At 51.9% G+C, this 60,948-nt stretch overlaps 2 protein-coding genes and 1 pseudogene across 3 annotated transcripts; all 3 read left to right on the top strand.

Moving 5' to 3' along the window:
* Positions 1-2,612: 2,612 nt before the first annotated feature.
* Positions 2,613-48,095, top strand: NUP133 (nucleoporin 133). The gene is given in 33 exon segments (XM_079107312.1): positions 2,613-2,914; positions 7,534-7,652; positions 9,748-9,851; positions 11,231-11,338; positions 12,812-12,946; positions 13,776-13,946; positions 15,301-15,456; positions 15,707-15,777; positions 18,467-18,614; positions 20,312-20,459; positions 21,163-21,320; positions 22,620-22,711; positions 26,896-27,059; positions 27,822-27,916; positions 29,733-29,861; positions 29,863-29,958; positions 33,197-33,319; positions 33,608-33,707; positions 34,305-34,435; positions 34,437-34,476; positions 34,479-34,556; positions 35,186-35,199; positions 35,201-35,215; positions 35,217-35,321; positions 36,329-36,487; positions 37,840-37,881; positions 37,883-37,910; positions 37,913-37,975; positions 42,935-43,053; positions 43,551-43,631; positions 44,214-44,278; positions 44,877-44,965; positions 47,805-48,095. Coding segments are annotated over 33 exon segments (3,465 nt in total). The 5' UTR covers positions 2,613-2,732; the 3' UTR covers positions 47,942-48,095.
* Positions 38,879-40,231, top strand: LOC306641582 (ribonucleoside-diphosphate reductase subunit M2 B-like; annotated as a pseudogene). Its single transcript has one exon. The product of its transcript is annotated as a ribonucleoside-diphosphate reductase subunit M2 B-like (transcript).
* A 5,358-nt stretch (positions 48,096-53,453) lies between the features above and the next one.
* ACTA1 (actin alpha 1, skeletal muscle) lies at positions 53,454-56,144 on the top strand. Its single transcript, XM_079106495.1, has 7 exons — positions 53,454-53,475; positions 54,341-54,481; positions 54,577-54,901; positions 55,017-55,178; positions 55,261-55,452; positions 55,532-55,713; positions 55,786-56,144. The coding sequence occupies exons 2-7, from the start codon at positions 54,353-54,355 to the stop codon at positions 55,927-55,929; spliced, it is 1,134 nt and encodes a 377-aa protein (XP_078962621.1). The 5' UTR covers positions 53,454-53,475; positions 54,341-54,352; the 3' UTR covers positions 55,930-56,144.
* The last annotated feature ends 4,804 nt before the right edge of the window (positions 56,145-60,948 follow it).

The raw sequence follows: 60,948 nt of genomic DNA, 5'->3' as shown, positions 1-60,948 counted from the left end.
TAGATTCTGTTCATGATTTCTTACCATCTTCTCTGTTTGGGCAACTTTATTTTCAAGATTAAATATTTTGTCTTCATTGTCTGAGGTTCTGTCTTCCAAGTGGTCTAGTCTTTTGCTGATGCTTTCCATTGAGTTTTTTATTTGGTTTATTGTTTCTTTCATTTCAAGGATTTCCGTTTTGTGTTTTTTTTTGTTTTTGTTTTTTTTTTAGAATCTCTGTCTCTTTGTTGAAATGATCTTTTGCTTCCTGCAGTTGCTCTTTCAACTTATTGGTATTATCATTCATTGCCTGTATTTGTTCTCTTATCTGATCCTTTGTTTCACAAATCATCTTAATCATGTATGATCTGAAGTCCTTTTCTGACATTTCTTCTACCATACTGTCATTGGATTCTATTAATATAGAATCTAGATTTGTTTGGATCATTTTCTTCCCTTGTTTTTTCATGTTGTTCATGTATCTTCCCCTCTAGATCTGGGGTACTGCAGTTTCCCCCTATAGGCTTATAGTGGCCCTATAAGTTTCCAAAACCCTTTCGTTAAGGGGAGATCAATATTAGCAGTGCCCAATTCAGACACTATGCAATCCTAGACCAAATACCCCCTATGAGGACATTAACAATATTGTCATAATAATGAGTTCAAATATTATCTTCAGTAAAACAAACAGATTTGCAATAAGGTCTGCAGTTTCTAGTGGAGGACAAAGAAGATGCAGAGGGATGCAGAATGTGGCTGTTAATGGGATAAGAAAAGACTATACAGAAGTTCTAGATAACAGAAAGGGTGAGAGTGTAATCAAAAGAAATTGGATGTTAGCATGTAAAAAAGGGAGAAAGAGACCCTGAGGGAACAGGTAAACAAAAAAAAAAAAAAAAAAAAATGAGAGCAAGAAAAGTAAAGAAATAAAAACTTAAAATTTTTCAATAAGGAGAAAAAAGAAAATCTACGGTATAACAGTCATATAGTAATGAAACCTCCCAGTGTTCAGTAGCCTGATTCATGAGAGGTACCTGACATTGAGCTTCAAGTCTCCAGCAGGCATCTCAGGATGGGATTTGCCCCACCTAAAGATCGGAGCTATGGCTTCCAGGGTTATCCAAGATGGCTGCTCTGGCTTCAAAATGTGTTGGCAAATGGGGAGCTGCAGCTCAGGGTGTGGATGTGGTCAGCTGGAGGTCCTGGAGGCAGGGTGTGGTTGGTCAGGCAGGGACCCTGGAGTTCAGGTGTGTTTGGTGTGGTTGCGGGATCCTGGAGGCCGGGTGCAGTCGGTCTGGGTTCCCGGTGATAGGGCACAGTCAGTTGGTCTGGGGGTCCTGGCAGCAGGGAGTAGTTAGTCGATGTGGGGGTCCCAGAGGCAGGGAGTGATTGGTTGGGCTGAGGGATCCTGGAGACCGGGCTCAGTCAGTCAGGCCAGGGGTCCTATGGGGCCTGGCTCATTTATTCATTTTTATGTGGTGCTGAGGATGGAACCCAGTACCTCATGCATACCAGGCAAGCACTCTACCACTGAGCCACAACCCCAGCCCACGTACTAATTGTGTATATTTATGGTACTCACACGTTTTGACATACATACCTGTGGTGAAATTATGGGTGAAATAGGGTCAAGCAAATCACCCTGTCACCTTCCATAGTTATGGTGTAAGAGTACCTAAAACCTTTTAACACATTTTCAATCTTTCCTAGTAAGACCGAGAGGAGGAGGAAGTGCTTTAAGACTTGGAAAGTAAGCCACAACGTCACGGGAAAAACTCAGGCGGAAGAAAGTAGAGCAAGGTGAGGCCAGGTGCCACACGTGCGCAGATGGTTTTGGGGTAACGTTAACAACGGGGACGCTCTTGTCTCCCAAGTACCAGTTAACCCATTCCCTTATTCCAAAAGATATGATAAAAGTCTACTAAATATTTATGAGGGTGTGCACGAAGGTAGCAGTCAACTCTCCTGTCAACGCACCTGAAAGCAGCTACTCGAGAGGCAACTATGAACACCAAAGTATTGTGCAGAACAAAGCATCACAGTCTGTGTACAGGAGCAGAGAGGGCAACGGATAAAGGGACATCCGGTCACGGGCAAGGTTTCCCTGGGAAGCGGCACCGGAGGAAGAGGATGCTGGGCCACGGCAGGAGGGCAGGAAGCCCCGGGAAAGAAACATGGGGGACCCGGTTTTGTAAGTTATCGGAATGTGGGGTCCAAGCGAGTAGCAAAGCCGGTCAATTAGATCAGAGGAGCTCAACGAATAACCTGCGGGCGGTGGTCAGCCAGAGCCCGCCCAAGAGTAGCGCAGGCCTGCCCTTCTGCACCTGCCGGCCTGCGGCGCGCGGGACTCAGTGCAACAGGCCAGGGCCGCTGCCTACCATTCGTCCTGCGGCAGCAGGCGCTCTCCGGGTCATTACCACGCGCCGGCCCCGCTTCGAACCACGCCCTGCGACTCGGCGCTACGTTTGACGTAATTTCTACAAGCCTTCCGGTCCCGCACCGCAGCGCAGTGATTTACGTAATTTTCTGCGCGCCTTCTGGCCCCGCTCCGATCATACCCCGCGGTTGCGCACTGCGCTTGACGTAATTACTACGCGCCCTCAGGTCCCCTCCGACCACGAACGCGGCGCGGCGCGGCGCTTTGACTTCATCACCGCGTGACTTCCCGCCCCACCCCGGGCATTCAAGCTCCGGACGCGGGAGAGCCGCGCTTGTCTTCTGTAGTGTCCTGCGTGCCGCTGCGCCCTGCCGTCATGTTTCCGGCCGTCCCTTCTCCGAGGACCCCGGGTCCTGGGTCCCGAAGGGGCCCGCTGGCCGGGGTCGGGCCGGGGTCCACGCCCCGTGCGACCAGCAGAAGGGGCCTGTCCCTGGGCTCCGCGGTCGGCTCCCCGGGGCTCTTCTCGCCGGCAGGCCGGCGGAGCTCGCTGAGCTCGCGGTGAGTGGCGGCGCCTGGGAGGGGGCGGCTGCCGGCAGGCGCCGGGCGTGCAGTAGGAGTGTGGCCGTGGGCCCGCCTCGCTCTTGCCGTGTTTCAGCTCCGTTTTGTCGCTCTGGTCCGCAGTTTGCACTTTTCGTGGGTCAGAAGACGAAAGTGCAGCAAGTGTAGTTGCAGATCCGACTGACGTTTAATTGCGATTCGTGAGTCCGCACAGCCTCCGTCTGCAACGTAGAAAAAGAGCCACAGCAGTGAGTCTCCTGGGGTGGAAAGAAGGAAGCGGCACGGGAGAGAATGTTGACGGGTTAACATCAGGTTACCCTTTTGAGCGTTAAAGCAAAGGGGACTTATTTATAATACTCAGACTCGACCTTTGTTCTCAGGAAAACCCGTTTGTTTGGGGATCTGCCCACCCTCAGATTCAACTTGATGATGCGGCATATGGCTGGAGTGACTCCATTTCGGTTTCGTCTGGTCTTTGGGGCCTGGTGCAGGAGCTCAGTACAAAACGGTGGTTTCCATCATTTTTATTTAACAGTTCCGACCTTTTGGTCAGGGTCTCACTTAGATGAGAATGGGACCAACACTAAGGGCGTGGTGCTACTTTGTTATGTTACTCTGGTGTCCCAGCTTTTGACACATCCTTCATAGGTTACCATGCCCCTGTGATTACCAGTTCCTTCAGGTTTTTTTTTTGTTTTTTTTTGTTTTTTTTTTTTTTTTGTCATTCTGTCTAAAGAAAGATCATTTGACATTTGATGGATGGCTGCATGCAAACGGAGGGAATGCAGTGTACTAGGAAGGCTGCTGTTAGGACTGGAAGATAATACCAAAAATGTGGAATATGCTTTTTACTCGGGTTCCCATGAACCAAACCGACTAAAATCAAATACATCAAAGAATGAGCCAGAAGAGTCTATTTTAACTAAGTAGCCTGTTCAATTTCTTTTTTCTTTTCTTCTTTTTTTGTAACTGAATCTCTGCTGTAGCAGATATATTTATCCGTGTGCAACAAGTGTTAGTGACTACACAGATTCCTCCTTGTTTAGCAAGTAGGTAACAAAAATTCTTTTATCTAGCATTCCATGATTGGCTTAAATTAAAACAGAATGGGAACAAGTAGATCTAGAAGTCTAACTATAAAGGGACTACTTGTACAATTTGCACAGATACTTAGAGGTGCTGTTAAAGTTACCCACTAGTTGAACTAACATTTCATAAGGCATGTGAATATTTGAGATGAACTTGATAACCGTACCACAGAAGCCACTGAATGAAATTCTAGTTACAGGATTATCCTGCCAAGTTAAAGAGGTAGGCATGGGCAAGGAAAAGTCAGAAGAGATCAACACCTCATTATGGTGGGGAGTCTTGTTCCTGTTCCTTAGGAAAAATTGTCCACAGCATGAAATCATCAACTTCTTATCTGGTTTCATTTGAATGTCCCTGGTTATGGTTTTGTGGCTTGGTGAACTCATGTCAGACATGAGACTTGTCCCTTGAAGTTTTCCATCTTTAGTTTACAGAGCTTCAAGAACAGAGGAATTTTGTTCTTAGTGATTCCATGAAAGAATATTGGATTGGAGGAATCTAGAAAATTCAGGATCCAGTTCAGTCTACAGATAGATAATAAAAACTTGAAAACAGTGAGCAGGACTGATCTGATAACAAGTGTACTGGAGTTTTTCTCCAAATATGTGATTTTTCTTTCTACAGTTACCCACATTCCCACTGAAGATATTAGAGCAGTCAGTTTAAGTCTCATCAGACTTAATCAGATTGTTTATGTAAGGATTTTTGTGATTGACCACATAGGCACTCTTTAGGTTTGCTCTGCTGGAACTTTTGGTGAGGAGTCTCTGATTGGATTTGGCAAACATCAGGGTTAGGAAGCCAAACCAAGGTGCACTTCTATGTACACCCTCAAATGGGACATCCCAAGGTCTTAGTGATAGAGCCAATATTTCCAGTGTATTGTACCATAAAGATAGCAGACTTTTACTGAACTTATTATGGCCATAAAAATAAGAAAACTCTTGAATAGTTTCCAAATTTCGAAGGGATCAAGTTGGCAGAAATAGAAAGAAAGTAGGCAGAAAAAGTGATTCTTGTTCTTCGTGACCTTGGGATCATCTCTCTCTTCACTAGGACTCTGGAAATTTTTACCCAGTTCAGTGATATGAACTGAATGTTATCAGAGTCCTTTTTATGACTCTGCTTGAAGAAAAAGTAGTTTTGGACTGTGGCTGATGCCTCGTGCTTTACAGAAGAATCAGTACCTCTGCCTGTGGGTAAGAGAGACTTAGAATGGACATGGTTAGAATCTGGTGAGAATCACAGAGCCAGCAGCCAGCCAGGAAATGTCCTTCCATGGCCCGAGACTCTTTAACATGACCACAGTTGTGACTGGTAACATGCTGGATTTTGAGGTCTCATACAATTTTTGAAACACGTCAGTATCAGCAATTATCCTTAAGTATATATTTTTTAGTATATGTGCTGCCGAAGCGAGCACATAAGTATATATTTTTTATTTTTATTCTTTTTAGTTATGCACGAATGACAGAAGAGTGTATTTTGACATACATACATGGAGTATAACTTCCCATTCTTGTGGTTGTGCATGATGTGGAGTTACACTGGTTGTGTATTCATATGTGAACACAGGACAGTGATGTCCCGTTCATTCTACTCTTTTCCAATCCATCCCTTCCTTCCTCCCACTCCACTCTGTCCAATACAGTGAATTCCCTCCCCTGCCATCATGAGTCAGCATCTGATATCCCTTAAGATATCTTGAAGGGTGAGCTTCTCTAATTGTTTGACAGTGCTTAACATATAACTTAACATCAAATAAGCGTAATTAGCTGGGTGCAGTGGCGCACACCTATAATCCCAGCAGCTCTGGAGACTGTGGCAGAAGGATCACAAGTTCAAAGCCAGCCTCAGCAACTTAGCGAGGCCCTAAGCAACTCTAAATAAAATATTTTTAGAAGGGGGGTGCTGGGGAGATGGCTCCGTGGTTAAGCGCCCCAGGGTTCAATCCCCAGTCCCCCCAGCCTAATATTTCTTTTTCTTTGAAGTATTTGGGATAAAACCCTTGGGTGCTCTGCCATTAGGCTACATCTCCAAGCCTTTAAAAAAATTTTTTTTTTTTTTAGACAGGGGCTCGCTAAGTTGTACAGGCTGACCTCAAATTTGTGATCCTGCTGCCTCAGCCTCCTAAGTTGCTGGAATTGGAGAGGAAAGCCATCATGCCAGTACCATTTCTCTCTTAGAGGATTAGAAAGATACCTTTTATGGCTTTCTTGAGGTCCTGCTGGAAAATCTCAAAATTAATTCAAGGTGAAAAAGATCTAACTTAGAGTTTGATTTTGGGAAGTTTATCAAAAAAGTCAAAAGGCTTAAAACAAATATCTTAGTCATCTGTTTAGTCAGTGACAATAAATAATAAATAATTTTTATTTTTTACTTTTATTTATTTCATCATTTTTTTTACAATAAATGATTTTAAAGGTAAGTACAGAAGTTCACATAATTGTGAGCAAAAACTTAGCTCATTTAAAATACTAAGAAGGCTCCCTTTGTTAATAAGCAAAGACCCAGTAGAAGACAACACGAAATACAAATTATCTTGATGAAACAAAGTCTGCTTCCTAGACCTTTTACTTAAAAGGAAAAACCCTTTCCATTCTCAGATCAGCACTAAGAAAATTTCATTGGTTTAATAGAGAAGACCAAATTCTACCTTTGCCCCTGGGCTAGTGCTAGTGCTAATATTCACACACCTGACAGACGGATGTCTCATTTTAGCCAGCAGTGAGCACGCCAGAGAGGAGGCCCGCAGGTGTCCCGGGCTCTTCCCACCCACCCGTTTCTGTCCTGCCTGTCCCTTCTCTCCTTCCACAAGCTGCCACTCCCTGTTAGAACAGGTCACTCTCCCTTAGCAAGGACACCTCAGGTCATACCTCACCTTCACTCAGCTTACAGGCTCATATGTCCTTTGCATGTAGAGTTGTTCCCTTTATTATTTCAAGTATTTTATAGAAAGTAGAATTTTTAGTGCTTAATAACTTTTTGATTGCTAGTGAGAGCCCAGGGGTAAGTTCATTGTACACCAACATTTTATGAATGTACATTTCATGGTTTCTGGAAATACATGCTTACAGGACAGTTCTTTCATTGTGATAGGACCATTACTAACAGACTCAATTTTTAATTTCTTGTGATAAGAAGCCTAAGGTAGTAAACATAGATGTTGGGCAATTAATGTTTCAGTATTCCATCTTATTTGAAAAGTTCTAGGTATTGAGTGAATAGAAGCCAAGAGGGAATGTCACAGGGATGGGGTGTGTTGCTCTTATGGTGACCTCCTCATGGACCCTCGTTGGGGGCATGTGGCTCTCACAATAATTACTGAGCATTACTGGTTGAGCCAAGGTTCCCTAAATCCTGTCAGCCTTTTTTTTGGATGAAAAGTACATTTACTTACACAGCACGCAGAGGCCAGTGTTTCACTGTTAACTCACCTCCTTATTCAGATCCTTTTATCACATGCATAAAAAGTAGAGGAGTGGACAGTCGTGAGTGATAAGGGAAGTAACGCAGTCCCTTTTCTTCAGAGGAACACCTACACGTGTATTCCCGCATCACTCCATAACTGAGTCTGTGAACTACGACGTGAAGACATTTGGATCGTCACTCCCTATTAAGGTGATGGAGGCCCTGACCCTGGCAGAGGGTAGGTGACACCCCCCACTCACCCTGTCAACAGGTGGGAGCAAAGCAGCCTGGCGTGGAGATGGACCTGCTTGCCTTCACCTGCAGGACAGAGCGTCTGACTGGTTCTTTGCTGCAGTCAAGACGCATGAAGCATTGGAGAAGCCTGGCAGTCGTCCTGACACTGTTGTGTTAAGTCTGGTAGTTTCAGGTCTGTGCAGAATTCAGTCCCATTTCATAAACTGTCAGGTATATGGAATTAAGCTTTAAAAACAACTTCCAGGACTGGCCCCTGATGTTATTGGGTTTAATAGTGCAGTAAGTTTAGCTCATGCTCCCTTCCTGGGTCCTTTGATGTCCCAGAGGCTGAGCAAACAGTGGTGTGGTGTTACCCTTGTAGAGCGACGTCAGAGGTTCAGTGTAGAAGTTCCGAGGGTAGAGTCTGCACAGATTTGGAAGAACAACATTACAGAGTGAAGCGTTGGGCTGGGCATGGTGGTGCACGCCTATTAACCTGGCAGATGGGTAGACCAAGGCAAGAAGACGCCTAAGTCGAGGCCAGCCTGGTGCCTTAGTGGAACCCTGTCTTGAGGTGAAAATAGGGCTGGGGATGTAGCTCAGTGGTTGAGTGTTCCTGGGTCCAGCCTCTCACAGGGCGGGATGCACAGAGTTCAGACTGCCTCCATGCCCCCTTAAGTTGTGTATGGAGCATTTAACGTGCTCCTCTGGCTTTTCTGAAAGTGTTTTTCATATTGCGGCTTGTTCCTGAAATCAGTTTAGTGCTTCACAGCTAGCGTTAAAAAAAATAAGAAGAGAGTCACAGTATTAGAGTATATTTCAGCATAAGTAACTTGTGTATCGCTTACTGTGAACAGTAATATTTCAAAGAGAGTTTGAAGTATTCCGTTCTTGCCAGGCATGGTGTCATATATCTATAATCCCAGTGGCTTGGGAGTCTGAGGCAGGAGGACCGCATGTTTGAGGCTAGCCTCAGCAACTTAGTGAGACTCAAAACAATGTAGCGAGAATCTGTCTTAAAATAGAAAATAAAAAGGACTGGGATGGGGCTTAGTGTTTAAGCACCACTGGGTTGAATCCCCAGTACCAAAATATGTAAAATATATAATTATATATGTTACTCCATTCTAAAGAAAGGGATATTTCTCATGGATTTGAACTCGCACATCTTGGCTTGCAGTCCTGGGGATGGTTTTCAGACAACTAAACTACTAACCTCCATTGTGTAGTGTTCTGCTTTAAGTGTGTTTTTCCTTTCTCTGGAAAAATTGCAGCTTATATTGCTTTTAAATCTTTGAACACACTCCTGGTTCATGCTACCAGTCCATGTTGATAACAAACAACACTGACTGCAAACCTGGGATTCAGGGGAGCCAGTCCTAGAGATGAGCATGTGTGCACCGAGAGGGTGCGAACCTGCAGGCCAGTGTGAAGTCAGGCCTGGAGCTTAGAGTGCGTTCAGGAAAAGGGCTTCCCGAGCAGATAGAGGATGTAGCTCAGCAGAGAGCCCAGTGCAGCCTGGGCCTGCCTCAGCATGTCAGCTTGTGAGCTGTGGGTGCCTCAGGTTCCCCCATCGTAACACAAAGAGCAGAACTCAAACCAGTGACCTTTCCAGGGCCGTGGGAATGAGGCTTGGCACCGTGTGAAGGTGCAGCAGGGTGCTGGCCTGCTCTGTCCCTTTGGGGAGCCTGTGTCTCCGTGGGATGGAACCTGCATCTTCTGTTCCAGGAGCTCTGATTTGAAAACACATTCTTGTGAAGGAATGCAATTTGTCTTGAAGTGCTTTTCATAGTTAATTAGGGAGTTTATTATTTGTGTTGCTTTTCAGTTATATTATGAATGCAGCTAAATATTTCTAATTTAAAGTAGGGATATTTGCTTATAACAAAAATTATAAACCTAGGACCAAAATTCAGTTACTGCCTCTTTGTATTTCTAAAGGTAAATATCAAAGTTAAGTCTCTTGTTTGGGAGGTTGGTGATTGTGTGTGCTTCTGTCCTGTTTTGGTGGAACGTGGTGATGGCCGTAGTGGCCCAGGAAATGCCAGCAGCTTTCCTCGTTGGGGATTTAAGGTTGACTGCATCCCATTTCCCCACAGTTGACGACCAGCTATCTGTTCACATAGATGAAGGTGGATGGGCTTGCCTCGTCAGCAAAGAGAAACTGCTCGTTTGGAAGATTACTCTGTCACCTGTCACCAAGGTAAAAGCGGGGGACCAGTGGGTTCTTCATTTCCACCCTGGTTCTTCAGAGTTGGTGGAGGATGGTCGTCTCTGCCTACGTGGGCATCAGGGATTTGTGATCCAAAACACTGAGTGCACATCACATTTGTATCCTGGGAACAAAATGTTTTTTCAATAATGTTTTTATTGAAGACAGTAATTTTATTCCCTCCCAAAAGACCCACCATGACCAAGCGAACTGCCCATGACCTCAAGGTGTCACTGTCCTTGCTTCACACAGGGTCTGTGGGCCTTTCCTCCTTGCTCCTCCCAGTTCCAAATGCTCACAGAGCCTGTATTCTCTGGGATCTGAGGCTGGCCAAGGACGCTCTGGCCTCAGCACAGTCTTCTGTGGTTTCAGCCTTTTTCTGGGAAGAGGGCCCGTCCATTCTGGTGTGTTCCCTCAGCCACTTGGCTCCCCATCTTGCATGCTTTTCCTGGGTGCACGAGTCCTTGCCCTTCTTGCTTGCCACCCTTCTTAGGAAAACCAGTGGGTTGCAGAAAGGGTCACACCCCAGGAGCACTGTCGGCATGGGAAGCCTGTGCACTGATTTTAAGCAGAGTCACATTATTTTCTTCATAAAGTCAGAGACATTGAAGTTCTCACTGAACACGATGCCAGTCCATCTGCCTAATGAAGAGTGAGGTTGTGCTGCCCACATCATGTAGCAAGCTGAACATGCTTATTTTCAAGAAGACAATGATGTTTTTTTCAATCTACTGAAAGATGCTTAATAAAATAGGAAAAGCGACACCATTGCTAGCTGGCTTTCAGAACGTGCCCTGATAGTGCAGTCAGTGTCTGGCATGGCGGTGGCTTATCCCGTCAGCCTCTTCCTGGGCAGGGTCTCTGGCACCTCTCCACGAGTGTGCTGCCTGCCTGCTGCTGCCTAGAGGACAGTGACTGTGAGGAGCAAGCTCACGGGGAAGTCCCAGAGGCAGGCCGAGCTAGCCAAGCCCTGATGTCTGGCTCAGAGTCAAAGACATTGTCAAGGCAACTTGGTGTAGTTACCTTTTGGTCAAGCTGATCTTAAGTGTTGAGCAGACCCCATGGACCTGGGAAAGCCACATAGGAAGCCAGTGTGCTTCTCTTAGCCCGAGGACTCATGGCCACAAGTCTGATCTAGAGATATGTTGGAAATCAAGGTCCAGTCCAGCTCTTATGCAGTCCCAGGTCTGTGTTCAAAATTCCTGTAGCCTGAACAAAAAGGGCTATGAAAGGACAGAATAGTGCAGAACGTTATTTCCTAGCAACAAATCAGAATCTATAATATGCAGAGAAAGGAAATAGAGAAATCAGTTGTACATTCGAAGATATGGGTTTGATGCAAAAGACTTTCTGTTGTATTTGTTTTCCAGTTATCTGTTTGCAAAGAACTCCAGCTCCCACCTAGTGATTTCCACTGGAGTGCTGACCTGGTGGCCCTCTCCTGCTCTGCTCCCTCAGGTGAAGCACATTCTATTCAGGTAGGTGACAAATTCTTATTGAAATTCTTATCTGAAGCTGGATGAAACATCCAACCTGATTTTGGGACGTTATTGTAAAGTACAGGAATGAGAACGTGGTACTGACAGAGGTACATGGTGTGTAGAGCAGGACGGGGGGACACATTCCAGACCCGCTGGAGGACTACACTGGTCCCTTGTCAGGTGTGGAAGCACTTCAGTGAAGGACATCCAGTACATAGTGTTGGAAGAACTGGTGATCTGTGATTAAAAAGAAACAAAAATGAATTCTATGAAGATTAGCTTGAAATGGATCATTGATCTGAATATAAAATAGAAAACTTGGGTGCTGGGGCTGGGGCTCAGTGGTGGCGCACTTTCCTAGCATGTGTGAGGCACTGGGTTCCATCCTCAGCACCACATACAATTAAGCAAAGCAAACAAAGGTATTGTGTCCACCTACAACTACGAAAAAAAATTAAAATAAATAAAATAGAAAACTTTCAGGAAAAGAGTAGAAAAATTGTCATGACCTGAGGTCAGGCACACAGTTCCTAGAAATCTCCAAATCATGATCCTGTAAAGTAAAAAATTGGGAAAATTAATAGAAAAATTAAAATAAGATCAAAGTTAAAACTTGGCCTAAGACAAGAAAGTGAAGGGACAAGCTATAAGACAGACAATATTTATAGATCATGTATCCGAAAAAGAAATGTCCAGAATATGCAAAGAGGTCTCCAAGCTTGATAAGGAGGTGGTCCAGTTCAACAAGGGGGCACTGGGGAAAAACCAGATGGGCAGCGTGGGTCTGGAAGGACAGGTGTGAGATGCACCAGCGCACGAGCAGGCGTTTCACAGCATCGCCTCCAGAGAAACTGAAAGCCCTCTCACCCAGCGCTGGCTGGAACCCAGAAGGCCGGCCCTCCTGGGGCTCTGTGCTCGCTGGCAGGATGCAGCTTTCCTCTCACGGAGTTGAGGCTCGCCTACTGCGGACCCAGCGGTTCCATTCCTGGCTTGTCACACTGGAGGTCATGTGAAGATGCCACATGATGTCACAGCGGCTTCCTCTGTGATGGCCAAAACCAGCAAGAGCCCAGTGTCTGATAGCTGGTGGCAGGGTGGCTAAAGGGGTCCCTCCTTGATGGGGTACTTCTCAGCACAGCAGGCCAAGCCAGTGATGCCTGCAGTGACCAGTGCATCCGAGGCAGGAGGCCGAGGAGCGGTCAGCAGTCATGTCATGTTCTCAGTGCAGCGACGGAAATGGGTTGCCAGGTGTCAGGGTGGGAAGGTGCTAGCACTGGGAGTTGGGGGTGGAACTTTCTGGAGCCTTACTGGAGCAGCTGCACAAGTCCATGCGAGTGTTAAAGTCTGTGGTACCACACAACAAAGGGAAGGCGAGCCTGTGCTCGCTCACTTGAAAAGCCGCTTCCAGATGAAGGGTCCTTGCTGTTGAGGCCTCTTGCTGACCGCTGGCTGCTGTGGCTTTGTTTCCAGGCCGTTGCTGTCATGGTTGCCACTAGAGAAGGGTCCATCCGCTACTGGCCAAGTCTCGCTGGGGAGGACACCTACACAGAGACGTGCGTGGACTTGGGAGGGGATAAGATATGCAGGTTCCTCACGGCAGTCAAGGTGCGTGGCGAGTATTGCCTTAAGTTCTGGGGAAAGCTGAGCTGGGACTGGCTCCTGAGCCGCACCACAAGGGAGGGACCAGCTGGGATCGGGAAGAAAGTGGGTCTGCCACTGAATGGCTCAGCCACGGAGACCCCTCCTGGGTTCTGAGGTGCTGTGTGGGGTGGTGGTGAGTAGTGTTCATGTCGCTTAGAATTGTTTTACGAGAGCAACTTCAGGTCTAGGCACTGTAAGGATGACTGCGTGTGTCCATTACTTGATCTGTTCAACTAGCGTCATAGTGAGCATGTCATTTAAAAATCAGATTTTAAAAAAGCATGAGCACTGCTACCAGTGTTTTTCTGTGTAGAATCAGTCGCACTGGTCAGAAGGGCTGGAGCAGTAACTGGTGATAGAATGCTTGTCAGCATGGGTTCAGTCCCCGGCACCACCAGGAGTTGGTCATCTGATTGAACAGATGGCTCCTTAAGTGAATCATGTTAATAAAATAATGTGCCTTTTTCATTCTTTTATATTTGTTTGAGGTGAGGATGGTTTTTCTCTGCATCAGAGAGGTGGTTGTTGGTTTTGGCAGCCCAGGGGATTGAACCCAGGCTCATTCATGGAAGGCATGCTCCACCACTGAGCAACATCTCCAGTCACTTTTTAGTTTTCGTTTTGAGATAGGGTCTCGCTCATCGCTGAGGCTGCCCTGGAGTTTGCGATCCTCCTTCCTTAGCCTCCCAAGTAGCTAGGCTTGCAGCCTCTGCCATCTTGCTTGGCTCCAAGTGTCTTGTTCGTTTGCTTCCTCTTGATGTGACATGTACCTAACCTCCCTGTTTGCTCACAGGGAGGAAGTTTCATCTTGTCCTCTGCAGGGAGCCAGCTCATTCGGTTGGTACCTGAAAGCTCAGGGAAGATCCATCAGCACATCCTGCCCCAGGGGCAAGGTGTGCTTTCAGGGATTGGTCGGAAGGTTTCTTCCCTTTTTGGGATTTTGTCTCCTAGTAGTGATATCATGGTAAGTTTATAAAATGTCTGTATTGGAAGCTCAGTTCTTAGAGAATGTTAAGTTGAATGTTTCCTATGAAGTTGATATTGCCGCCATATGATTTTAAACTAGTGTGTAAATTTAAAACTTGTTTCTTAAGGATCAAGTTCACGGTTTAGCATTTCCCCACAGGGTCCTCTCTCCCATGACCACAGCCCTCCATGCACAACTCCCGCCCTGCCATTTGGAAGGGTACGCCCACAGGGGAGATGGGAGCTGACATGTTCAGGGTCTACTCTCCGCTAGAGCGGTGTCATGCTGTGCCACATTAGGACAGCGTGTGAAGCACAGGTCTTCCTCAGCGTGCCGCTGAACAGCAGGCCTGGGGCTGTGCCCTCCTGTTTAATCTGCAGTGCTCACCCCTGCTGTTCTCTCCTGCTTCCTTGGGTTTTCTTTTTTCTTTTTTTTTTTTTCCCAATACTGCAGATTGAACCTGGGGTGCTGTAGCACTGTGCTGCCTCTCCAGCCCTTTCTGTTTTTTTATTTTGAGACAATCTTGCTGAATTGCTCAGGCTGAATTGCCTTGAACTTGGGAATCTCCTTCCTCAGCCTCCCGTGTGCACCACCATGCCCAGCTCCTTGAATGTTCTGCTGTAAAACTGAACATGTCTAAAAGCAAATTTACCATGTTCCTTCTCTGCCATGGACCACACGCTTGTCCCTTGACTGTTCTGCCAAAGGCAGTGTCAGTTCTTCAGTGACCACCCAGAACCGTGGTGCTTCCCTAGCCTCTGTCTGCTTTGGGGCTGATCAGTGGGACCCCTCTTGGGTCCCCTTCCATTACCTTCTTCCTGGCTCTGGCTTTAAGCCCCCACACTTGGCAAGCTTTGACCAAGCTGCTGGGCCAGTCCTGGGTACTCCCTGTAGGCATCGTCTGCCCGGTTCAGAACCACCATGGACACCCAGGTAAACCGCACACGCACTTGATGAGCATGTCTGCTTCTGTAGCAGCATGGCCACGCATAGCCTTGCCCTACCTGCCATGCGTCCCGTCAGGGCACGGGTTCAGGAGATATTGACACCTGCTCTGCTTACCAGGGCTGCTGACCCCACTTCAGACTTGGCTGGGAGTCACTATTTTTCAGTCTTGTTTTTTAAAGAAGGCTTTTTTCCCTTTGAACAGAATGATTCTTTCCCAAGAACCCTGTGACTTTTACACCCCATTCTACTCTCCAGGCCTTCTGCCCCCACCTTGCTTTCACTGGGTTTCAGGACCCCTTCCTCCTGAGTCATTGTGAGCACTGATCTGATTGCACAGCCATCTGCACATGGTGTCTGAGATTCTCCTTGGTCCATTCCGAAATGTGACTTCCCCTCTCTGCAGCTTGCAGGCGTTCTCTGGGACAGAGCACGGTCCAGCTTCTATAGCCTCACCAGCTCAAGCATCAGTAAGTGGGAGCTGGACGAGTCCTCAGAGAAGCAGGCGCACAGCTGGGAGGTGCACCGCGCCCTGAAGGAGAGCGTGGCGGATGCTATCTGGGTAGGTGGCTCTTCGCCTGTGGTGTTCCGGCTCCTGCTTTGCTCTTTGAACTCCTTTGGAAATGAAGTATAGCTGGGGCATTCCTTCTCCCCATAGCGGGCACATGTCAGTTGCTTGCGTGGTCCATTTCCAGGTGTATGCACTACTCATGCAGCAGCTGCAAGCTGCTTTCCTAGGAGCTGGGGGCAAAGAGGGAAAAGGACTGCTTTTGGTGCTTGGGTAGCTTATGTCTTTGATATTTCCAACTTAGGGATCTGAAAGTAACTATGAAGCTATTAAAGAAGGGGTCAACATTCGGTATTTGGACTTGAAGCAAAACTGGTAAGCAATTAAATTGTCCTAAGAAACATAGGAACGGTTTGGGAAATAAGTTGGTGGTGTGTACAGTGAGCATCTTGCTGGCAGCTCCTCTAATGCCAGTCTGATGGGGTCTGTACAACCTTCCTTCTCTGGGGGTCCACCCAAGTAGCTCTCCAGCACAGCCTGTCCACATCCAGCTGCCCCTGCTGTGTTCTGAGTAATTCCTCTGCTTCCACTTAGTGTAGTGCAACAACTTCTTCCAGCTCTGTGGTTGTCGCCCTGCTGTGTGAGCTGGGCATTGAGACTTGCCGTGCTCCTCCTCAGTCTCTGAGAACCTGGGAAAGCCACCAGGAGGTGAAGATGATGTTGTTTGTTACCTTTGCAAGCATTTAATTAAGTACAGCTCACCTGTTTCCAGTATCACTTTTGGAAATTTAGCACTGCAACTTGGACATAGCTCACCCTGGGCTCCACAGGTCTCATTGTGGAGCAGGGAACAGGGAATGGAGCGTGCTTAGGAAGTGCCGCCCGAGGGCTCCTGCTCCCAGCGTGGTCCTCTGACACAGCCTATGAAGCTCGGGAGCCGGGCTCGCCCCCCTTGACCTTCCTGCCTTCCTGAGCTCCAGACAGTCCAGTTCTCACTCACGCCCTCAAGGTGTAGTGACCGGAATGCACAGGTAGTTTCAGCCACTGTGGGCTGCTTCTGTTCAAGAGAGTGCCTTTCTTTCTCAGAGCTATTGACTCTTGATTTAGAGTGACAGCCTGGTTTGCTTTTGTAGTGAGCAGGCTTATGAGTTCTTTTGTGAGGCTATTGCAGTAATGAAGTCCATATATCTTCATTTCATATATGAAGTTTGGATTTTTTAATCTTAAATTTATTACCTTACATATTCCCACATAACTTGTCAGTTTTTACTGGTGTACAGTGTCTGTCTTCACTACCCGAAGTAGTTTTTCAGATACGAAGCTTCTTTTACAATGGTGTCAAGGAAGACAGGTCCCGACCACACCCGCCAAGCGGGCTGTGCATTGGGTGCGCGTGGGCTGGCTTGGCACTGTGGCCTGTGGAGTACCCGTCCTGCACTCTCCCTTGGCAGGACTGACCGGGGAGGCTCCCAGGGCTCTGCCCTGAGACCTCACTCCAGCTCCTCCTGTGTGGATCGTTCTCTAGGCCCTCTGGGACCCACCACTATGTCACAATTTTAAACCAGAATTCTTGACTTCTTTGGGAAGTCCTAGTGGACGCAGAGAATGGGGGAGAACCGAGGACGGTTCACAGGACTTGCCTGTGTTCTCAGGTATGACTGTCCATGGAGGGAGCTGGCCCCCTGTCGGTGTTTCTGAGGCTTGAAGGAAGGTTGTTGGCATTGCCGCTTGGTGTTTGGGAAAAGCTGGGATCAGAGAGCTTGGCATTGTCTGTCGGGGTCAATGTCTTTGGAGGAGTAAAAGCAGCACACAGCTTTAATAAAAAAAAGATCTTCAAATGTAGAGCAGCCTTGGCATTTCGACAACTTGTGCCTAAAATTAAAAGCACTGGGGACTGGAGGTGTGGCTCAGTGGTAGAGTGCTCGCCTAGCATGTGTGAGGCACTGGGTGCGATTCTCAGCACCACATATAAACAAAAGAATAAAATAAAGGTCTATCAACAGCTAAAAATTAAAAATAAATAAATAAATAAAAAAGCACTGTCATTCCTCTCAACAAAGGCTATGCGAAGGACTGACTGGATTTTGGGTTAGTGGGCCTTTCCTGTGGTCAGCTGGAGCAGAGCTGTTTTGGCTTCGGGGCCGTGAGTCCTTGTGGCATGACGTTGCCTGTGGTGCTGATGTCTGCTTCCCAGAACAACTCCCGTCCCGGTCTGGGCCTGGGCGGGGTGTGCCCGAGGACCATGCTGTGCCATTCCTACATTAGCTATGTGTCCATCCTTATTTTATTGAGGCAGCTTGGTTGAGCCCTCATTCCTGTTTGGTGATATTTGCCATTTTTGATGTGTGATTCTGAGTCTTGGCCAGTGTGGCAGTCAGCCACACCTTGGTCAAGATACAGAACAGGGCTGGGTGCCATGGCCCACACCTGTGATCTCAGTGGCTTGGGAGGCTGAGGCAGGAGGATGGCAAGTTCATAACCAGCCTCAGCAACAGCAAGGCACTAAGCAACTCAGTGAGAGACCCTGTCTCTAAATAAAATTCAAAATAGGACTGGGGATGTGGCTCAGCATTTGAGTGCCTGTGAGTTTAATTCCCAGCACCAAAAAAAAAAAAAGACAGAACAGGGCTGGGCCATTGCATACTGGTAGAGCTCTTGCTGAGCCTGGCTGAGGCCCCGAGTTTAATCCCCAGCACTGCAGAAAAGAGAGAGAGAGAAAACACTTTTCATCACCCTCAAAAAGTCACTGTCCTGGCAGTGGTCCATCTGCCTTTTCTCAGCGTTGCCTCTTTAGAATTCCCTATGAATAAACTCAGCACACAGCCTTTTGAGTTTGGCTACTTTCACTTAATGTAGTGCACGTGGAATTGATTCTGTGATTTCTTTCTTGCATTGCTGAGTTGTGTTCCATTGCACACAGGTTCTAATGTGAGTGTGTTTGGTTTTTCTCTTGGGTCAGGATCTGGGAGTGGGGATGCTAGGGTACTCGACAAGTGTGTCTGTGTTTGTAAGAACCTGCCAAATTGTCTTCCGGAGGCTGCAGACTCTCTTTTTCCCTGGCTAGTGATGGGCTCCTGATTTTGGCAGCTGCGTGGCATCCTGCAGACAGCCCCTGCCTGGTCTACTACTCCCTGGTAACAGTGGAAGACAATGGCTACCAAGTGTCAGATGCAATCACTGTAGAAGTCACTCAGTACAACCCACCTTTTCAGGTACGTTAAGTTTTGAAGTGGCTTACGCATGAGGTTTTTTCTAACCATTGAACACTTTGAGATCTTGTTCTTTGAGCTTCATCTGCAGATCTGGGAAATACTTCCCGACATTGTGCCTCCTCTGTTTTTCCATCCCAGCCTTGCCTTTCCCAACTGTGGCTGAGAGTGGCGGCACCAGGAGCTGGCCACCTGTGCCCTCTGCTGCAGCCCCCAGGTCATCACTTCTGCAGCACTGAGTGGGCGGGAAATGCTGTGCCAGGAGGGAGGAGGTGGTGGTGGTGGTGGTGGGGCCCTGCGTAGGGCTCCTTGTGGGTCGGGACAGCCCTGAGGGGCAGCAGCACCAGGTGTTCCTCAGAGCCCGCCCCGGGCTCCCCGCCTCCCAGGAGCCCCTCCCAGCTGCGGTCCTCCAGGGAGGGCTTCACAGCGGCTTGCCTTTCCTTACCTGTTTTTTTGCTCTAGTTCCCTTAAGTCTTTTTTTCTACATGACATTAACTGAATCCCATAAGAAAATCTTTTCATTTGTTCTTTTATTTCAAATGGAAATGAACCTTACTAATTGTTCCTGTTTTACAAGAAAGATATATTCAGTGTTAGGAAAACATTTCTGCTAGTGCAAAGGGGCGTAAAGGAAACAATTTTAGAATAGAATAAACCCTCGGATCCCACTTTAAGGTAACATTTGTAACATTACTTCTTCAATGGGAGTTTATTGTTTTTAACATTTGCTAATTTCTTTTTTTTTTTTTAGTTGTCAGTGGATCTTTTCTTTATTTAATTTATTGATTTATATGTGGTGCTGAGAATTGAACCTAGTGCCTCACACATGTCAGGCAAGTGCTATACCACTGAGCCACAACCCTAGCCCCAACATTTGCTAATTTTGTCATTTAATTTGTTCTTTATTCCCATTTCTGCCTCTGGTTTTATACATGAACAGTTGGCTCAGTTTTCTCGTACTTGATGTGGTTTTTATTTTATTTTAATTTGGTGCTGGACTTGAACCCTCCATGCTAAATAAATAAGCTTGAGCTTATACTTGATGTCTTGTCAGTAAAGTAAGAACTGGGGTCTAAATGTTAACCAGGGATTGTTTGTAAGGATTTTCCAGTTCTACAATAAATAGTGTGGTAGGTTAAGCTTTGTTTTATCTCTCACATTTGTTGTGGGCAGCTAGTTGTAATTGGAATACCTGAAAACATTTCCAGAATTCGCTGAGTAATGCATCCCAGCAAACGATTGCTCTGAGTAGCATTTGTCCAAGTTTTGGGCTGCTGTAGCAAACACCTGTGCTTGCGTTATTTACAGGTAATAGAGAATCACACAGTGCTGGAGGCGAACTATGTCCAGGGCTCATAGGCGCCTCTGCTGAGTCTTGTCACAGTGGGAGGGCAGGCGGGCTTACCAGGCTTTTCATTAGACCCCTGATCCTGCTCCTGAGGCAGCAACCCAAGGCCCTTCCTGAACCCTCACTGTGGGGGTGGATCTCAACAGGAACTTACAGGGACATAGGGTTGAGAACATCGATAGCACTGTATGCAGACCTGTCCTGCCAAGCCCTTCAAGTCATCTGATGGCCAGTGTTCAGGTCTTCACAAGGAGTCTAGTGAGCTAGCCTGTCATTTCATGGACTCCTGCCACAGGAATGTAATTGTAAAATCATACAAATATGTTCTATTGTTTCTAAATTCACCTTTCAGTCTGAAGACCTGGTCATATGCCGGTTGATGGTCCCAGACTTTTCAAGCCAGATGGCCTACCTGTACACTGAGAATGCTGTCCACGTGTGTACCACTGGGACCGGGAAGTTCTCTCTTCCTCGGGAGAGAATCAGCTTTAACTCTCAAGGTGAAGTAGAGGTTTGAGAAGCCTGGCTCAGTTGGCAGCTCTTGGCCATCTTTGGTGGTTCTCGCCTTCTCCCCGCATATTGCTTGGGCATGGTACCTCCAGGAGTCCTTGAGACCCTGAATGCCACATCTGCAGTAGCTGGAATGATCTTGCTGTGACCATGAGGGCGGTAGATGTTACCCTTTTGGGGAAAGGATAGTTGCATTTCCCTGGGGGAGAGACCCAGAAGAAAGGTGGCACCAGGGAAGCCGTCGCTTGTGCCAGTGAGGGTGGCCTTTGTGAGTTGAAACCAGTCTGCGTAGAGCCCTGGTGAGAGTCCAGGCGCTGTCTCCTGCGTGGAGGCGTCAGCAGTGCTCAGCGGCCCCATCAGGTGTTCACGAGGGCTGCGTGGGGGCCGGGGCCAATCCAGCAGCAGGCAGGAATGCTGCCGCCCAGCAGGCCTGGACACCTGGGCAAAGAGAATCAGGCCTGAGGGCACCAGGGGTTGGAGGGGCTGCTTGCTGAGCCTTGAAGAACCAAGTGTTCCTTTGGGCCCACTGCACTCTTGCAGCGCTGGCTCTTACCATCTTAAAGTGAGGGCACAGAGTCTACTTCTTGGCCTTTGATCCTGGAGCTGAGAGGCCAGGTGCATGGTAGGGAGAGAAGCACGCTGGTGCTTCAGCAGCCCCATGAAGCCTCCGTGCCATGTGTGCTTTTCCCTCAGGAGACGGCATCCTGGGCGCTGGCTTCTGTGGCGGTGTTCCCCTCCTGTTCTCTCGAAACAGCGGGTTGGTGTCCATCACCTGCAGAGAGAGCGTGTCCCTGCTGGCAGAGCAGCTGGAGGAGTCGTTGGCGTCTTCGGTCGCTGGGCCCAGCAGTGATGTAACGTGGTCACCTGTCACACATTGCACTTCGGGAAGGCAGATGTGGTTGAGAGGCTTAGATGAGAACACTGGTCCTCCCCAGGGCAGCTGCTCTGATGCCTCTGAGCCATTGCTTCTGTGGCTTTGCTCTGCACTGGCAAGCAGTGCCACGTCTGCTCTCTCCTGCTTCTCCACCGTGGGTTAGGGTGTGGGTGACTTGGTTTTCCTCTTTTGCCATCCCAGCATAGGACTTACCATAGTGACAAAGTCAACACCACTTTTGGTTTTCTGAGCCTGGTAACGGGCTGATTGCATGTCCTGTATCACAGGACTCTCTGTGGGTCTTGGAGTGTGGGAAGGTATCGGCTTAATTGGCTTACTTAAATGTCTGCCTCCCTCCTCCCACACCTTCCTGCAGCTCTGAAAAACTCTTCTCAGGCTAATTTTTTCCATGGTCAAATTTCAGGAAGCCAAGTCTGCACAGCCAGGGCCCTGGGTTCTCCTGTGCTGTCCCCAGCCCTCTGCACCTGTCCCCACTCCGCACAGAGGGTGTTCTGTCCCAGCACTACTAGTGCCCTCTGGTTCTTTCTTCCTGAGGAAATTAGACTCACAGAGTTTGGGTACAGATTGTGCTTCTGTTTCTTATGAGTTTGGGGAGGGATCATAGGGTGAAAAGCCCACTTTTCCCCTGTCATCTTGAAACCTGAGATACTTACCCTTTTCTGTAGAGTTTTTAAAAATCTTTTATTGGAGAGTGAAAATATTTGGTATTGTTTTGGGTGTTTTCCGTTTGAATGGTATATGAAACATAGGATATTTTTGTAATTTAAAGTGATTTGATAGTTTTTACAGAAAGCAACATTCTTTGAGGCTTTATTTTTTGATCATGTGGTTATTTAATCTTGTAACTACTCACATGCTCAGTGGTGTGCATTGGGTGAAGCTGTGTAAGAGCAGACCTGTAGATGGTCTTGGTCTTGCTGGGGTCCCCAGGTAGTTTTGGTGAGGGTGTAATCCCTGAGCTGTCCACCTTCCTGCAGGAGCTGGGGGATTGGTCAGCACTGGCCATGGTGTTTGGATAGGCGATGAGTGCATGTGCAAGCCTGTAGGGGAGTGGGGGTGTCAGGCATGGAAGTGTGAGCATGTATGTCAGGTGTAGGCGTGTGGATGTGTCGAGCGTAGGGTGTGTCAGGCTTGGGGAGTGTTGGGGTCATGGGCCAGTACAGACAGCAGTGTTGGGGCTTCAGGTGGTCGGCTTCCTTCAGCAATTAGGAATGTTCTGGACCTTCACCTCTGAACTGTGCTTGTGTCCTTGCAGAGCATGGTCTTTGAGACCACCACAAAGAATGGAACTGTCGCCCAGGAAGACAGGACGAAGCTGCTGAAAGCTGCCTTTCTGCAGTACTGCAGGTGTGGTGCATCTTCAAGACCAGGGCTTCCTGCTGCGGGGACGGCTGCTGACCTCTGCACTTGGTTTGGGGTGGGAGTGTGATGGAGGTGGGCTCATCAGGAGGGACGTTTTCTTGAACATTAGTGCCAGCAGTGGCTCTCAACTTGGGTCACTGAACCTGGTGGGCACAGAGGGCTTGCTGGGCAGGGCCTCTCATGGAACATGGCCTCCACCTTCATGAGAGCAGTGTGTACTGTTTGCTGGTACTGCAACTGTAGCAGGAAGCAGAGGAGTTGCAGGCGGCGATGAAACTGGTCTTTGGTTGGGTTTTGCTACCTACGAGCTTGTCAGAGTTGAGGTTCCTGGGGCATATCTGGGGCCTGCAGGGGTGCTGCTTGTCTGTCCCTGCTGGGCTCCTGCCTGTGGCTTCTGCTGACTGGCTGCTCCTGGCTGGACCTGCTCACCTTCCTAGGACCCAGTCCCAGCTGTGCTTCCCATGGCTCTTCAGCACATTGACAAGGGAGCAAGGGATCTGCTGTGGGGCCGCCTGTGAATTGCAGGCTGTTGAATAGTACCCGCTCCTCTTCCCCAAGAGGGATCACCCAGATGGTCTGCACATGTTGCCTCATGCCCTGGCATAGTAGGTAGTGACACTTGGCAGTTTCTTTTTTTGCTAAGGTGCCATTATTCTTTTTATAGCACATTTTCTCTAAAATTGCTTTTGTATTATTTGGATTTTCATTTTACTGAGCTCAGAAGATACAAATACAGGGCTGAGGTTGAGCTCAGTGGAAGAGTGCTTGCCTTTTTTGTGTGAGGCACTGGATGCTATTCTCAACACCACATGTAAATAGATAAAGGTTCATCAACAACTTAAAAATATTTTTAAAAAAATATGAATATAACTTGTTTAGAGTTTTGGGAAACTTGCTGTGTAATTTTTTAAACTGAACAGTGCGTTTGTAGGAATGGAAGGAATGTGACGACTTTATGATCTTATAAACGCGTCAGACATCTACGTAAAAGATGTTCTGATTTTTTAAAGAAGTTTCCCGTTTCCTTCTTTTCGCTCTTAGAACAGTGAGCAGTGGTTACTGACTCTCATGGATAAACTGCTTCCTTGTGTTGGGCAGTAGTTTCTTCCTGACGTTGACATTGCTGTCATCTGTACTGTGGAATTAGAGCACACCTCAGATTTGAGTGCCAGAGGCCCAAGGACTTCAAGTTCGAAGTGTTAATTGGCACAGGGCTGTTCATTGATATTATCAAAACAGTAGCGCTGGAAATGCAAGCTTCTGTGATGAAAGTGGAACTCAGAATGAGGTCGTTAAACATAAAAGTGTGTTTTAAATATAAATACCATGCGTTTCCTGTAAGTATCAAGTAAATAAACTGTGTACCCCAAATTCTATTTCAGGCAAAAAGGTCATAGACAGTCACAAAAGAGGTACTTTGTATTATCAGGTCCATTTTTAAATCAATTGAGAGCCTTTGGGGAAATTGCCAGTCTTTGTTTTTGCGTAGATACCCGTTGGTCCTTGGGTAGTGCTTTGTCTGCACTCTTACGCTCTTCTCTGCTGCTGTTTGTATCCTTGGATGCTTGGCAGCTTTTCTAGGTCGTGTACAGCTACCAAAAGGGGAGATTGGAGGTGCGTATGGCTCCAGGAATCTTTGTAGATCCAGAGCAGAACTGGAGTGGTGATAGAAGGAGGTCACACCATTGTCCCAGGCTTGCGCTCCTAAACAGGAGGCCGGGCAAGTCTGCTGGAGGTGCAGGCCCAGCAAGGGCCAGCAGGGTGCACCAGCCCAGGGCTCCTGAGCGCCCCTGGGACGAGCCCGCCGCCTGCCTGAGAGTGCCGTGGGAACGTGGCGGACAGCCCCCCACCCCATTGTGGGTGGTTTGTTTTTTTGGGTTTTTAAAAAATTTGTTAGATGTAGATGGACACAATGTCTTTATTTTATGTGGTGCTGAGACTCGAACCCAGTGTCTCACACGGGTACATTTCCTCAGAGCCACAGTCCCAGCCCTGATGTGTGGCTTTTTAATTAGATCTTACTCTCTTTGCCCTGTGACCTGCAGCGTGCCTGGGTCTCCAGGTTCCACCTGGCCCGTCATGCTTTCAGGTGGTTTGCTATTTCCCTCATCAGCTCTGTCTCCTCCCCCACCTGGAGAGCATTTCAGCCCTTTTCTGGTCTTTCTGCCCTGTTTCTCTCTGCCGCTCCCACTGAGCGATGGCTGGCCTGGCCCCATTCACAGGTTGCAGGTTCCAGTAGGTGACATGCTGGGCCCGCTGACCACTGCCATGCCCGTCTGTGTCTGAACCGCACAGCAAGGCTTGCTGGTGTTCATTGGGGGCAGTGACTCGAGGCTTCACCCCATGAGGCAAGCTCAGAGCTCAAGACATGCTAGCATTTTCTTGCACACCTCCGTGTTCTGGTACCTTCCTCAAAAGGCACAGTGAATTCACATTTGGATAGACACCCTGAGGTTGGATGGTCGTCCAGCCCTGCTTTGCCCCCAGCGAGCTGCTGAGACTTGGGACAGACTGGGAATAACACTGGCTTGTCTTCCTCTGGGCAGAGGTGGCTGAGCGGGTGCAGTGCGGGCAGGTCTTGGTTCATCTGATGCATCTGTTTTGAAGAAGTCCTCAGAGTTCACCGCCTCTGCTGCCTCCAGGTCTCAGACCAGGACCCTGTAACCCAGGTTGCAGCTGAAGGCCTCAGACAGTCATGCCGTGGTGGTTGTAAACTCCAGGCCTGCTAGTGACCTGCGGGCACCACTAGGCTTGTTTCTCCTTTGTTAAAAAAGTCCCCTGGGCGCGTGCTGCATGGGTCAGCCTTCCTGGGAGATCTAGACTATGTGATCTCGCCCAGCTTCGCCCGTAATGACTGTTGCGTGAGGTGTGAGCAAGGCTGCAAGCCACTATCGTGGTTGCTTTAGCTTCTTGTGGCCGCTGGAACAAAGTACCACAAACTCAGTGGCTTAGAACAGCAGAAATGCGTTGTCTCAGTTGTGTAGGCCAAGCCCAGGACCAAGGCATGTGGGGCAGGCTCCCTCAGGCCCTGGCGGGAGCCCCTCCTCACCCACTGTTAGCTGCCAAGGCTGCTGCTGGCAGTGTCAGACTGCCGGGCTCGTGGGTGCCCTCAGCCCATCCTCCCAGCACGGCCGTCTTCTCAGGGTCTCTTGTGAGGGCACCGATTGTGGGATTTGGGCCACCCTCCCTACCCTACCTGGTTGTTTCCGCAGATGCCTTATTTCTAGACAGAGCCTCGTCCTGAGGCTCTTCTGGACAGGAGTGGGGGCATCGTTCGCCCACACTCAGTGGACACTGCGTGAGGGGATGGCTAGGTGTGGGCCCAGGTCGGGAGGGCCTCCCGCTGGGCTGGACCCTAGACTCCTCCGACTCCATTGGTGGTCCTGGCTGGGAGCTCAGGCAGGCAGGAGTCCTGGGGAAGCAGCCACGAGTGGATCTGGCCTTGTGAAGCAGGAGCAGCCTGGGTTCCTGCAGTGACCCCTTCTCGCCTGCTATCCACCCTCAGGGCTTCACAGTGAGAGTCAGAATAGGCTGGAAGGCAAGGCGGGCCACGGCGACACCTCCACTGCTCCCGCCGCCCCGCGTGGCCCTGGGATTGACCCTGGGATTGAGTGCACACTCCACGCATGGTGCTCTGGCTCTGCCTGATTCTGTGATTCATCCCTGGTTCCCTCTTGGACTCATTAATGACTGGCTCTCCTCTAAGGTCTCTGCCCAGTTGAAGGGTCTTCGGGGCTGGGTTGTAGTGTCCACTCTGCTCCCTGTGTGGTCTCTGCCTGTGTGGTGTCGGTCTCAGGTGACAGTCCTTGCTGCCCTGGGGACACGTGCTGTAAGCCGCACACACCCTGCCACGTGCTGCGATTTCCCTGCCTCTCGCTGCCCTTCCTTCCCCCTGGGACTCAGGTGGCAGCTTTCCCACCCCTCTGCCCATCAATGGCCCTGTCCTTTCCCGCCGCTGTGTGGTCTGAGACCCAGGGCTGATCTCTGTCCTCCTGTGTCTGGCACCTGCACCTTGTAAGCATTCAGTGTTTGTTGGCTTCATGGCTGTGGATGTTAAACAGTCTATCAGCAGTACTAGGGGGACATGAACCTCCTAGGTGATCTTTCCATGGTAAGTGTTGAGGAACGCTTTTCCTCCCTTCATACTTCTGTTTTCCGATTTGTTTCAGGAAAGACTTGGGTCATGCTCAGATGATGGTTGATGAACTGTTTTCCTCGCATGCTGACTTGGATTCTGACTCTGAGCTGGACAGGGCTGTTACCCAAATCAGTGTAGACGTGGTGGATGACTACCCAGCCTCTGACCCCCGGTGGGCGGAGTCTGTTCCGGAGGGTAAGATAAGAAGAGTGTGACTTTGCTCTGAGGAATGATCCATTGGAGAAGCATATTTTTTAGTTTCTCATGCAATTGAGAATAGTCACCTGATATTTTTTAAAACGTTGTAAGTGTCCTTGTTATTGGAGCTTGAACAGGACTCAACATAGATCTAGACAGCAGAAGAGCATCTCGGGGTACATGGGTAAAAGCGCTGACTGTTCCTTCAGAGGCAGGCCACTTTGCAGTCCTGCTTTTTATTTCTAGAGGAACTCAGTGGCACTGGTAGGCCCCCAGATCAGATGGCGATCTTGGAAATTGTGTTTGGTTAACAGGAATGGTAGACTGCCTTAGGGGCCGGGGAGCGAGTCTTGTCCCAGAGATGGCGTGTCACATCCTCTGGCCTGCCCTGGGTGGCCTCCCTTACACATGACTCCCCTGCAGCATGGAGGCTCCTCTGGTTCATGGACAGCAGGGGCTGCCTCTTATGGTCACGCTTTAGGCAGTGGTGGGACAAAAGCCTTTCCACAGCTGTTTCCCTGGGGCTGTCAAACTTTAAAACTACAGTGATCAAACTAAACAGAGCAGCCTTCTTGTTTTGAGTGAGTACACATGAATTTAGCAAACCCTCCAAATTTCTAAGCTTTAAAACAATGGAGTAATGTAAATAATGTTTTTGAAGGACTGACCCTGCCTCTTAGAAGTGTTTAGAGTCCACTTGGCTAGCCAGGGTGGTTCTGAAAGCACTGTTCGGGTTGTGTCTCATTTCTGTGTTCTCAGAGGCGCCCGGGCTCAGCAACACCTCACTTATCATCCTGCACCAGCTGGAAGACAAGATGAAAGCCCACGGCCTCCTGGTGGACTTCCTGCACCAGGTAAGAGGCCCTGTGGGCTCAGGCTGCCCTGGGCTCCCCGTGCCCAGTGGGTGCCCACTCTCCGTCCCAGCACTTCCTGGGGCCGAGCTGAGTTCCCAGTCCCTGTGCAGATGCAGAAGTAAACAGGTCAGGCCACACAAAGGCCTGCTCCTCCAGGGGTGAGTGCTGCGTTGGAAATTAGATTAAAGAAGAAAGGAGGGCGTTTCAAAAGAAATGCTGTGCGGTTAGCTTTTTGTCATTTCAGCTTTGGTGCTGCCACGTCCAACAGACCAGCTCCTTTTAAAACAGAATTTCCTGCAGCTTCGCTGCGTGCCTTCACGTAAGACCTAGGTCTTTGTACGTGGGGTGTTGTGCTGAGAGGGAGAAAGTGACCCTGGTCCCAGCAGGGCACAGGCAGACCACAGGAGGCCAGAGCATCTTCTGCAGGGCGGAGGCACGTTGTCCGGGGTGTAGTGCTGGGTGGAGCGCCACGTTTGGACACACTGCTTATCAGAGGCGGGCATGAGCCTCGTGGCGTCTCTTGACCGAGCTTCACTGACTCAGACCCTGATGGAGTCTCAGCTGCCAGCAGCACCTGACAGGGTCTAGAAGCCCCTCTCTGGCTCTACTTTTATGTTTTTATTTCCTTCCATCTTTACATCTTGTCTCTGATGAGGAACCGCTTGCATTCACAGGCAGGAAGTATGTGGGACCCAAACCCTCTGTCTAAGGAAACACTTCTAGCACAGGGCTCTTGCCTCCCTTGAGCCATACCTCACCAGCGAGGCTGTGTCCTTGTTTTGAGAGGTGGGAGCGAGGTCAGCACCTCAGGACTTCTGCTGCCACCCTGGGGAGGAAGGTCCTGTGTCTGCCATCAGGAGCAGGAAGTGGGCCAGCCTGCCTGCTTCACTCGTTACTGTGACACGGGGCAGTCGATCGCGTGCATTAGGAGCCTTACAGAAGAGCTGGGCCTGAGAGAGTGCTGTATTCAAACCATAAGTGACTGGGTTTAAAGTGATCAGGTGAACAGGTTGAGTGAATTACAACATTTTGATTCAAAAAACATTCCATTTGTTAAAAACAATGGATATCTAGCTAGGCCCAGTGGTGCACGCCTATATCCCAGCTGCTCAGGAGACTGAGGCAAGAGGATCCCAAGTTCAGGATCAGCCTCGGCAACTTAGCCAGACCCAGTCTCAAGATAAAAATAAAAGGGACTGGGGGTGTAACTTAGTGGGATTGGGTTCAGTTGAACCCCAGGGTTCAACCCCTAGTACCAAAAAAGTCTTTATCATTATTGTCATTGTTTAAATGTTGTGAAAAAATAAGAGTCCTTAGACCAGCAGTGGGGCCTGTCCCCTCTTGTGTTTTAAGAGGGGAATCTGCTAGCTGGTGAGGAAGTGAGAGCGAGGTGAGGGTGCTCGTTGATGAGACGGAAAACTGGCCATGCTGGTGTCCCTGGCTGCTCCTGGCTCCTCTATGGTGGTTCCTCTAGTGCCTCAGGAAAGCTGGATCCCAGGAACCCACTGAAGCCACCTGGACAGGAGGGCGCTGCAGGGCCACAGGGCAGGAGCTGCCAGGCTGTGGGCCTTCGTCCCTGAAGGTGGGATGATTGGCATAGGTGGGAAAGGCAATTTGACCATTTTGAAAACTACAACCAGGAACTTGGGCTAGCCTGGGTAGTCCCGGAGGCCTTGACAGGAGCACCCCGCTTCCTGGCAGCCTTGCCTGGGGAAGCTGGAGGATGGGTGACGGCGGGTGCCTGGAATACGCCACCCTGGCTGCAGGTTGCAGGGAGTGTTCTCTCAAGACGGTGTGCTTGTTATATTCTTGCAAGGTCGGCCTCTTTGGGCGTCTGGGCACATCTCCAGTCAGAGGGACACCGATGGCAACCCGCCGGCTGCTCTGTGAACACGCGGAAAAGCTGTCTGCAGCCATCGCTCTCAAGAACCACCACTCCCGGCGGGCCGGACCTCGTGAACACAGCTATTCAGGCAGCGCTGAGCAAGAGGGAGCGGGACATCCCGGCCAGCCTGACGCCTGCAGATGTCTTCTTCCGTGAGGTCAGAGGCGTCCTTGTCTGGCCTTCTTGGCCCTGCAGAGAGCACTGCTGCTGGTCTTCCCCAGGCAGGGCAGAGTGATATTGAACTGACTCTTAGAAGACCCTGTGTACATTTTTAAATTAAACTCCCAGTTTTATGGACACTGTCTCTCAGGTGTCCGTCATTATCACCTGCTCTGTAACAGAACTTGCACAGCTGACCTACATGGTCTTCCTGCTTGCTTTGGGTGCCCAAGGGGTTCCTATCTCTACAGTTCCTCCTGGCTGCCTGGAAAACTGGCCTCTCCTGGGCTCCCAACCTCAGGAAGCTGGCCTTCCCCAGGAACTAGGGCCTGGCCCCCTTGCTGGGTATGAATGGGGTCACTGCAGAGGCCAGAGGTGGAGTGGCTCTGCTCTCGGCTTCCTTGCCTGCTACATCTGCACCAGCCTCTGCCTCCCCTGTATGAGTGGCTGCCCGCCCTCCCACCCTGGGTGGACAGTGCCCACCTGGAGCTGTGCCCTGTCCTAGGCTGCACGCTGGATCTTGCCCACCACTGAGTGGTGCCTGGCTGAAGCCCCTCCTCTCCCTCTGGGTTCCTGCTGATGCCCACGTTGTGCCACCTCCCTTTGTAGCACTGCCTGGCGAGACATCGGGGCAGCTCCTCCCTCACCCCGTGAGATCTGGCTCGGCTGGCACCTCAGTGCCGGCGCCTCACTCCCGCGGCCCGGCTGTGCCGCAGGGCCCCTTGGGTTTGTCTGGCAGCTCCCCTCTGGAGCCTGCTGCACTCTCAGGAAGTCTGTTCAGCTCGTGAGTATGTTGGGCTTGAGTTTCTTGCTTTCAGACCCTGGTTTCACACTCCCAGGGAGTGTGAGGAACAGCGCTTTCTTCCGCAGTCCTGGGCTGGAGCCCAGGGCCCTCGAGTGCCAGGCAAGCACTCCACCACTGAGCTGTGCCCAGGAGCACTCTGTTGTTCGTTTTGTTGTGTTTGTTTTTTTTTTTTTTTTTTTTTTTTTAATATTTTTGGTTTTTTAGTGGTAGGTGGACATAATGCCTTTATTTTATGTTTATGTGGTGCTGAGGATCGAATCCAGGGCCTCACACATGCTACCTGAGTGCCTACCACTGAGCCACAACTCCAGCCCATGTATTTTTATTTTTAATCTAAGAAATTTGGTAGAAAGTTGAAAAACAATCCACCTCAAGTTTCCTAATAAGTCAAATTGTGACCTTGATGTCGTTTGGTCTTTATTCAGATGTGGGTTTTATGTGGTAAGCAAAGATTTAAAAAATGTCATTAATGGTAGATTTTAAAACTGTCATTAAAGACCTTGAGCCAGAGGCCACCTCCCTTCCTGCATTTGCCTTGAAGGGCAGAGCACAGCAGAGAATTCAGAGCACATAGAGCTTCCTGCTGAATGGAAGTCATTAGCTGGGTCCATAATTCACGAGTAGCTCTTTAGGAGCACGATGCAGCCAAACTGCAGGCACAAGTGTGCCACAGGAAGGTGGTCTTTAGCATGGTCCCTGTCACCCTGGTGTGCTGCTCTGAACCCTCTCGGCCTTCCCTCGTGCATGGCCACAGTGCCTGGGAGAGCTGGAAACTGGGTGTGTGAATAGGTCACACTTGCAAGGAGTGTTGCTCTGTCTTCCTTCGTCTGTCTGTCCACATGGGGTGCGAGTTAGCATTCTGAGCAGGGCGTTGTAGCCCAGGTGGCCTCTGACTGGAGGGCCACACAGGGTGCTTCCTCTTTGGCAGCCTGACGGACAGTGCGCTGCCGGTGCTCTCCCCACTGGGCCGGCCTGGCCTTAGGGCTTGTAGCAGCTTGAGTCTGCAGCTGCTTGAGACGTGACTGGAGACATTTTGAGAGCTCCCACTGCTGTGTATGTTTGTACAGTAAACTTTCTTACCTTGGTCATCCCTCGGTGTCCGCAGGGGGAACAGTCCCAGGACCCCCATGAACACCAAAATCCAGAAGTCCCTGGTATAATATAGCATGGTATTTGCATAGAACCTACACATACCCTTGTGTTCACTTTAAATTTTCCCTGGTTATTTACACTACCAATACAATTGAATACTGTTAAGTAGTGTATTGTTTAGGGAATAATTTTTTTGAAGTCTACATGTTGGGTACAGTCCAAACCCTGTAGGCCTCATTGCATACTACACTGAATAACAATGTAACTTTTTTCTCCCAACATTTTTAGTCTGATTTGAATGCACGAAGGTGGAACCCATGGAGTGAGTGACCAGCAGCATAAATGTTCTCACCCTTCCACTCACAGAGTCACTGCTGCAGGGCTCGAGGCCTCTGCTAGAACACCTGTGGCTGGGTCAGGAGGAGGCTGGGGTTTGCAAAGAGAGCAGCTCTCTGAGCAGCAGGGATGAACACCATCCAGTGCTCTGCTGCAGCTTCTGCATGGACACTGATTGTGCTGGGCCTGGGCACAGGTGTCCTGTGTGTGAGGCTGCTGAACAGAAGGGCCAGGAGCCAGGAGCTGGTTGTGCTCTTGCAGCCTCCTGACTTTTTAAGGAGCACAGGCACGCTATTACCGACAATGCAGGGGACAGCATTTGTAGCTAGGGCTGAGTGAGATGTGAGATGTCGGTGGCACCGTGAGGCCAGCAGTAGGTGGCAAGTGCCTCAGCTACTTGGAGTGTGAATTTTAAAAATCTACTTGGTAGCAATCCAGGTTTCGCCTGTTTATAAGACTTGGTGATTTGGACACTTTTCTTCTTGGTAACGAGGATTAAACCTGGGTGCTTACTGCTGAGCTGCATCCCCAGCCCTTTGAGACAGGTCTCCCTAAGTTGCTTAGGGCCTCACCAGGTTACTGAGGCTGGCTTCAAACTTGTGATCCTCCTACCTCAGTCTCCCAAGTTGCTGGAATTACAAGTGTGTGCCACTGCACCCAGCTTGAGCACTCTTAAAAGTTGGGAAACTCTGATTTTCTTGTTCCTCAACATTTACTTCCACTGTTCACAGGCAGAAAGTTTTCTCCTTGGGGCTGGGGTTGTGGCTTAGTGGGAGAGCACTTGCCTATCATGTGTGAGGCACTGAGTTCGATTCTCAGCACCACATACAAACAGATAAATAAAGGTTCATCAATAACTAATAAAAATATTTTTTTAAAAAATTTCTAAAAAAAGAGTTTTCTCTTGTCTGATGATCTCAGCGTGTGCCTTGGAGAGTGAGGCTGTGGCACAGCTGTCCCCAGGCCCCCAAGACTTTGTGCTAAGCAGTGACTCTGCCCTCAGGTGTCCCAGGTGGATACCATCTGCGAGTGTCTGCTAGAGCACGAGGAGCAGGTCCTGAGGGACACGGCACTGGACTCCCTGGAGTGGGCTGAGGTGGCGGTCGACGTCAACACTGTCCTGAAGGTAGGGCCCAGCAGTTGCTGAGTGTCTGGCTGAGTTGCCAGGGCTAACCTTGAACTTGTGATCCTCCTGCCTCTGCCTCCTGACTGGCTGGGATCGCGTGGCCGCCGCGTCTGGGCCGCGTGTAGACTGTGTTTCAGGTTGTCTTCAGAAGCTGTGCAGTCTGGCTGCAGTGTCTCAGCGGTAGAGCACTCACCACCACGGATGGGCCCCGGTCCAACCCCGGCACCTTAAGGAAGGGAAAAGGAAAACAAGTCCTTCTGTCTGTGACAACGAGGTTCGTTTTTGCAGGACATGCTGCAGGCTGCTAGTCATTATCGCCAAAATCAAGGCTCCTTGTACAGCAGAGAAGACGCAGGAGGAAAAGAACCCGAATATGTTCCCTGGACAGGTAGTGCAGTGCTCCATGCGTGTTCCTGACAGCCCATGGCATGGGGCGTAGGCCGTGGGCCCAGAGCAGGTCTGCAGGAGCGGGACCCAGTATGCTCGTGGTAGGGTGTGCCTGCTCTGTGCCCCTTCTGACAGCCCATCCTGCAGGTGGGTGGTGTTCTGAGCGCAGGTTTGTGAGGGGCCTGTGTGAACCCGGGGCTGCCTGGGCATGAGCAGGGCTGGATCGGCTCCTCATCACTTTGCCCGCTTGTAGACCTCCCTCAACCTTCGTTTTAAACTGGCGCTCGCTGGGCCACCTGCGGGTCTCAGTACAAGTCTCTGCTCAGAAGCAGGCCTGGCCCCAGGCAGTGGGCCGTAGGTTGTGTTGACTTAACCACAAGGAGGAGCCGTGGCTTTGCAGAGGATCAGAAGGAAGAAGGTTGTGCTCGCCTGACTGCTGAGGAGCGCTCCGCAGGAGCACAGGGGCCCCGCGGGGCGCAGGCCAGTGTCGCCTGCGCAGAGAAGTGCTGTTCCTGTGGCAGTGATGTCACGAGGCTCTAGGCAGCGGTCTTCCCCCTGCCGCTGGGAAACTGACAGCCAATTCTTTGTGACTCCACAGCAACAAGTGGGCCCGCTGGCATCCGAACCGCCATCGTGCGCCAGCATGGGATCATCCTGAAGACGGTCTACCCGCAGGCGGACAGCAACCTCCGCAGCATCCTGACGGAGCAGCTGGTCGCGCTGATGGACCTGCTTCCTGGACGGCTACGTTCAACAGCTCAAGTCTCTGGACAGTCCAGCGACCAGGAGAGATACAACAGTCTGGAAGTGGAGTACCTGCAGAGACGCGCAGACCTCCTGTCCCCTCTGCGTGAGTGCAGGGCGCTCCGCAGGGGCCCGGGGCCCAGTGTGTGGTGCAGCAGAGGGCTCAGACACTTCTGTGTCCTTGTGCCCCCACATGGGACATCTGTGAAAACCTAGATTGAGCAACAGAAACCAGCGTACCCAGGGTCATTCCCTTTTTTTTGCTGCCCTGACTTAAGCTTTTTGTAGGTGTCCCATGTGGCAGTGTCAGCAAGCCCTGACCAAGGACTCGGAGTGCGGCAGACTCTGTGGCTGGCCCTGTGTGTGCTGAGCCTTCTTCACAGACCCCAATACAGACACTGCTGCAGCCGATTAAAAAGTGACATGGGGAGCCCAGCTCTCAGGCATCGCATGAGCAGCCTTGCAGCAGAGCGTGGCATGGCTGCCGAGGGCCGGGTAGGGGTGCCGTGAAGCTGAGGGACGGGGAGGACAGCATCATGTCTGGAGGCGCAAGGAGGCCACGTCTGCACTTTGGCAGTACCTGTGGACTATGAAACCAGTGCCAGCAATCAGAAAGGTCCCCGTCCCCTTGGTGGTTCTCAGAGTGCAACATGAACACAGGGAAGTTTCAAGTACTGTTTTCGTTACGTCTTTAATGTCTGCTAACAGGATTTCTTCCTTCGTTCTCGTTTCTAGTCACGCTGGGGCACATACTCATGGGCTGCCTTCTCTAGCAGAGAAGTATTGTGACTTTGACATCTTGGTACAGATGTGCGAGCAGACAGACAACCAGAGCAGGCTCCAGCGCTACATGACCCAGTTTGCCGATCAGGTAAGGTTCTGGACACGTGGATGGTGGGCCACACTGTGGTCAGGCTGCCCTGCTCCACCTGTCCCTGGGGCCTTTGGGTCTTGTAACATTGATTGTGGCTTGAACTTTGGGAAAGGACCTTGAGTGCGAGTATCTCCGAGACTCTCCCTCAGTCTTCCAGTCTGTGTCCCCCACGTTCTCAGCACAGTGTCCTGGGCGCCTGCCTGGATTCACGCTTACCAGGCCAGCCCCAAGGTTGTCCTCAAGGCACTCCTCCCGATGCCTTGTCTAGCACTGTCCAGTGGAACGCTCTGTGGTGGCGGAGATCATGTGTATATCCATTGTCCAAAAGAGCAGCTGGACACATGGCTGTTGACCACTGAGGTGCTTGGCCAGTGTCCGAGGAGCTGAAATTTTAATGTTAATTGCCAGACACGGTGGTACACACTTGTAATCCCAGCAGCTCGGGAGGCTGAGGTGGGAGGATCACGAGTTCAAAGCCAGCCTCAACAACGGTGAGGCACTAAGCAACTCAGTGAGACTCTGTCTCTAAATTTAATACCAAAAAGGACTGGAGATGTGGCTCAGTGGCTGAGTACCCCTGAATTCAATCCCCAGTACAAAAATAACCAAAAAAATAAAATATAAAATTGAGCTGGGGATATGGCCAAGTGCCCCAGAGTTCATTCCCCAGTACCAAAAAATATATACATATATTTTAAATACCACTGTGACTAGTAGCTCGCTCACCAACCTGTATGCATCAGGTTCTGCAGTAGCGAAGCCACTGATCAGGGTACAAGGTCCCTTCTGGACCTGAACTTACTGGTGTTGAGTGAGATGACTGAGGCCAACAGGAAAGTCACTGCCGTGGTAGGCGTAATGTCTTGACATGGTAGCAGCATAGGAAACTTGCTTAAAGAGGACTGCCTGGGCCCCTGGATGCTGCTCAGTGGTTTGCTGTTATGGAGGTGTGTTTTGGAGCTGCATTACTGAGCATTCATGGGTTCCTGCTCTGTGACTTGTAGAATTTTTCAGATTTCCTCTTCCGCTGGTATCTGGAGAAAGGCAAGCGGGGCAAGTTGTTGTCTCAGCCTGTTTCTCAACATGGACAGCTGGCAAGTTTTTTGCAAGCTCATGAACATCTCAGCTGGCTACACGAGGTTAACAGCCAAGAGTTGGAAAAGGTAAGATAGACCATTGTGTGGAGCGGATGCATTAGCTGAGGTGTTTTGAGTTTGTGAAGGTGTGTATTGATTAAACCACTGTGTATGGCTGCACACCTGAGAAGGGATTAGCATCCAAGGTCTGTACACAGAGCTCAGCTCAAAGGCAGGAGAACAGATCACACAGCGTAACGGTGAAGAAGTGGCGTGGACAGCGTGGGACGTGCAGGGCAGTCCCACTGCAGCACAGGCCTTTCAGAGCAGCCTTCATCAGACGAGGGTGGTGCTGCGGGGCCGGAGGCAGAGGGAGGCCCCCCTGCCCTCGGTGGGGATGTCCCCAGTGCAGCCTGTGGGGGCCACGCAGGGGCTCCTCAGAGGCCAGAAGCAGCAGCCGCATGCCTGTCGGCTGACTTCTAGGTGTATTCAGACAGCGTGAGATCAGCGTGCCACCCAGACCTGTGCACTGCGTGGTCGTTGCAGCAGTCACTGTACAGTGCCCAAGTTAAGGGGTCGGCTGCATCCACCGTGGGTGAGTGGCATGCACACGCACAGTAACGTGTCACTCAGCTTTAGAAAAACCTGAGATTAGCCGCAGCGTGGGTGACTCTAAAGGACCAGCGTTCAGTGGCATAAACTGGGCTCAGAGTGACGAGCACCACAGTCTCCTGCACGTGGGGTCTGGCATGGAGCCACTCAAGCAGAGAGCAGTTGGCAGCAGAGTGGGGTGAGGGACAGAGGGCCACGAGGGAGGAGAGGCGCAGTGCTGGGCATGCTGATGGTGATGGTGGTGTTTCGGAGGTAAACTGCACGTGTTCTCACCATGAAGTAAGTTCTTGGTGACGGAGGTGTTCAGGGGCCCGCATTAGGAATTCCCCATTGTGCGCGTGCTTTACAGCCTCACTTTGCACTCCGAAAAGCCTGGTTTAGCGACTCATGGTGAGGAGTTTTCACAGGTTGGAAGACAGGACTTACAGATCATTAAGCCCTTCCCCTCGGGTGTGATTCGATAGGCATCTTGATTCATCACGATGGTGTCATCCCTTCTGATGTCCTCGGAAAGGAGCCTTTGTGCTCTAGTGTTGCCGCAGTCCTGACGGCTATGCTCATTGGCTCGCATCATAGTGAGCGCTCGCAGCTCAGTCATCCCAGGTGCTGAGTGAAGTGCACCCTGAGCAGGAGTCCGCGTCACAGGGCCCAGTCGAGCGTGCTGTGCTGCCCGCACGTGGTGGCTCCGAGCAGGCATGGTCGGGCTGGTTGCTGGGGTGTCCCTCGTGGACTCAGCTCAGGGGAGGCGCATTTGGGGTGTGCTGGGCCCTTGCCTCCAGGTCGGGTTGGCGCCAGGGCCTCACCAAGCTTCCTATGGTTTATTGTAGGCTCATGCAACACTTCTGGGTTTGGCAAACATGGAAACTCGCTTACTTTGCCAAGAAAAAAACTCTTCTCGGCTGAGTAAATTGGCTGCTTTAGCATCGGACCTTTCAGAGGATGTACTGCAAGAAAAAATTGAAGGTGAGACAAGAAACGTGAAGGGTTGCGAGCCACTGAGCGCGCGGTGCATTTGGCCCTCCTGTAGAGTGCACACCCACTTGCAGCACTTGGTTATGTGCTTGGAGTCCGGAAGAATAAGGTCAAAGCCAGGTGTGGGTGCTGCACACTGTGATCCCAGCCTCTCGGAGACGGAGGCAGGATGGTGGAGAGTGAGAAAATTCGGTTGGTTTTTGAGAGCCAAGGAAAAGGGAGTCACAAGTGTGATATGAAGGAGAACTGTTCCATACTCCGATTGCAGATCTCAGGTGGGTCCTGTCTATGAGCCCTGCGCAGTCCTGGTTGTCCGCTAGTTCCCAGTGAGGGGAAGCAGGGCTGTGAACCAGGCGACCTTGGAGGGTCTGGGCCAGAAGCACTGTCCATGTGCAGATAGCGAGGAAAGCACAAGAGCCTAGAACAGCTCCTTCTGAGTGTCAAAGGATTAGAGGTCACAGTTTATGAAAGAAAAGCCAAGCCAGGCATGGTGGCACACACCCATAATCCAGCAACTTGGGAGACTGAGGTAGGAGGACCACAAGTTTGAGGCCAGCTACAGCAACTCAGCAGGGCCCTGTCTCAAAAAAATCCAAAAACTTAAAATATACATGAAGAAAGAATCAAAAGTCCATGAATCTATAGTGGTATCCAAAAAGGGGGGTCAGTAAATATTTATAAATGATTGACAGCTAATATGGACAGAACTGATGAACGGCCACCATTTTTGCAACTACAGCGAATGATTGGTTGCCAAAAGACACTAGAATCAGTGGGCTGCTGTTGTACATACCTGCAGTCGCACCGACTCTGGAGGAGGCAGGAGCAAGATCAAGGCCATCCTGGGCAGCTTAGCAAGGCCCAGTCTCAAAAAGATGGCAAGAGGTCCCCAGTCAGCATAGAGGGGCGGGTTCGGCCGACCCGCGGGCCAGCTGTAGCCTGTCCTAGTTGGGTGCTGGCCTGCCGCACTCCGGCAGCTCTGGCTGAGTCTGCGCGATGGGCGACCCGGAAAGGCCGGGAAGCCGGCCACGGCCCGAGCAGGATGAGAGGTTAATCTCCAGATACCAATGAAATGGAAATGAGTCTAATGAAGAGCCACTCCTAAGCAAGAGTTCTCGCCGATTTGTCATCTTTCCCATCCAGTACCCTGATATTGGAAAATGTATAAACAGGCACAGGCATCCTTCTGGACCAGCAGAAGAGGTGACTTATCAAAGGATCTCCTCACTGGAACAGCTTAATCAGATGAGAAGTATTTTATCTCTCAACATCTTAGCTTTTTGCAGCCAGTGATGGAATTGTAAATGAAAATTTGGTGGAGCGCTTTAGTCAGGAGGTGAAGGTTCCAGCGGCTCGCTGTTTCTATGGTTTTCAATTCTCATCGAGAAGGTTCACTCAGAGATGTACAGTTTGCTAATAGATATTACATCAGAGATCCCAAGAAAAGGGAATTTTTATTTAATGCAATTGAAACAATGCCATATGTTAAGAAAAAAGCAGATTGGGCCCTGCGATGGACAGCAGATAGAAAGTCTACTTTTGGGGAAAGAGTGGTGGCCTTTGCTGCTGTGGAAGGAATTTTCTTCTCAGGATCTTTTGCTGCTATATTCTGGCTAAGAAGAGAGGTCTCATGCCTGGACTCACGTTTTCCAATGAACTGATCAGCAGAGATGAAGGACTTCACTGTGACTTTGCTTGCCTAATGTTTCAATACTTAGTAAATAAGCCTTCAGAAGAAAGGGTGAGGGAGATCATTGTTAATGCTGTCAAAATTGAGCAGGAGTTTTTAACAGAAGCCTTGCCAGTTGGCCTCATTGGGATGAACTGTGTTTTGATGAAACAGTATATTGAGTTTGTAGCTGACAGATTACTTGTGGAACTTGGATTCTCAAAGATTTTTCAGGCAGAAAATCCCTTTGATTTATGGAAAACATTTCTTTAGAAGGGAAAAACAAATTTCTTTGAGAAACGAGTTTCAGAGTATCAGCGTTTTGCAGTTATGGCAGAAACCCAGATAATGTCCTTCACCTTGGATGCAGATTTTTAAAACTCTCCCCTATTAAAGACCTATAACCTCTCATTGCATGAAGAATCATGGCCTGGAAGGACTTAGGAAGACAATTCGATCCAGTGGCTTTCAGACAGGGCTGGGTTTTGCTGTCCAGTTACATACAGTAATTAACAATTATTTACACCATATAAGCTGACCTTAACAATATCTTGTTAAATGAAAATTTTATAGTCATTTCATTTGGAATGTCCAGATTATTCTGCTTCTTTTGCCATTTTTTCATTTGTTCATGGAAAAAGTACTGAAAAAATATTATATATATTTTTAAAAAGTTATTTAATATTCAGAATTTTGCATTTTAACATTTAAGTATGAGAACATTACTGTCATAGACTTCCAGATTTCCTTTGTACAGCTTAAGTGAAGAGTTAAATATCATGAATGCTGATGGGCTGCATGAAAGCCAAATCAAACCTATAATTAGGTATCAAGATTTCGAACCAGGTTGAGTGAATGGGTGGCCAACTCAGAGCAGAATCTGGAGGAGTGGCACAGAAGTTCTATTTTCTCACTATTTACCTTTAAATGGTCTGTTCCTTTGTAAAACTGCTGTGGGTTTGAAGAATAATCTGATATTCTTGAGGCCTTAGGAAAAGATTTAATGATTGAATTTTGTAAAAGGAAATATATGTAAAAATGGAAGATTGGAGAATGATTCTTTTGTATAGTTAAGTGAATTCATAATATCTTAATTTATGGCTTAACTCTGTTTTACAACTATGTTTAGATTTTTCTAAATATCTGATCATTCAGCAAATTATTTAGCATCTACTCTGTATATAGAAATCTTTATAAGATGTGTTATGACAATTTTTTTTTTTTTGCTAAAATACATTATGATCAGTTAAACCAACCCTGCATATACAGAACTCAGATTTTTTTCAAAGAAAGAAGTTGTTAATTTTGGTTTAGTCGTTGAAATAAACTGTATCATTGCTACAAAAAAAAAAAAAAAAAAAAAGATGGCAAGTCCATTGAGTCCAGGGTCTGGTGAAGCAGGTATTCTTGGGTTTTCAGAGTATCAGTGCACAGATCAGACACACAGCCCACATCCCAGGCTTCCTGGGTGTGTGACAGGGTGGTACCTGCGATGCCTGCTTGTTACTGCCTGAAGTGTCATCCTGAATCTGGTCACAAGGGGGCAGTCGGGTGCGCCTCAAGGGTGGAACGTTGTGCAGCGCTCAGCTGGGACTCCAGTTTCAGCAGCACAGAAGACAGGGGCTGTAGATCACAGGAGCCCAAGAGCCATCATTGAAGATTCACTGTTGGCTCTTAGACCACACCTGATTTGGGAACCACTGGGAGATCTGTGGTATGTTTAATTCGAGGTGACAGTGGCATGCTGTGTCCACTCCTGTGGGCCTGACACTGAACCATGGCTGACCGGGTGGTGCGAGCTGAAGTATGCGGTGTGGTGTACTGTGAGGGTCTGCCCCCCGTGAGATGGGAAAGTGTGTAGTGAGCCCACTCAGCCAGCAGAGCGCTGCAGGTCCCAGAATCTACAGGTTGATGACTGCTCAAAATAAAAATTGAGGGTAGTGAGCTCAGTAGTAGAGGGCCTCGCTGGCATATGCAAGGTCCTGGGGTCAGCGCCCGGCACCAACTGTACACACACAGAAATACTAGGAGGGACCTCTGCCGTGTGGACAGGTTGAGGTCTGCGTGCAGGGGCTTGCCCACAGTCCTGCCTTTGAGGCCTGGGTTCTGAATGACTGCTGTCATCCGGGGCGGTCAATGTGGTTTCAGGTGTGCTCTCACACTTGCTCATTCTGCAGCCACGGGTACTGGAGTTCCCTCCTGAGCTCAGTTTCCTCGTGAGTCGGTGGGTGGTTGGAAGATCGAGGAAAAGGGCTCCCCAGATCGTCGCCTTGGCATTGACTTTCGTCACTGAAGTGGCTCTTCACTGTTGGGGATCCTTCCTCTAGCCCTATTTTGTGCTCACAGTGCCTCTTGTTCTAGAGACCGTTGTACATGGGTTTGGATTTGTGGCAGGTCTGTCTCCCTGGGCCTCCCATAATGCCCCAGGCCAGAGCCAGCTGGCCCCAAACCACTGCCTGGCCTGTGCTACTGGTGCCACAGCAGGTGGCACAGTGGTGTTTCTGCTCTGCAGGGCTGGGCTGGTCTGAGAGGGGAGGCCACACCTGTGCTGACCACCAGAGACGGGTGATGTTAGTGGAGAAGTTCTAACCCAGAACTTGGTTGTGCCTCATGTCCCTGAAATCCCTGGAGCTCTGGCCGTCGCTTCACCTTTGACCCTTCCCAGTCGGGATTTTTGGGTTTTTTTTGTACCAGGATTGAACCCTGGGGCACTTAACCCCTGAGCCACTTCCCCAGCCTTTTATTTTTTATTTTGAGACAAGGTCTGGCTAAGTTGCTTAGGGCCTCACTAAGTTACTGAGGCTGGCTTTGAACTTGGGATTCTCCTACCTCAACCTCCCAGGTAGCTGGGATAACAGGCGTGTGCCACCACCCCTGACTTTTTAAAAATTTCCTTCCCTAGGTTCTTAGTGGTTATTTTCAGGTCTCATGGATGGATTTATAGTTATATGAATAACTATATGGGAAAAGAAACAATCACATAGGAAATTTGTAAACTTTAGAAAAAACACCAAATAAGTTGTGTTTGATAATGGATCCCACCTTCCTGAGCTACCCTCCAGGTCTGACTCTTAACACCTGGGCGTGTGTGGTGCTGCGGTGCCTTGGCCGTGCATGTGGCGAGCAGAGGCCCTAGCCTCACTGGTGCCTGCGGGCTGGGGAGGCCTGAGGTCCTTGCATAGCAGTGATGCCATGTTGGAGCTCTTCGTCGTCGCGACCTGGCTCTGCTTTGTGACTGCAGAAGCGAGAGTCAGCCCTTCTCCCTTCTCCTTGAACTCCAGCGATGGCTGAGCAGGAGCGCTTCCTGCTGCACCAGGAGACCCTGCCCGAGCAGCTGCTGATGGAGAGACAACTGCGCCTCGGCGCCATGCCTGTGCTGACGGCTCCGCAGCTCATCAGCGTAGGTGTCGCGCTCATGCTCCCTGCCCAGGACCCCCAGTACCTGCTGGCCAGCCTGCACCTCCCCTGCTGCTCCCCTGGCCCTCCAGACCCACCCCTGGTCACCAGGAGGAGTCGCCTTCGGCTCACTTTCCTGGTGCAGGATGAGTGCACTGTGCCACAGATACTTCCTCAGAATGTCACTCTTCAGTCCTCTGTAACAAGATGGTTCAGAATAGGGTTTGCACGGCATGCCTCTCCTGGAACCAGGTGTTCCTGAGGGCCTGGCTGGAGAGGGGGCTGGTGTTCTCTGCTCCCGAGAAGACCAGCGCCCCACAGGTTAAAGGCCCACACCTCACCGGGTGGCTTACCGTGGTGCAGCTCCCTGGCTTCGACCCGGGTGGTGGTTCTGGGCTGTGAGAGCCTCCAGCTCACTTTGGGATACGGTGGCTTCTCCAGCTTCTCTAGCAGTAGGGCTGTGCTTGCTGAAAATGATCTGCCTCATTTCACTTGCTGCAGCTGTACATCTGTGACGAAAACAGAAGAGCCAATGAGTACGATTTCAAGAAGGCTCTGGACTTGCTGGAGTATATTGAAGAGGTGAGGCAGTCGCCCTGGGTCTCAGGCACCAGCCTGGAGCAGAGCTGCCATGGGACTCCGGTTCCTGGCGACTCTCTCGCGTTCTCGTGCACAGATAAAGAGCGGCAGCTTTTCAGGGTGCTGAGGTGTTTTCCTGGGCTGTCGGCAGGCCTCCCTCCTGTTAGTGCCGTGTGATTGGGAGTTGTGTGGTGGATCTTAGAAACACAGGTTAGCTGTTACACAGCCTCACTTAAAAACCCTGACCTCTTGGGCGGGGGTTGTAGCTCAGCTGGTAGAGCGCTTGCCTCGCATGCACAAGCCTGGGTTCGATCCCCAGCAGCACACGCACACAAAGACCTTCACTTCTTGCAGTTCCTGGTAACTGGATTGTGGTGACTGGAAGCTGATTCACACAGGTGCAGTTGGCTTCCTTGTCGAAGTGGTACTAATATCTCAAAGGGGGTTTTTTAAAGTGAGGACCTATTGTATTAATATTAAAAAGCAAGCAGTATTCTGCAGGCTTAGGAGATGACATAAATAAAGGTGAAGACTGTTTCTTTGTGAAATCCTGATTTAATGAGAATGCTTTGTTGTGCTCTGAAGGATGAAGACGTAAACATAGACGACCTGAAGCTGGAAATCCTCTGCAGAGCCCTGCAGAGGGACGAGTAAGTGCCCGGCCCAGCTGCTCCCCAGGGCCTGACCCTCCGCAGCAGGACGCCCTCAGGCTACCACAGCTGCCACCGCCCCTTGAGAGCCGCCAGGGGGCCGCAGCCGCCTTCTGCAGAGGCAGTCAGACGTGGTGACGAGGAGCTGGGGCACCAGGGTGGCTGGTCCCGGGTGGTGGCGGGGGCAGCGGGCATCTGAGGAGCCTTGTTGCAGGGGGCACGCTAGCTCTGTGCCCTTGGCGCGCCGCTCCCTCCCAGACACCAGAGGAGCCTCGTCCTGGCCTCTCGCTGCTGGCGCTGGTGGCTGGTGTGTGTGGAGCACTGTGGAGCAGGTGGTGTGGCCCCGAGGAGCTCTGTTCTGTCCCCCATGCACCGGGCACTCGCTCGTCTGGGAGACAGGCCTGAGTGTGTAACGATCACCCGTGTGCCAAAGGCCTGGCCCAGGGTCCTCCCGAGTCTGGGCCCGAGGTTGGTGGTGGCTGGGCGCATGCCCACACTGCAGGCCTGTCAGTCGGCACTGTGTCCGCCGTCACAGAGAGTGGCTCTCCCTCCCCACAGCGTGATAGTGCTGTTTTCCTCATGTGGTTTTGTTTTCTAGCTGGTCTAGTTCAGATGGTAAAGATGATCCAATTGAAGTGTCTAAAGACAGCGTCTTTGTGAAGATCCTGCAGAAACTTTTAAAAGATGGTAAGTGCTTTGTTGCCATTAGAAATTACAGTATCAGGGGCTGGGGTTGTAGCTCAGTGATAGAGTGCTTGCCTCACACATGTGAGACCCTGGATCCAATCCTTAGCACCATGTAAAAATAATAAATAAAACACAGATATTATGTTAAAAAGAAATCACAGTATCTACTGGGTGTGGTGGTGCACACCTGTTATCCCAGCAATTTGGGAGACTGAGGCAGGAGAATTGCAAATTCAAAGCCAGCCTCACCAACTTAGCGAGGCCCTAGGTAACTTAGTGAGACTCTCAAAATAAAGAGTAAAAAAAGGCTATGAATGTGTCTCAGTGATAAAGTGCCCCTGGGTTCAATCCCTGGTGTCAAAAAAAAGAAATCATGGTATCACTCCTCATTTGCAAGTGTTAGAATGATGGGTATTTGACAAGATGTCAAGTGACAAGCAGGTTAACAAGACGCAGTTTCAGTCAGGTGTGGTGGCACACATCTGTAGTCCCAGCAGCTCGGGAGGCACAGAAGGAAGGATCACAGTGTGAGGCCGGCCGGCCTGGGCAACTTCGTGAGGGCCTGTCTCAAAATAAAAAATAAAAGGGCTGGGGAGTAGCTCAGGGAGACAGCATCCCTGGGTTCAAGTCCCAGTCCAAAAACAAGGAAAGCAAAGTAGTGGTGCAGAAGGGATTCCATGACCGTCGCCTGCGAGTGGCTCCCAGCCTTGACGGTGGCAGCATGGCGTCCACTGCTTTTTCAGTTAGTTCTTGTGAAGTCTGGAGGTGTGGAATGAGCTGTGGCCTTTTTGGCGTATTCCCTGCTGCACTGACCACGCCATGCTCAGAAACAGATCAGAAGATATTCATACAGATCCTCCAAGGCTAGGATTCGCTTATAAACAAGTGTGTTTGCACCGAAGGCGGTGAGCAGAATTCCATTCAGTGACAAACACAGGTAGGTGACGAGACGGTCTCAGATGACAGAGCTTGTTCTTGAGGGAGGCGAATTCGAGAAGAACATTCACAAACCACCTTCCATGTCCCGGGAGCCTGAAATACTCAGAACTGGACAGGAGAAGAGAGACTGCGCGTTTTATATGTGAAAACAGCTGTGACTCGTGTTTATCACAGAATCATGAGGTGGGTGTGGGCTGCCAAGAACAGGCAGGGCTCCAGGCAGGGACCCTGCTTCGTGACAAGGACTATTCGTCAGGTCAGTATGTCCACACACTGGGCGCCTTCCGTGCCCAGACCTCGTGCAGTCTGCGTGTAACACGCCCTGCCTACTGCCTGGCACGCGGTAGTTGCTCCATAAACATTCGTTTGTGGTTAAATGTGGAATTATGAGCAGATCCATGTGCCTGGCTTCCCTGGACCAGGTTCTCCTCCCATGCCCCTGCCCTGTGTGGCAGTCCTGCGGGCCAGGGTCTCTGACTTAGCCACATAAAGAAGGGACCCCAGAGCAGCACCAGGCCACACAGCCAGTGTCTGAGCTGGAAAGCCTTTTGCTGGAAATTCATGAGCGCTAACCTGTGTCTGCGAGGCTTTTCTCTCCCCTGTGTGAAGTTGGGAAAAGGCCATCTGCAGTGGCGGAGGCTCCATCTGAGCTGATGAGTGGGGGGAGGCCTTTGGGCCCAGCCTGTGCCCTTGTGAGCAGGTGCTCACGGACATGGTCAGAGCTGGGTTCCTGGCACTCAGCGCCCACCCTCAGGAAATGGTGGGACACAGAGAGCAGGAAGAGAATGTCCTGGTTGTACACGACGGACACCTGTGGAAGCTCCTGTGACTTAGAGGGGCGTGTGGCCGTACTGCCCGCAGGGCCCCTTCCACACCTCTCTCTTGTGTGCGTGGTGCGTGTCTTTAAGGACAGGTTCCGCCGTGAGTCGGGGGCAGACCCTGCAGTGTGGGCGCTGGGGGCCGAGGTGGCTGCATTCCTCCTGTGGCTGTGAAGGTGACCCTGGTGACAGTGCACCTTGCCTCGTGGAGCAGAGTGCCACCTCTCCTCGGAAGCCCTGTCTCTAGGCAGCCACCAACCCCGGTCACTGGGGTTCTTCTTCTCAGTGATGTTTCCTGATTTCTCTTGAAGATCGAGGGGTGGCTTGTCACAGTCACAGGGAGGCAGCTGTGCAGCCTCCTGAACCCCCTGCCCGGAGGCAGACAGGCCTTGTGCCCTGAAGCCCGCAGCAAGGTGGGCTTTCCTAGGCTGAGCTGACCATCTCGTGGTGTCTTCTTGAGGGTGCTAGTGCATTAGAGAAAAGAGGTCTCTGCTGACAGTGTGTCACTGGCAGTAAGTGACGTGCATGCTTCAGATTTAGCCTCTAACATTTATTAATCCAGATTTTCATTCAGTGAGAAGTACAGAAAAACGGTGCTAGACACTTGGAGGACTTTCTTTTCAAAAATCTCTCATGCGTTCACGCATCCACAGAGCCCTCACCTGCTGTGGCTGACCTGTCCAGCCGTGCGCCTTGGTGAGGCCCTGTGGCAGACAGGCTGTGCTGCTGCTGTCCGTGCCCCAGCCGTCCCCTGGGGCCCCGGCAGTGCTCCTGACAGCCTCTCTGCCGACAGTCTCCAGCTGGGGAGCCTTGTAACTACTCAAAATACTCCTTTTTGAGTGATGGTTAGTCTAAAACTTTCAGCTGTGACTTAAGCTGTAGGGAAGAGGCTCCAACTTCAGATCCTGCTGAAGCCTCCAAGGAGGGGCCGTCCACCCGCAGGGGAAGACCTCCAGAGAGCGAGCAGCTCTGCTGCACAGACTACAGCTGCACTGCCTGGGCCTGGGCCTGGGCCTGGGCCTGGGCCTGGGCCTGGGCCTGTGGAGAGCTCTGTGCACTGAGTGCCTTGTGTTTGTTCACAGGCATTCGGCTCAGCGAGTACCTGCCAGAGGTGAGGGGCCTGCTACAGGCAGAGCAGCTGGGAAGCCTCAAGTCCAACCCGTACTTTGAGTTTGTCTTGAAAGCGAATTATGAGTATTACGTCCAGGGACAGATGTAAATCTTTCTACACGTGGTCACTTTCCAAAACTTCGTACAAGTATGTGCTTGTGAAATTTCAGGCCTTGAATAGCTGGGGCGTTTGTCTTGTAGCATGTGCAACTGAGTTTTTCTGTGCTTTATTTGGAAGCTAATATAAATAGCTCTAACTGTAATTCTGGGTTTTTACGTGGCATTTCCTCTTTTTTTTCCGTAGAAATTTATCAGTTGTTTATGTTCTTACCCTTTCCCTTCTGTTTTGTCTTATGGTACTGGAGGTTGAATGCAGAAATGCTCTGCCACCAAGCTACATCTCCAGCCTTTTTAATTTTTTAAATTATTTAAAATTTTGAGACAGGTTTCCCTAAGTCGCCTGGGCTGGCTGTCCTCCTCCCTCAGCTTCCAAGGTACTGGGATCACAGGCCGCCACGCCCATCTGAGCCTCTCTGTTCTCTGAAACGTGGTCCGATGAGTCTTGTGCCTCTCACGCTGGTTTTAGCTCCTGGCGTGCACACATCACTTCCAGGCCTCAGTTTCCTTGACTCCGAAAAGTGGCCAGGGCCTCGAATACCTCTGCAGCCCTACGACTCTGATATTGTGCACTGCAGAGGATCTGGGGTGTTTGGCTTCTATTTTGGTTGAAACTAGTGGGAAATACCTGTCAATTTTACTGACTTACCACAGAATTAGAAGCAAGACACAGTGGGCCTAAGTCGTGTGAGTTTGATAACTGATGACGTCCCCAGGAGCATTTTTAACTTGCACATAAGGGAATCAGTTCAGTGAAAGTACTTCCATGGATACACGCTGGCCTTGCTTCCTGGCCTGCCGGTTGCTGTCCCCTGCTGATGGTCGTCTGGTGCTGGTGCAGCTCTTTCAGGCCTCACTGTGTCTGCCCTCGTCACCAGCACGCGCCATGCTCAAGACCCCTGGGGTCCCAGTTCTCCAAGCACTCTGTCCTAACCAGTTGTCACTCGGCGCTGTCTGGCTTTAGATAAGAGCAGATTAGCAGGCCTTGCTGGCTAGCCACTCCTGGCCAGGCAAGTCTCGCTAGCCGCTTGCCCAACAGCTGAGAAGGTCAGAAGTCACACATGGTGCAGAGCCAGCCACGGTCCCTCTTACCCATGGCCTGTTGGGAAGGAGCTTGGCGGCCCTGTGTCAGAGCTGGGTCAGGAGTGTTGGCGGAACCGTGGTGGGTCAGTGGCTAGGAGACCAGGCTTCGGTTCACACGTTAGCAGTTGGTGACGGTGACGAGTGCTCTGGGGACATGGCTCCTCCCACCCCCACCTGCCACCACAGCGGTCCCCCGCATGAGAGAAGGGTTCTAAGGGGAGCCGGCTGATGCCCAGGCCCCAGGGTTTTGTGGTGAGGAGTGGCACTCCTGGCCGGGCCGAGGCTGCTTCCTGGCTGTCTCAGCATCTTAGCTCCAGAACAGTGGCCTTTAACAGTAATAAGGAAATTTAGATGGTTTCGAAAACTTTTTCCACTAAGCTTTTATAAAATTGGGCCCATATCAGTCTCCATCAAAGAGTCATCATTAATGATTTTTGGGGAATCAAGTAACTGATGATGACTCTGCTGGGCTGTGACCCGTTTTCCGCAGAGGGGTGTTTGCCCACCTTGGGCACTGTCTGAGGCCCAGCCGGGGGCCTCGGTTGGCAGCAGTGTCCCGACAGCGGGCCTCGGGGGCTTGTGAGGGGGTCAAGGAAGGCAGATCAGCGGGCCCTGCTTGGAGGAGCCCCTGACAGCCTGAGGCCTGGGGCCTGGACAACTGCCTGTGTGTGAGCAGCATGCTCACCAGACTCTGGTGCTGAGCAAGGCTGGAGCGAGGAAAGATGACTTCAGAAGGCACGTGGAGAAGAGGAAAAGGAAATACACATTTGGGATAAAGGGGGCTGGAGATGTGGCCCAGCGGCAGAACACTCCTGAGTTTGATCCCTAGTACCCCCCACACAAATAAAAATAAATAAAAACCAAAAAGGCGCGTGGAGGGCAACAACCCTGTCAGTCAGCTTCCCACCGCGACCAAGGCATCCCATCGTGACCGAGAAGAGCAGCCGAGGAGGGAGAGTGTACTGTGGCTCAAGGTTTCAGGTTTACTCCTTGGTCACCGGGAGGAGGGGAGGGATGTGTTGGAAGGAAGAGGTGGAATGTGGGCGTGCAGGAAGAGGCCCCCTTTCAGGTCGGCCCAGGCCCAGGCCCACCTGCCTCTGCCACCACCCAGCCGGTTACCCAGACTAGCATGGGCAGGCAGGTGACAGTTCAGGTCTGATCCCTTCACCTCTGAGCATTGCTGCATTCACAGGGGCTTTGGGGGGACACCTCATCCAACCCTTAATGACCCCTGTAATCCCCCAGCCAGAAGGAACTGAAGTGCGCCTCAGAGTGTATGGAGCCGGTGCACCAGGAGGCCCATAACCTGGGGCTGGGGCAGGAGGATATTGAGGATTGCAGACTTGAGGCCGACCTGGGCTGCTTAGCAAGACCCCCTCAAGGGGAGGGTCTGCATCCTCTGCTCTCAGCCAGTGCTGCTCAACCCTAGTTCCCATCCCCACTCCTCCTGTGGGGTGCATCCAGATGTTTTTCCAGTCTGCTGCAGCCCAGGGAGAGCTCAACCCTGCAGATGTGCCCTCCGCACCCTGGCATTTGTCGGCCACAAGGCCTTTGCACTCTCTGCAACAGCCCTCGCCCTGTGGGAATGCATGCCTTAGTCCTCAAGATGGTGTTTGTGTTTCGATTGTACTTTGTGCTCCTGGGGCTTGAATCCACTGTGGCTCAACTACTGAGCCACATCCCCAGCCCTTATTTTGAGACGGTGTCCTGCTAAGTTGCCAAGGCTGACTTTGAACTCGTGATCCTCCTGCCTCAGCCTCCTGAGCTGCTGTATCACAGGTGTACCCACTGGGCCTGGCGGGATAGGGTTTCTCAGCTATGCGCACATCACTGTGTGCTGCACTGTAATTAATACATTTTGCTGTTCCAAAGTTGAGACATGGGTTGTTGAGGTCTGGGGGTTCAGTCGTAGAATAACCTGTGCAGACCCCAAAATATGGTGCCAGTTGCACTGGCCTTCCCATCCCTGGGTGACTGCCCTGTCCCGACCTACAGCCCCTCGCCCTCACAGGCGCCCCAGGCACTCACTCGTGCAACTCAGCTCAGTCTCGTGGAACAACTGGATCCTGCACATGCGGGAGCCTCCCAGAAAGGGCTTACTCAAGGTCACGTAGCAGCCAGGGCAGGCAGAGCCAGCTCTGCTTGACCCAGAGTGCACGGGTGTGGGGAAGGGGCACAGAGGGCCCCACTGCATTTGAACCCTCAGCCTACAGGTGGCCATATGGGGTAGGAGAGGAAGGGGCCAGAAGGTCCAGGTCTCTGCCTGAGCCCCCAAGCCTGGCATTTCATGTGTGGCCTGTGAGGGGAAGCAGTACCCTGTTCTGAGGGTACAGTTGCTCCTGAAGCCATTACTTTGCATTCCAAGAGGTCTTTGACTCTTCCTCAGAGAAGATTCCAGAGCCCCCCCCCCCCAAGGGCAAGTTGGTGAGCCCCTGTACCTGTGTTCCAGGCACGGGGTATAGCTTGGTCCTGGGTTCCCCCCAGCCAGGGCCTGTGCTCAGCAGAGGAGCACTTGTGTGTGGAGATGGTTCCTCCACCAGACCAGTGTCTGGTCTACTGGCCACTGAGAGACCAGAGTGGGCTGAGGGGCCTAGGTGACTGCCGGGAGCTTTCAGGCCAGCATCCTGTTTACAGCTGTCCGTGTGTCTGCATCTCAGACTCGAGGCCTAGGACTCCTTGCCATGGGAGAGGTGAGTTGTGCCCTGCTGAGTTTTGAACATCGGGGTGACAGCATGTTCCTTCCACCTTCAGGGCCCAAACTGCATTTTCTACTAAGTTGTACACACAGTGCACTTCTGGCCACTACTCACTACCCATGGACACAGGTGGACACAGGGTATTAAGAGTGATGCTGGGCCTGGGGCTGCAGCTCACTGGTATAGCGCTTGCCTCACACATAAGAGGCACTGGGTTCGATCTTCAGCACCCCATGAAAATAAAGATTTTTTTTAAAAAGTGAAATGCTTTTGTCACCATTCTCCAAAATTGGAACGCTTTCAGTGGCCCCTGCCCCCTGCTGCGTGACAGTCCGCACCCCTGGAAGGCTGCAGGGGGTCAGTGTGCTGACGGCTCCACACCAAGCGTTAGCTGTGTCGCACAGAAGCCAAGGCCTCCCTTCTGACTGGTGCCACGCCACGCATCTCCCTTGAAGCACGTCAGTGAGCTCTTCACAGGACACTTCCCTTTGGGCCGTCCTTGTGCCCTAACAGTCCCCCACCAAATTCAGACAAGCTCCCACTGATGACCTCTGCTGACCCCGCTCCACCTCAGCACAGCAGATCCAAGTCCTGGAAACGCAAAAGGCATGTCCCATATATCAGTGGTATAAATAGACCAGCGCAGCTCTGGCAGGTGGTGGCTCTAAGGTGGACTGGGGAGCAGCCTGGCAGGGTGGATATCATCCTCTAAATATAAAGGGTTTGTTCAGCCCTTGCTGAGGTGCCTGCCACGCTAGCAAACGGGGTCCTCAGGGAGGGCACCCCCCACACAGACCCCTCCTCCACCTCCAGGGCTGGCTAGGACCCTAGCCAGGCTAGGACCCTCCGTCAGCCCCGGGAGAGGGACACATTTAGTGCTACCAAGGAGGTGGGGGAGGGTGCCAGCTCACCGCAGTCACTAGGGTGGGGTCCTGAAGGAGGAGCGCACACTCAGCCCTTTGCCCCCTCGAGCTCCTGGAGGCTTGGCCTCCAAGGCCTGTTGCCAAGCCCCGCCCCCACGGCTCCGCCTCCACGCCAGCTGTCGCCTGGTGACAGCTGCACACCCTTGCCTGGGCGGGGCGGGTGGGGAGGGCTGGCTCGGACCGGCTCGGGTCAGCCTCGGATCTGGAGGGAGGGGCTTCACCCGCGGGGCTCTCTTCCTTCCCTGCCTGGAGTGCTCCCCTCTGAAGCCCACCTGGCCTCAGGCCCCTCCAGGAAGCTGCGCACGGGCAACTTGGCACCTGGGAAAGAGGCAGGGGGGAGCAGAATTGTGTGGGGTCAGCTGTCAGCTCCTCAGGAGTGCCCAGTGTGTGCAAGGTAGACGGCCGGGAGGCCTTGAAACAGGTGCAGCTGCAGAGCAGGGGCGCACACCAGCCCCGTGGGCGTTCGCACTGACCCTTGCCCCACCCCACTCTGGCAGGCAACTGGGCCAGTTGGGGGGGTGCAGCCCGCCTGGGGACACTCCATATACGGCCTGGTCCGCGTTACCTGGGCCAGGGCCAGCCCTCTCCTTCTTTGGTCAGTGCAGGGAACCATGTGGAGAACCAGCTGAAGGAAGGGACTCTAGTGTCCAACACCCAAATATGGCTCGAGAAGGGCAGCGACATTCCTGCGGGGCGGCGTGGAGGGAGTGCCCACGGGCTATATAAAACCTGAGCAAGGGGACAAGCGGTCACTGCAGCGGACAGCTCCCAGTGAAGCCCGCTTCCCTCCCGCAGCGACCAGGGCCCCAGCCGGAGAACAGCAGGTGTAGCCACCCACCAGGTAGAGTGGAGGGGAGACCGGGGACAGGACAGGGTGCACGAGGGGCACTCCAAGGACAGGGCAGAGATAGCCGTCCAGCCCCAGGCCTGGGCCACCTGTGCCTCCTTCCCAGAGTCCCAGGTGCTCTGTTTTGAGATGGGGCCTCCTTTACTTGTTGCCCAGGTTGGCCCCAAACTCGCCATCCTGCCTCAGTCTCCAGGGGAGTTGAGGCTACAGGCGTGTGCCATGGCACCCACATTCCAGGTGCCTTATGGAGAAGACAACAGGCTGGGAACCTCCAGCGGGACTGTTCTCCCTGGCAGTTAGGACATGCCTGAGGAGGTCGGTTTTAGGACGTGCTTAGAGAGATTTGTTCATTGCTTCATTCTTTCTGAGGACAGGTCCCCCGACCCTAGCAGCAAGGGCAGCAAGAGCCACTTTTCTCAGGATGGCAGACAGAAGCAAGTGTCCCTCCTGGGTCTGAAATGTCCAAGGTGTCTGGAACAGACTGCTTCTCCCTAGATGGGGCACCAGAGGTGGTCTGTGGGCCACTCCTTACACCCTCTGGCTGACCAGGAGCAGAGAGCCCAGCCTTAACCCCTCTGAGCCAAGAGCCCAGCTCCTGGAGCAGGTGGACTGCAGTGGAATCATGGGAGTGACATCCTCTGGGTCCACCTTGGAGAACTCAGTGTGCCTTCCCTCTGGGGCAGCATTCCTGAGCCCCTGCCAGTGTCCCTTGGGCTCCTCTGGTTGCACAGAGGCTCAGTGTTGGGGTGTCCCTAGTTCCATGGGGTGTAAGTTCCTGGGTCATCAGGGCCTCTTCTCCTCACGAGGCTCCTCGGTGACTGCCATTGGTCACCACCTTGCAGAAACCAGACACCATGTGCGACGAAGACGAGACCACTGCCCTCGTGTGCGACAATGGCTCAGGTCTGGTGAAAGCTGGCTTCGCCGGTGATGATGCCCCCAGGGCTGTGTTCCCATCTATTGTGGGCCGGCCCCGCCACCAGGTCAGGCTTCTCTTCCGTGGAGGGAGCCGGGATGGTTCGGCCACAGGCCCTAGCCCGCCTCGGTAACGAGCGCCTGGCATCTCCTCTGCTCGCAGGGCGTCATGGTGGGTATGGGTCAGAAGGACTCCTATGTGGGCGACGAGGCCCAGAGCAAGAGGGGTATCCTGACTCTGAAGTACCCCATTGAGCACGGTATCATCACCAACTGGGACGACATGGAGAAGATCTGGCACCACACCTTCTACAACGAGCTGCGCGTGGCCCCCGAGGAGCACCCGACCCTGCTCACAGAGGCCCCCCTGAACCCCAAAGCCAACCGCGAGAAGATGACCCAGATCATGTTCGAGACCTTCAACGTGCCCGCCATGTATGTGGCCATCCAGGCGGTGCTGTCTCTCTACGCCTCCGGCCGTACCACCGGTAAGTGCCCGCGGCCGCCCAGCCCGGCGCCCCCGTCCCCGCCCTGCGCTCGTGCCCGGCGCCCTGGGCCTCGGTCGCAGACCCCGCGGCTCATGCGCTGCCCGACCCGGCGCAGGCATCGTGCTGGACTCTGGCGACGGCGTCACCCACAACGTGCCCATCTATGAGGGCTACGCCCTGCCGCACGCTATCATGCGCCTGGACCTGGCCGGCCGCGACCTCACCGACTACCTGATGAAGATCCTCACAGAGCGTGGCTACTCCTTCGTGACCACAGGTGCGCGGCCGCGGCCGGGGCGGGAGGGCAGGCGGGCGCCCCGCGGCTCGGTGCTGAGCCCGCGCCGCCCCCGCCCCTGCAGCTGAGCGCGAGATCGTGCGCGACATCAAGGAGAAGCTGTGCTACGTGGCCCTGGACTTCGAGAACGAGATGGCCACCGCCGCCTCCTCCTCCTCCCTGGAGAAGAGCTACGAGCTGCCCGACGGGCAGGTCATCACCATCGGCAACGAGCGCTTCCGCTGCCCGGAGACGCTCTTCCAGCCGTCCTTCATCGGTGAGCCGCGGCCGCCCCGTCCCCGCCGCGCGGGCCCGCGGCGCGGTGCCGAGGCTCACCTGCTCCCCGCGCCCCCCAGGCATGGAGTCGGCGGGAATCCATGAGACCACCTACAACAGCATCATGAAGTGCGACATCGACATCAGGAAGGACCTGTACGCCAACAACGTCATGTCGGGGGGCACCACCATGTACCCTGGGATCGCCGACCGCATGCAGAAGGAGATCACGGCGCTGGCCCCCAGCACCATGAAGATCAAGGTGGGCGGGCGCCGCGGGGCGGCGGGGGCGGGCGGCGGGCGGCGGGCGGGCCTCTGACACGCTGTCTTGCAGATCATCGCGCCTCCCGAGCGCAAGTACTCCGTGTGGATCGGCGGCTCCATCCTGGCCTCGCTGTCCACCTTCCAGCAGATGTGGATCACCAAGCAGGAGTACGACGAGGCGGGCCCCTCCATCGTGCACCGCAAATGCTTCTAGGCGCCCGCGCCCGCGTCCTCCCCTCAGGACCACAGGCGCGGGCGCGGCGGGCTGGCCTCGGCCGCCCGCGGAGGCGACCCGGCGGCCCGGCGCCTGTCCACGACCTGTACATACACTAACTCGAGTTACCTCATTTTGTTATATTTAAAACAAAGCCCTGTGGAGGGAAGTGCGAGCTTGAAGCATTAAAGCCGGCCACGTTCTGCTGCATCGCGTGTCTGTCGTCCGTTCTTCCGGGCGGGCAGGGAGGGCCCCGGCGCCACTCCTCGCCACACCCGAATCGTGCGCCCCTCGGAAGACACAGCCGTCTTCCCACTCCCACGCCGACCGGCTTTCCCGGCTGATCGAACCATTCCCAACACGGGGCCGCGGGGGCCGCCCTCGCCCCTGACGGGTGGCTGGGCATCTCCCTGCTCCGCCCGCCCCGCGCCGCGGCAGGCGGCGGCGCTGACCGTGGTGCTGCCCGGAGCCGCGTCCCAGGGCGCGTCTCTGCCGCACTCACCGGGCTCCTTGCTGACTCTGCAGGTCTGACTGAAAGTCTGTGCTCTGCATCATGAGCGCCCCCTGCCCGCAGCAGGGGTTTTACCCAGGGGTGCTTTAACCACTGAGCCACACCCCCAGCCCTTTCTAAATGTGTGTATATATATATAGATTTTGAGACAGTGTCTCCCTAAATTGCTGAGACTGGCTTTGAACTTGCAATCCTCCTGCCTCAGCATCCTGAGTCCCTGGGATTATAGGCGTGTGCCACCGCGCCCAGCTAATGAGGCAGTTTCAAGACAGTCACCATGTCTTCCAAACTGGGAAATCCTTTGCCTTGTGCCCAAGAGGAGAGCCCCACTCCCAGGTGGGAGGAGAGCAAGGAATCTCCGGCTGAAGGCGTGGGCTCAGCCCCATCTGGAGAAGGGGGTGTAGGTAAGGGGAGGAGGACCCCCCATGTGCACACCAGGGTTTTAATTTCTACAGGAGAATGCAATACCTATTATTAAATAGTAAGTAATCAACCATCCCAAGAGCAGTGGTCCCTAAATTAAACAGATTCTGACACAGTGAAGGTGGCAGGCTTATAGGTGGGATCATTGCGAGCAAGGTGGTAGTGGCACCTCAGGGGCTAAACAGTTTATCCCGTCCTTTCAGGCCTACTGACTAGCTCAGAAATCTTCAAGGCCTCCAAGACGGTGATGCTGCCAAATCCAGATATCAGGAGAATCAGTCACTTGGTAAAGTTCAAGATTTTAATAAAACATGTGTAAAACATGTTTTAATAAAACACATTTACTAAAAAGCCTATTTCCCCCTATCCAGTCTGGATAAAAGTTTAAGATGGGCTAAATTCTAGGCTTTCAGAGGACTCCAGATTTTATTGATAATATGAAACACATATTGGCACGTCTGACATGAACCTGTCACTTAAATAAGCCGCAAGCCTGTGTGAAGTCAGGGGTAATGACCCACTTCTGCACTGGCCGCAGTGTCCCCGCTCTTGTTCCCTGGAGCACCACCAATACATAAAGCCTGCTTTGACGTTACTCTTCTACTGAAAAACATGCAGAAAGTAGAAATTGCGTGGTTCCCTGGAAATGTGCCAAATCTAAGAATTACCTTTCCTTTTCTGACAGTTTTAAGAGAAAAAGAAAAAATAAAAACCAGGATGCATCTTATGAGTGCTCTTGTCTTGTGGTTTGGGAGTAGGTCATGCTTCCAGGCACTGAGTGAAGTGTGCTACCTCAAGGAGGCCTGGGAGGGTCTGTGGGGGCCTTGAGCAGAAAGGGCAGAAAGGAATAACTAAAACAGAAAATGAGCCAGGTGTGGAGGCCATGCCTGTCATCCAGCAATTACAGGTGACACAGTTTGAGGCTAGCTTGGGCAACGCAGCAAGACCCTGCCTCAAAATTTGAAACAACAGAGGCTGGGATGTAGCTTAGGATGCAGAGCCCCCCACCCCACAGCCTTCCATACTCACTGCTGCCTTTCCCGCCTCTGGAAAATGGCTCACCTCCACACACAGGGCTAAGGAGTCCTGCACCAAATTCTGCTGCCTTTTTACAGCTGCTGTTGTTTCCCTGGGCTCAAACATGCACTGAGTTGACAAGTGTCCAGGAGGACAGGGCACCAGGTGGATGCCCATGGCCCTAGAGCCTGAAGGTAACACGCCTTGTATCCATAGGGATTCACCGAACCGTGGGAAAAAAAGAATGAAGGGCAAGAGACAAACGAAATAGGCTGCAGTGACCGGTCACTGTGGGGGACAGGGGGATACTCTGCCTTTGTTATACTTCCAGGTCTCTTACAACTTAATTTTCCAATAAACATGTAACTTTAGTATTAAAAGTATTAAAGTGAAAAACAAAAATGAATAAGCAGCTAGCCCAGCAGCCCCAAAGTCCACAGCCAGTGGAGGGTGTTTGGAGCATGGGCAGATCCATGGCACCTACTGCTGACCTGCCACAGACACTTGGGGTCTGGGCTGGGCAGGGTGCAAGGTGCAGGGTGGCACGGTGCTTCCCATTCTCTCCCTGGGCTCCACAGAGCCCTGTGTACTTAATGGACAGTAGTGGACTGAGAACCCAGGTCAGAGGCTGAGTTCAGGCCTCCAGTCCAGGCTGCCTAGGAGGCTGGGTTCCATGTCTGGAGGGTGGGGGAGAGGGCCAGGAGGCTGCTCTGCAGGATTTGACAGTGCGCAGGGTGAGAGAGACTTGAGGTCCTCCCTATCTCAGGATGCCCTCCATGGTGTGGGATGGCTGTACTTGAACTTCTCCAGTAGATGCCTTAAAGGTGCCTGGGGCGCGTCCCTCTGCCTCTAGAGCCTGGCTTTTCCCTATTTCAACTTCTAGTGCTCAATGCAGGGCAGGCAGATGGAAAGCAGGACCCCAGGTCAGTGAGGCCCAGGTCACCTGTGCTGAGACTCCAGAGGTGCCAGCTCCAGCCTGCCAGCCCTTGCCCTCTCCTGCGGGTGTGGGAGATTGTTTCTTGCCGACTGCACCTGACTGTGCAGGCCAGGAGGAAGCGGGGACGGCAGCACCGCCAAGGTCTTCTCACTCATGTGGGAGGGGAGGCACAGAGGCCCACAGCACTGCACCAGCTTGCTGGCCTGCTGCACTGTCCCAGTCCTGCACTGGGGCTCTGCTGTTTCCAAGGGATGATGGATTTTTTCCCAGCCGGGGAGTGTCTGTCTTGTTCCTCCACCGTGCTTTCTGGTTCTCTGAGCCTGGGGTGTCGAGACATCCAAAATTCAGCTCATTTCGCAGCTGGATCTAGAATCGTGGCACCCCACTGTCGACCTGCTTATTGACACCCTCCAGGCCTCAGATAATTCAGGAATTTTTTAAAGAACAGTCTCTGAGCACCGAGGATGTACAGGAGGTACAGAGGTGATCCAGATGAATCTCAGCCCTCGGGGACCCTACCGTCCCACCTGGGAGACTGACGCCTATCAAGTAGCAACACAAATCACCCCTCTCTGCACACTGGACACTGGTGCACAGAGAGCCCCTCCCCCAGCCACTCGGGGCCCTGGAGTGGAGGCGGGGGAGGGGTGGGGTGGGAGCAGCAGCTCCTGCGTGCTAGGGGGGCCCTCCAAGCCCTGGAGGGAGGTTGTGGCAGGGGTGGAGGACAGTGCTAGTGCCCAGGTGGGGCAGCTTGCAGGCTCTTTGCTGAGTACATGCTCCTTTATGGGGAGAGTGCAGGAGCCGCTGACCTGGGGGGGGGAGGGGCTGGCTGGGGCAGGAGCAGGGACTCCATGGAACTTGGGGCCTCTGACTCAGCCACTGGGTGCTGGCCAGGGAGACTGGGGCCCTACAGGAGTGTGGGTGGTGGTGGGCGCGGGAGCTGACCGGGCTCCAGGACGGGCAGCCTGGGCCTCGGCCCTTCCACTTCCTCTCAGTCCGTTGGTGCATTGGGGCTGACAGGAGCTTCCTCAGAGCCAGAGGTTTTTTCTCTGAAGAAAACCCTAAAAGACCACAGGAGAATGAAAGCCTGTGCTATTTTGGTCTCCTTCTTCTTCATGCGCTATCTGGGAGACAAGTAGGCTAGTAAATGCCTTAAGCCACCCCAGCAGGCTTCACCCTGAAGCCCTCGCTCTGTGTGGGAAAGGGGAGGGGGAGGGGCGGAGGAGGGAAGAGGGAGGGGGAGAGAGGGATGGAGCAGAGAGGAGCAGGCCGGGAGGGCCGGGAGGAGGGGCGGGAGCCCGCAGCTGTCGCAGAGCCGCCTGCCTGCCGCCCGCCCGCCGCCCGCCTGCCGCGGTTAGTCACAGTGCCAGCTCCCTCCGCCAGCCTCTATTTTTACAGCAGCGCCTGCTCACGTCTGAGTGGTTAAATGAGCCTTCCAGCGGGTGGAGGGGTTCTGATGGCAGAAGATGAGGACGAGGGAGCAAGTGAGTGTCTAAGTGGAATCATAAAGCCTCCCTCTCTTGTAAGGAACTCTTCACCTGTTTAATGACAGGCGCGTTGGGCTGAGGCCCTTCAGGGCTGAGGAGCTGCCAGCCTCGCAGTGGGCCGGCTGGGAAGGAGGAGAGAACCCACCAGGACCGCTGGCCAGGCACAGGCAACGCAGGAGGCAGGGGCAGCTACGCTCAGGCACCTGGGCGACCCCACGCCCAGGTAGCAAGGCTCCTGAGCGCATCACGGCAGGAGGGCATGGGGGGCACAGGAGAGCACACCAGCTGGAGTTGGTGCAAGCTGGCAGTGCCCCTCTCGCCACCCTTCTGTGTCTCTGAGCCTCAGTTTCTCATCTGTGCAGGCTTGACTGGCTGGGGGGCATTGCAACAGACCAGGGCCCTGTCCTTGCTGCTTGTGCTAAAAGGGGCCCAGGAACAGCTCTCCCCTCCACGTTTCCAGCACAGCATGGCCTGACTCCTGGGGAGCCAGCACTGCCCTTTCTTTGGCCTGAGATGGGCACAGAAGCCTTTCCAAAGGCACTGGTGGGGGCCCTTCTGGGGTCCAGTCTCCCCTCCAGGAAAGAGAGGCTGGAAAGAACAGGTCCTTCCTCCTCCAGGGCTCTAAGGTTCAACGGGTGTTTGGT

Source organism: Sciurus vulgaris, assembly GCF_902686455.1.
Source record: "Sciurus vulgaris genome assembly, chromosome: 12".
Lineage (NCBI taxonomy): Eukaryota > Metazoa > Chordata > Mammalia > Rodentia > Sciuridae > Sciurus > Sciurus vulgaris.
This window is presented reverse-complemented; position numbering and strand designations above follow the sequence as displayed.

Coding starts and splice junctions, on each gene's coding strand:
- ACTA1 (XM_079106495.1), top strand. CDS start 54,353: ATGTGCGACGAAGACGAGACCACTGCCCTCGTGTGCGACAATGGCTCA. Junction 55,179..55,260: donor CTACTCCTTCGTGACCACAG/GTGCGCGGCCGC, acceptor CCGCCCCTGCAG/CTGAGCGCGAGATCGTGCGC. Junction 55,714..55,785: donor CCAGCACCATGAAGATCAAG/GTGGGCGGGCGC, acceptor GCTGTCTTGCAG/ATCATCGCGCCTCCCGAGCG.